We start from the raw sequence: 66,938 nt of genomic DNA on the forward strand, positions 1-66,938 counted from the left end.
AATACATTATCTATATGCAAATGTCTTATACATTACTTATGTACATTGCTCACATCTTGCTTACATAATTACTGATCCTGAATTACTTGTTTTGAGAACATACTACTCGCATTATCTTCGATTAGTCTCACATGATCCTATATCTTATCAATGTATGCAACTTCATATAGTGAAACCAGTTACTTATACCTTATTTTTGTAACTTTCAGTTTCCAATGATCCTGAAAACAATGGTGAATTTGTGTCAATGCGAGAATATTATGCTTATAAATTGCAGATCAGAGACAAATATTCTCCAAACATACTTAACACTGGTAGATTACTTCAGCAATATGTTGTGGATATGTACATCAAAATTGAAAGTCAGAGATTGGATTACTATAAAAGCAAACAAGAATTCATAAGGAGAGAGCAGCTGCAAGGCGTAATGGATAGTGTTATAACAGGTCAATGCCAAGCTTCAAAAGTAGGCCAACGAGTAGTCCTTCCAGCTTCATTCATAGGAGGCCCTCGAGACATGAGAAGGAGATATGTTGATGCTATGGCTTTGGTCCAGAAATTTGGCAAACCAGATTTATTCATTACAATGACTTGCAATCCTTCATGGCCAGAGATAAAGAATCTCATGCTTTCAACAGATGAAGCACATAACAGGCCGGACCTGCTCACTCGAATCTTTCACGCAAAGCTTGATGTTTTAAAACAGGAGTTATTCAAGAAAGAAATATTCGGATCTGTTGCTGCTTACACATATGTCATAGAGTTCCAGAAACGCGGTTTACCTCATGCTCATTTCCTTATAATTTTGAAGCCATGTTCAAAACTTTACTCGACAGATTCTTATGACAGAATAGTTAGTGCAGAGATTCCAGATGAAAGCAAAAATCCACATCTTTTCAACATGGTTCGCAGACACATGATTCATGGCCCTTGTGGAAAAAGAAATCCAACCAATGTTTGTATGCGAGGAGAACATCAGAAAAAATGCAGGAATAATTATCCAAAACCATTTGCCGATAAGACTTTTCATGGAGATAACACATACCCTACTTATCGAAGAAGAAACAATGGATACAAAATGATGGTCCGTGGACATGAGCTTGATAACAGATGGGTTGTTCCATACAATCCTTACCTTCTTGCAAAATTCAACTGCCATCTGAACGTGGAAATCTGCTCTACAGTCAAGGCAGTAAAGTACATGTATAAGTATATCTACAAAGGTCATGACAAGATTCATTTTGTACTCAATTCACAGGATTCTAATCAGCTGAATTCTGATGGTCATGTCTGTGCAATCGATGAGATCAAAGACTATCAATCGGCTAGATGGGTCTGTGCTGTGGAAGGTATATGGAGAATATACAGGTTCCTGCTGTTTCAAATACATCCTGCTGTTATTCACTTACAGCTTCACTTACAAAACTGTCAAGCATTGAATTTCAGAGAAGACCAAGACCTACGTGATATAGTAGCAAATAGATTTGCTAAGAGAACCATGTTGACAGAATTTTTCTACATGAATTCTACTGATTCTCTAGCTCAGAATCTCAAATGTACTTACAAACAGTTTCCTGAGCACTTTGTTTGGTATCCAGGAAGGAGGAAATGGGAACCAAGAAAGCAGAAAGACTCTATAGGTAGGATAGTAACAGCCAACCCAATGGAAGGAGAACGATACTTTCTCAGATTGCTACTCACAAATGTCAAAAGTCCAACTTCATTCGATGACTTAAGAACAATAAATGGAGCATATGTACGTACTTTTCGGGAGGCAGCAATTCTCAGGGGTTACTTTGAGTCTGATAAGTCACAACAACAATGCCTTCAGGAAGCAGCTATGTATCACATGCCATATACTTTGAGAAGATTATTTGCCACACTACTTGTTCATTTTCCTCCTTCAAATGCCAGGTATCTTTGGGAACAATTTGAAGAGCCATTATCTCAAGATATCAGCAGAACTCCACAAGTATCAGTTGATCAAATTCGTTTCCAGGTACTGTACCAGATAAATCAGTTCCTACAATCAATGGGAAAAGATATCAATGAGTATGCTTTAGTTCCAAATATCATGAATTTTGATAGCTTGAACAACAACACTCGTGATATAATAGCTGAAACAACAATCTCTGTACCAGAGCATGACTTATTAGCAATTGAACAATTAAATGCTGATCAGAAAAAAGTTTTTGATATTATTATAAATGCAGTTTTTGTTGAAAAAAAAGGAGCCTTTTTCATTGATGGACCAGGCGGAACAGGAAAAACATTCCTTTATCGAGCACTACTAGCAGAAATCAGGTCAAAAGGACACATAGCTCTGGCTACAGCATCCTGTGGAGTTGCGGCTTCGATTCTTCCAGGTGGAAGGACAGCTCATTCAAGATTCAAGATACCAATTAGTGGAACACGAGATAAGCAATGCAGAATTAGTAAACAAAGCTCATTAGCAAAACTGCTGCAATCTGCAATTCTGATCATCTGGGATGAAGCTCCAATGACACACAAGACTTCAATTGAGAGTGTTGACAAAATTCTCAGAGACATAATGGACTGCAACAATTTGTTTGGATCAAAGGTCATTGTTTTTGGAGGTGACTTTCGTCAAGTCTTGCCAGTAGTAACAAAAGGATCAAAATCTGAATTTATCGATGCAAGTATAGTGAACTCATACATATGGCCACAGCTACATAAGTTGCATCTGACTCAAAATATGAGAGCAAGATATGATGCAGAATTTACTGAATATCTACTCCGCATCGGAAATGGAACAGAGCCATTTATCTCCAAGAATTCTATCCAGATACCTGCATCAATGCTGATAAGATATACCAATGAGGAAGAATCAATGAACACATTGATCCGCACAGTGTTCCCAGATTTGAACGCTTTTTGCCAGGACAATTTCTCTGCAATTAATCGTGCTATTCTGACAACAAAAAATGACTTTGTGGATCAAATTAATCACAGGCTCATTGTACAGTTCAAAGGACAATTGCAAGAATATACTAGTCGAGACAAGTGTATAGATAGCTCTGAGCAGACAATCATGGAAGATTTGCTAAACAGTTTGACTCCAAATGGTTTCCCTCCTCATAAGCTGCTTCTCAAACCATACTGCCCTATCATGTTACTGAGAAACATCGATCCGCCTCAGGGATTATGTAATGGCACCAGGCTGATATGCAAATCCTTGAGCTCCAACATTATACATGCAGTCATAACATGTGGAGAATTTGCTGGAAAAGAAGTCTTCATTCACAGAATCTGTTTTAGAGCAGAGAATAATTCAGACTCACCAGTATCATTCGAACGAATTCAGTTTCCTGTTCGACCCTGTTTTGCTATGACAATAAACAAAGCTCAAGGACAAACACTTGATTTTGTCGGCATATATTTGCGTGAGCCGGTTTTCTCCCATGGACAGCTATATGTAGCAATGTCAAGAGCTAAGAATAGTAGTTCTATTAAAATTCTGATTAAACCATCAATATTTGACGACCAAGAAGACTCAATTACAGAAAATATAGTATATACAGAAGTACTAGATTTAGCTTATCAATCACTGTTCTAACCATTTGTATATCAGTTATTTGTATATATTCATGATTTTACACCTTTCTTTCGCTTCATCCACCACTTAGCTACTTATATTATGAGTTGCAGGAGGAAAAAAATATCATCTCATTTGCTGAAATAATTCCTGGACTACAAAACTGGACAACTATGGTTCAGGTTCTAGACAAGCAAAAGCCATTACTCTCAAAGGCAGGAAACCGATATCAGAAACTCATATTAATTGATGAGCAGGTAATACAAATTCTCAATTTTATGTCATGTTCTTTATTACTCAATTTTGACATTGACATCAAAACAACCATGACTATTCTCAGGGGTCAACAGTTGAAGCAATGATTTATAAATCAGACATTGAGTTCTTCCGAAATCATTTCCAACTTTACAAGCGATACATTCTCTGCAATGCTAGAGTTGAGTACACACCATCAGAGTATTCCACTCATCCAAATCAATGCACATGGTACATAGACAACTCTACTGTTGTTCAAGCAGTGAATGAAGTCGAGCCACCTCAGATTCCAGCTGTGTTCAGATTCTCACCCTATAGAAGATTTTACCAACATATGGATGACAACACAGATATAGGTAACCAACAAATCTTACTACTAACTTGCTACTGCACACATTATAGTTATAACTCAGCACAATTGAAAATCAGATGTCCTAGGCATTGTCGCTGAAGTTCATCCTCGGATACAAAGGGCCACTACAGCTACTAGAGAAGTGGTACTTATAGATAAAAGGTAACTAAAACTATCCATTTATTCTATATCAGTTCTAAACCAGCACACATTGATACAAATAATCTCTTCTAACAAATGTTCATCTATCAATCAAATACACTACAGCATGATGCCAGTTATCCTAACACTATGGGGTGAGCATGAAACAGATGAAGGCCAAGCACTTGCAAATATAATTGACACAATGCCACTGATTGTTGCACTTCGGATTAAAGTATCATCATATCACAGTGAGTATATAAGAAATTTCTTATGCTCCACATATTTTCTGACTTTGAACATACTGAACCTGGTAAATATTGCAGCACGTAAATTGAACATACTGAACCTCGTAAATTGAACATACTGAGCCACGTAAATATTGCAGCACTGAACCTGTCAACAAAATTTGGATCAAGCATTCTTCTCAATCCTCCAATACAACAAGCTGCTGATCTCAAGCACTGGTGACAATTCTTCTCAACAAACATCATTTGAAAATATTTTCTATTAACTGCATATTATAAACATTGTAAATAAAACTTCTCTATTCATCACAAGGGCTATTGAGAATGAAACAGAAATCAAAAAATTGATAGCAGAAAAAGCATACCACAACCGAGTTAAGCTTCTACCACAGCCAAGGGATGACGAGCTGACCACTATTCAAGACTTCCTGGCATTTCCTACGGTAAATTCTACAACCCATCATTTATACACAATAATATTTTCAGATTTCTAACTACTCACTATAATTCAATACAGAAAAAAGCTTACTGGTTGCGTGGTACTCCAAAATTGCTAGACAAAAGCCAGCGATTATGGTATAATGCTTGTCCACAATGCCATAAATCATTCAGAGAAAAGCCTATCTGGAAAATTGTTTGCACCTCATGCAACAAACATGTGAATATAGTGACAAGATCTCGATTAACTGTAGAACTTGCTGATTATTCTGGAGTTTTAACGCTTGATCTTTATGATAATGATGCCCTTCAGTTACTACCTTTCACACTTTCGCAGATGCAAGAGTTAGAAAACAAGGTAAGAAATACTGTTTCCATAAGCATATAGAATATTGTCATCAACAAATAAGTATACTGTATCTAATGTCAACCTGTTCATTTTAATTGTACAGCATGAACTGAACTATCAAGCTATTGAAGAGGCCATTAACAACACTATCATAACATGCTTTGTGAAGAAAATGCCAAACACCCATGCATCTGGCAGTACTGAAAAATACTCTGCCATTATTCTGCACAAATCCCTTCTAGCAGAGATTATATCACAGATTCCTTCAACCACTGGCTATTCAGAACCAAATCCAGAACTGCCTTCCACCAGTATTGATGAAAATGTGGTCAGTACTGCTCCAAAAGACACAAATGTGACTTCCAGTTGTCTCTCTACTCTTAAGATCAGTGAGAGCCCAACTAAAAAGCAACGCAGTGACAAGTATCAAAAGCAAGATTGAAAATGCCATATATTGGTTTTTGCTATTACATACTTTTGAAGCTCTGCTGGGTTAACTTTTGATAGCTGAAGCTTTCCTGTATTTTGTGATGGTCAAATATTTTACCAGCTTTTGTACACTTGCTTAGCTTTCTGTTCACTTTTGCTTAAAGATAGTTAGCTAAGCTTTTTGAAAGTGCAAACGTACCACAGTATCATGTATAACTTTTGATTTGTACAACTTGGCTACTCAACTTTCTATCCTTTAACGTTTCGTTCATCAAGTGTTAGTAATACCAAGCATTTGATGTGAGTTGACTGCTCCCACTGCTGCTTCAGCTTTTGCGGTGATTTGAACATCCGACTGCTGGCTGTGCAGCTGGCTTTCATAGCTTCTGTTGTACTTCAGAGCTGTGTGGATGGAGAAGGAAAAAAGGCTTTTTCTCTTCAAATTTTAGAATCTAAAATTTATTATAAATGAATGTTTACAAGCGATTTAACGTTGAAATAGGAAAACACAGAATCCCGCTTGCGGGTTTCAGCGTTATTATGCAGTCGGAATTTTTAAATTTTTTGTTCTACTCCACAATTGTGTGGTCTTTTGCTCTTAAAATTTTAGAATCTAAAATTTATTATAAATGAATGTTTACAAGCGATTTAACGTTGAAATAGGAAAACACAGAATCCCGCTTGCGGGTTTCAGCGTTATTATGCAGTCGGGATTTTTAAATTTTTTGTTCTACTCCACAATTGTGTGGATGTCGAAAAAATTTAACCAATCCCAAAAAATTTCAAATCGCTTTGATCATGTGTTATAACGTTTAAAGTAATTTCACTTAAATCATAATCAATGTTTAGAATTGAACTTAAACCATGAATTGAACTTTGTCCGACAAGTTTAATATTAAAACGTGTTTAATATTATCAAATGTCTTTATATTATCAAATTAAACACATTTTGTATTATCAAACATTTTGTTTATATTATCAATTGTTTAAGTAAAATGTATTCTGGTTTTTAATATAAAAACCATCACTTGTGTTTAAGGGGTTTCTAATATAAGGATAACCATCTATATATTTAGTGCAGCTGGCTTTCATAGCTTCTGTTGTACTTCAGAGCTGTGTGGATGGAGAAGGAAAAAAGGCTTTTTCTCTTCAAATTTTAGAATCTAAAATTTATTATAAATGAATGTTTACAAGCGATTTAACGTTGAAATAGGAAAACACAGAATCCCGCTTGCGGGTTTCAGCGTTATTATGCAGTCGGGATTTTTAAATTTTTTGTTCTACTCCACAATTGTGTGGTCTTTTGCTCTTCAAATTTTAGAATCTAAAATTTATTATAAATGAATGTTTACAAGCGATTTAACGTTGAAATAGGAAAACACAGAATCCCGCTTGCGGGTTTCAGCGTTATTATGCAGTCGGGATTTTTAAATTTTTTGTTCTACTCCACAATTGTGTGGATGTCGAAAAAATTTAACCAATCCCAAAAAATTTCAAATCCCTTTGATCATGTGTTATAACGTTTAAAGTAATTTCACTTAAATCATAATCAATGTTTAGAATTGAACTTAAACCATGAATTGAACTTTGTCCGACAAGTTTAATATTAAAACGTGTTTAATATTATCAAATGTCTTTATATTATCAAATTAAACACATTTTGTATTATCAAACATTTTGTTTATATTATCAATTGTTTAAGTAAAATGTATATTATCCTTTAACGTTTCAGCAGATTTTGTACAGTTCAGCAACTTCCCCTACATTCTTATTTAAACATTGTTACCTCCGCTTTTTCAAAATCCAAACGTACCAGAATTTCATTTATAGTTATTAACATTTGCATCACAGAAACTAATCTCCCTTCACTCCCTTTCTTTTGCTTTGTGCTATCAGTCAAAGCTGATTCGATATTTACAATCATTTATTCATTGCACCTTCATTTCCAAAACAGCCAAACACCATACTACAATGGAACTGATTACCACCTCACCAAATACAAAAACAAATACACCAGGTACAAATATTATCCAACTAAAGTTGCTAAACACAGTATCTAACCACCAACTTAGACATGGAATACACTAGAGTACAACAACAAACATTTCCATAATACAAATCATAAAAACTCATAAAAACATACATAGCTATCCGCTAGAAATTTCTCCCAGCTGCATCAGAAAATCCACCCATAGCACTTTCAATTGCTTTCCTCTGCTCTTCAACTTCTACTTCCATACGACCAGCAATTATCTGCAGAAACGGCAATTCTCCAATATTTCCTAATGTACTTTCCAGCACACGAGCTTTCTCTGGATGCCGATAAAAACATTTGAACAAATCATATATCTCATTCCTAAGTAGAATATTATTTGCTAAAACTCGATCTGCACCCCTCAACATCCCATTATCTTCAGTATGGCCAGGCAAATTTCCCCGCACATCACTTAGTGATAACCGATTGAACATAACCTCAATACCTGGATGCAAATCACGCAATACTCCAATACGATTATCAGTGTAACTCATCTTAAACCAAGAAAAAATCACAAACACAAATCACAATATACCAACCAAACTAACAAATTTATATAGAACAAGTACATCAGAAACCAAAAACAGACAAATACAAAAAACAAAAATATACTGTAGACATGTGAACCAAACAATAATAACAAACACATATATACCAGACAAAAAAGCACTATACACACGTGAATCCCCTACTCTTTCTACGAACCAAAACAAAAGCAATCAATAGTCAACCTGTCTCATTACATTGTCCAAACATCTATATATGTGTTGCATGGAACAGCTGAAAATTAACCAATCCAAACATCTTCAAACACAGACCTCTATCAATTTTATCATATCCAATCCAATATCCTACAATTATTCACCATTCATTAGTTCCAAATCTTATAGATAAACATCAGATAATATACTTCATTTTATTACGCATTTAATCCAGATGCAAATTTTCATACACATTCATCAGTTTACAGATACAAATCTGTAAACACGTTCAATTCACAAGCTTTGCTTATTACTTTGCCGCATTTGTATATTCTTGGCAAACACAAGACACTCATACAAATCAAAACATTAGTACTTTATACAACAGACAGAAATACATATGACGCTACTTTATGCAGCAAATACACGATTATCATATCCTTCAGAAACTGACAAACACATCTTAATGCTTAAAAACCATACGCCAAACACCAAACTAACAAACACATTTTCCCAAACTCCAACTCCTTAATCACTTTCGCCGCCCATGTCACTAGAAGATGGCGGACTGGGAAAGTAATACTTTTCTTCTAACACTTCCACCCTCATCCTGTTGGCAATCAACCCCAAGATAGGATAGCCTCTTCCAGTCCTAAGCGCAGCTTCCAAAACTGAAGCCCAATCATGATGCCTGTAAAGCTCTTTAAACAAATCACACAATTCATTTTTCAGCAAAACATTTGCCACCTGAGCTCGTGCAACCGGTTCTGCCGGACGATTCCGACAGCCATTTCCCATAGGATAAGCTGCTCCACGAACAACAGCTACCTGATTAACCTCTTCGTCCACCTCTGGATAATATAGTTGAACAGTGGGAAATCTTGCGCTCCCGCTCGCCATTTGCACACACTAACTATCTACAGACAAGTACCAAATATATACTACTTCTCCCTATATCAGCTTCAACTATGTAGGGAACAAACAATACTACACCCGTGAATTCCTGTACTTTTTACCCTCCTCCTACCCTGCAAATTACACGTCTGATACCACCTGCACACCAAAACATCTAGCTGCTATCCAAATGTCAAGACCAGATATATTCTAACACCGTCAACTAACTGCCTTTCTACGCTAATACAACACGTAATAAGCATATAATAACTCAAACATATTATAAACATATAAAATATAAATACTAATATATAATTTAATTTAATAAATATAAAATATAATACTAATCTATATATACTAATACTAATTCACATATAATTTAATAAATTTACATATGCACAGCACTAATAATAAACTCAATTTCTAAAATGTCCAAAAAAATCAAGAATTTAATTAAAATATTTAATTTAAAAAAACCGGATTGCTCGATTAGTACCATAACTTTTCCGACAAATTAAATAAAATTTTTGATGTGTTTAAATTAAATCAAACGTTTAAATCAAATGTTTAGATAAAATATTAAAACATGTTTAATATTATCAAATGTGTTCATATTATCAAATTAAACACATTTTATATTATCAAATGTTTAAGTAAAATGTATTCTGGTTTCTAATATAAAAAACCATCAATTGTGTTTAACTAATTTGCTATATATTTATTCAAACAATCACTAATTGCATTCTTAAATAACTTTTTAAAACCATTTTATTCAACATACAGATACAAAACTTTAGTACAATTACACCCTCTAATATATAATTTAATTTAATAAATATAAAATGTAATACTAATCTATATATAATTCAATAAACCTATATACAAATATAATATATACTAATTCTAATTCACATATAATTTAATAAATTTACATATGCACAGCACTAATAATAAACTCAACTTCTAAAATGTCCAAAAAAAATCAAGAATTTAATCAAAATATTTAATTTAAAAAAACCGGATTGCTCGATTATAATTGAAATTGTCAAGTCATCCATACCATAACTTTTCCGACAAATTAAATAAAATTTTTAATGTGTTTAAATTAAACCAAACGTTTAAATCAAATGTTTAGATAAAATATTAAAACATGTTTAATATTATCAAATGTGTTCATATTATCAAATTAAACACATTTTATATTATCAAATGTTTAAGTAAAATGTATTCTGGTTTCTAATATAAAAACCCATCAATTGTGTTTAAGTAATTTGCTATATATTTATTCAAACAATCACTAATTGCATTCTTAAATAACTTTTTAAAACCATTTTATTCAACATACAGATACAAAACTTTAGCACAATTACACTCTCTAATATATAATTTAATTTAATAAATATAAAATATAATACTAATCTATATATAATTCAATAAACCTATATACAAATATAATATATACTAATACTAATTCACATATAATTTAATAAATTTACATATGCACAGCACTAATAATAAGCTCAATTTCTAACATGTCCAAAAAAAATCAAGAATTTAATTTAAAAAATAGAATTGGAATTGTCAAGTCATCCATAGCATAACTTTTCTGACAAATTAAATAAAATTTTTAATGTGTTTAAATTAAATCAAACGTTTAAATCAAATGTTTAGATAAAATATTAAAACATGTTTAATATTATCAAACGTGTTCATATTATCAAATTAAACACATTTTATATTATCAAATGTTTAAGTAAAATATATTCTGGTTTCTAATATAAAAAACCATCAATTGAACAATCACTAATTGCATTCTTAAATAAGTTTTTAAAACCATTTTATTCAACATACAGATACAAAACTTTAGCACAATTACACTCTTTTACCTAGCGCCCGCGCATTGCGCGGGACACCTCCCTAGTATTATAATATGTTGCCAGCCGGTATTAATATTCAGAATAAAGAAAGTGAAAATCTCGCGTGATATTTTCTGCCCAAGTATCGCGAAGCTAGAAAGGGAGAGCATCAGAGCAAGACACTGATCCTGAGGCAGGTTCTCGATTGACAATGGCGGACGAAGACTTTGAGATGGACGGAGGGTTCGTCGATTTTGCCTCACTTTGGAGCTTTTATTGTCTTACACAGTCTTATTGTTTACTTTTTTTCTGGACATTTTCTTCTTCTTGTTTGAATTCCCGTTTGATTTGTCAAATTTTGGTAGATAACCACGATGGTGCTTTTAGCCTTTTTTTGGCTCGGCCTTGAACTCTTTTGTATCTTTTTTTCCTTGTATGCATCGATGACAGTTTTTTGTTCTTGGGTTTAAATCATGGTTTTCCTGAATAACATGTTATTGGGTTTAGGGTTTCTGAATTAGGTTTAAGTATAGAAGGAATTTGCCTCTCGTTAATGGATTTTTTTACTTGTATTTATTGGGGATACTAAGGCAAAACAAGGTAGATTAGGTAACGAATTACACACGTCCAGGAGAAATTGAGCCCTAGGGGTGGTTCACTGATTCCAATATTGATCCTCCTTGTCCCGCCATTTGGCTGAGGTATCCATCTCCCAGGTCCCAATTTCGGGGTTTATCTGTACACTCCCTCGAGCATATCCAATTACCAAGGTATTGAGGTTGGATAGAGATCATTCTTCTCAAAGACCTAAATTTTGTGTGGAAAGTATGGAAGTATGGTTTTAAAAGCCCTTATATGTTTTGGGAATCATGTTTTTGAGTATTATTGACACCAGAATTTTCGCTTGGGGTTCCTGGACAACACATGGTACAGGGGGATGTGCGCCAAAAGGTTTTGCGGTTGTACCCTTTTTGTTTGTTTGCCTGGAGGGATTCTGCTAAACCTTTACTCTGAAAAGGGGTGATTTTCTGTAATCTCATGAATTTATCATGGATGGGAGAGTAATTTTGGACTTTCTTAAATATATTCCAATTGTTGAATGGTAATAAAAGTATTTGCCTTAAGTTTTGCCTTTCAATTTATCAGATTCAATTAGTGATAAAGAGAGCTTCCTGAGTTGTTGTGTTTGGCCATATTTTTTCTCACTTACCATATATGCAATGTGGTTCAGTATTCTGTTGATACTCAACGATTCTGGTTTGCTGTGGTCATCATCGCCATATCCATTTTTAATATTTGCCTTTGCCCCCAATATTTCTCCTCTAGTAGCTTTTGTAGCTAATTAAGTGATTCTGAAAACAAACTTAATATTTCCTTTGCAACCTTATTGACAAAACCTTTACATGCTCAGGTATGAGGAGGAACCATTGGACCCTGAGCCAGAGGTAAGGTTTTGGCATATTTGATAGCTGTTATGGTAATCACTATGTCAACACCTAGAGTAGCTTATTGACTTTTTATTGGTTCATTTGGCAGGAAGGGGCTGAGTTGGAAGAAGAAAATAATAATGAAGAAGGCCCTGATCCAGTTCTTGGTGAAAATGAAGAAAAGCAAGATGTGCCAGTTGAACGCCCTCGGAAAACTTCCAAGTATATGACGAAATATGAACGTGCTAGGATTTTGGGAACTCGTGCTCTGCAAATCAGGTTACATTTGCTTTTGAATTTTTTTTACTTGAATATTATTCTTAATAGATTCTGGTAAAATGCCGAGTGTTATTAAATTTTATGTGGTTCTCTGGTTGAATAGCATGAATGCTCCTGTCATGGTTGAGCTGGAGGGTGAAACTGATCCACTTGAGGTAAACCTCATAACGAGCATGTCTGATTGGAGAATTATATTAATATATTTTTTTTACCCTTTTCTTATTGTTTTGTTTACTGTATACACCATTCTCTCTGCTTCATTGCTTGTCGTTATCCCCCTATAAGGCTGATAGTGCTTAAACTGTTCCTTAGCTAGCACTTTGCATCAAATTTAACTGTAAGGGGAAAACTATTTCTTATGAAAGGAAACAAGTTCTGTTTATCCCGGAGAAGAGAAGAAGCTGTCCCTTCCAAAACGTCTGACAGATTTGATTGACAAGAGGATAGTAAATATTTATTTTCTGATACTTGTCTGGCAGAGAACAATAGCAAAGTACTCTGTCCTGTGGATGTTGTATGTCATGTAGAGAAACTTTTTTAAGCTATTGATGTGTCTATGATAGGCCCAAAACTTGAGTTTTCTTTGGGTTTTTTCCTTGACAAATGAGGGGTATATCATTTTTTCGTTGTTTTTTCCTTTGTGTTGTTAAACTTTGAATAAAACCAGATGACAGTAGTTGGTGGTTGCCTACCTCTTTATCTTTATTCAGAAGGCTTCTGATATAATTTTATGGTGTTGAAGTTAGGAGTTTCTTGAACAAATGTAGAGACTGGTCATGGATGAGTCGTACACTTTGATGAGTTTATGTTTCAAATGTTATTATATTGACCTATGAATAAAATGACACCAGTGAAAACACACTTACTCTATCACCCTCCTTTCTTAGCCTTCTACCTTTGTCTATATGTCTCCTCCCTCTCGCCTTTCCTTCTCTCTCCTTCTGCAGCTCCCTCCTCCCATATTTCCTATGCACTTACACTTCCACCTCTGCTCCCGTTTCTCTTTGAAGAAATAGAAGATCCGACTTACAACCCAAACGTTCCTGGTGAGTCCAAGAAGTAGGCAGCTGCAAGGCTGAAGGGGTGATGTGGGGATGGTGGGAGTGGTTAATCAGGTCTTGGCAAGTCACTGAGTTTTGTGGCTGCCATGGATGTGGTGAATTGGAGACCAAGGGTTTTTTTAGCAGTGTGACTTGAGAGAAGTGATGGCAGTGGTGGTACCACAGCAGAAGTTAGGGATTGTTAGGTTGGTGTGTGAGAGGGTAGGATGGCTTTGGTAATGGGGTATGAGGTGGAGGAGGGTAAGTTGTCAGCAAAGGTATGTGCAATATCCTAGTCCTTCTGTTGCACTTTGATTCCTCCCCACCCCCTAAAAAACGTGTGTTTTCAGGACTGGCTACAAAAAGCAAAAGTGTTATCATTCTGGCATATTTTTATTTATTTATTTTTCAAATCAATCGAGTCAGGCAATGCTATATATGTCTTAAAAATGGAACTTGGCTTGGCTTGCCGGCAGGTGGACCTCCTGCTGTTTACTACTGTGTCATGTGATTGGTACTATGGGGAGTATAGATCTTATCCTCTCTCTCTTCCATGGGTGACTTTCCACCTTTAGTCTGGAACTTGTAGCATTAGTGGTTTTTCTTTCAATGGTCGTTGAAAGATTTTTGTAGCTTGATTGTGGATAATTTTGTTAGAATCGTGTTTTAGATAATTGCCCCTCCCCCTGGGGGGCCCTCGCATTGAGTAATTCAATCATTTTCATGACCTTGTTTTCTGTGTTGCCGCTTATTTTAGATTGCAATGAAGGAGCTTAGAGAGAGGAAGATACCCTTCACTATCCGCCGTTACCTTCCGGATGGAAGGTAGGATACTGCCTATGTTATATGTGTACCATTCTCTTATTCATAAGGTACTGGGTTGCTCCATTTGCTTCCCTCTTTTACTCTGTTTAAGAACTATTTTCATGTATTTGTTTCAGTTATGAGGATTGGGGAGTCAATGAATTGATCGTGGAGGACTCGTGGAAAAGACAAGTGGGAGGTGATTGAGAACTTGCAAAATCTAGTAAATGGTTATTTTGAGGGCGGTACCTGTCATCAAAAGCAGAATGCTTAGAGTATTTGAAACTGTTCTAGCTGATGATATGGTAGATTTGTCACAGACTTTTAGTTGTATGTATTGTGGTGATATTGAGTAACAAAATTAAGTTCTTCTTGAACAGTTGCCAGAATAAAAAACAGATTGCATCTCGTCAATCTCTTTAGTACTTGACTCTATTGTGTGTTTTTATTTTAGTATCTATACGTGGGTTGTATACGTAGCCACGCTGCAGTTGTATGTGTAGTATATTGATAGTGATGGTTGACCCATTTTCTTGCTGTTTTACCAAATTTGAAATGGCATGCTCGCCGACCAAAGTTTATAGATGGTGGTGGCGCAGATTTGGTGGTTTTTGATGGTTTGTATTCTTGCTCGAATTTTCACCTTTTAGTTGAAATCATCTGGGGTATCTTTGCTTGCATGGCCATCAATATGGACCACCATGGGGAGCTCAAGCACATGGCGTTTCCAATTCTTGCCGGTAAAAGTGTATCTACATGGCTGTTGTCCCGAGTGTTTCGTCTTTCCTTACGGGCGATGGCTGTTGCGCAGAGCGTTCGGTCTCTCTTTCTGAGCTGCTGTGGTGAGTGATGGGAAAACGGAAAACTTGGTGGGTACAAGTTCTTGCTAGTACGTCAAACAAAGGTAGTGGTATTTTCAGATCCAGAGGAGATGGTGGAATATTGGGTGTATGAGTTGGGGTATGGTTTTTCTTGGAGTCGTATTAAAGCAATTTTGCTGCGTTTATTGTGAGTGGTGAAATCTACTGTGAGGATCAAGTCCTTGCATCCCAGTGGACCTCTGAATTGTCGTTGCCAAGTTCATCTATGGACTCCAGAGCTGGGAGGACCTGTCTACAGCTTATTTAGGCCTTTGTCGTGTCCTTCGCAAATTGTTCCCGAGTTCCAAACTCATGTCGAGTCAATTTTCCCTCTAATCACTTGGCAGGTTGTGTCGGTCCGAACGCCTTCTGATCCGGGTTTTTACATTGGCGTAAATTTTAGTTAAAGGTTTGTTTTGTAATTAATTGCTAATACTGTATACTGTTGGTGTAGGATATATCAATTTTTAATCTTTTTGACTCGCATTTTTCAGGGTTGCAGGTATTTCTACAAACTGAATCCAATCGCTATAGCAATAGAATTGCAGACAAATTAGAGAAATCACTAAGGGACTAAGGCACAAAATCACTAATGTATGATTGTTGGATTTTTACTTGGCTGTCTTTGAGAGAAAAAGGCACTAAGGGAGCACTGCACAGCAGCGGGAGGGTTGTCCACTATGTTTTCAGAACCGGACCGGATATAGACTAGATCGAGCTCAGGGGTCAGGGGTCAATGGATTCAACCGGATTCGATAGGGGTTGAACCGGATGACGTCATAAATAAAATTTATTTAAAAATTAAAATATTATATGTAAAATACTTAATAACATGTTAATATTAATAAAGGTATATTCATATATATTTGATGTTTCAAATATATTTAATAAGAAAATACAAATAAATTAAAGCAATCAAGTAGCAATTTATATTATTGAATAAGCATTAACAAGTTTAGAATTAAAATTATGGACTTAATTGAAAAATAACACCAAACTTTAAGACAATATTTATAAAGTATGAAATATTTGAGGTATGTTAATAATTTTTAACAACTTAAGGATCAAAACATCATATTAAAAATATTTTGCCCTTTCAAAAAAAGTAAAAAAAAAAAAAGAAAAAAGAAAAAAAAGAGACCGGGTTCATTTTTCCTGTCAAACTCGGGTTTTGACCTGGTTTGACTGAGTTTTTGATTTCCCGGTTTTTAGGATTAACTCGGACCGGCCAACTGGCCGATTCCCGATTCGATCGGTCGAACCGACCGGTCCGATCCAAGTTTAAAAACAGAGGTTGTCCACGGGAATGATTTCGCTCTTGGTTGTTTTTAGCATAGTTATTAAATCTGGTTGGGGGAGGACTCGTTCAAAGAGGTAGGTCAACGGGTTATTGGTTAAATCAGTTGGTGAATGGTCTAATCGGTGGGTCTCTAAATATACTTAAATATTATGTCTCATAATTTTTGATATGGTTGAAACTATAATAAATGATACCATAGTAAATGCTCAGTTAGTCCAACTTATTATAGAATCATTAATTATTATAAGAATTAACAAAATCTAAATATAATTAGTAATCCACCAAACTTTAATTATAAAATTTTATTTAAGTGTAATTATATAGTTTATTTACAAATTTTAAGTGCAAAAGATTATTAAGAATGATATTTACCTTTAAAATGAATTGTGTAATATGTTATTTTTTTAATCCATTTCACAACTTATGGAATTTGGAGAATAATAAAATTTTATTAAAAGATTTCAAATAAATTTTGTTTTGGAGAAATAAATTTTTATTAAAAGATTTCAAGTAAATTTTGTTTTGAAAAAATAAAATAAAATAAAAATCTAATATATTATATAATAAGGACCAAACAATCAACAAATGAATTGTTAGTCTAGTGGTAATTGCACTTTACTATTATACATGAAGTCTCATGCTCGAGTTGATCGGTTGAACTGCCGACAAGTTAACAGGTTTATTGTTTAAACAATCCAATTAGTTATCCAACCCGATTTTATGATCGATTCATCGGGTTGATCGATTGAACCATCAGACCATACCAAGTTTAATAACTATGGTTTTTAGCTAGATAGGACAACGTTGATTGGGCCCTGTTCAAGTTTGTGTTTGGTCGATTATTTTTGTTTGCTGGGTTGTCTTTCCACTACAAGTCTTACGTGGGGCAGGCAAAATTTGAACTTTTGTATTGATATATTTTTTTTTTTGTGAAAACGGCGTAATATATAAAAGCAAACTTTTGTATTGATGCTAAAGGTCGAAAAGTCGGAAAAAAAAAAGAGCAAACAGTACAACTGAGGAAATTTTACCGTATTAAATTGAAATGTCACAAAATTATTCATTTCTTCATGTCCGAGTCGGTCTCCGACGCAATAACTTATTAGGCCCTTCAGCGTTTTTTTGTTTTTTGAATGCACCCTTCAGCGTTTCAGATTCTTGCTACAAAGTTTGATTAAGAAAAAAACACACAAAAAATAACACTAACATTTCTGCCCCTAACAATAACAGCACTGTGAGTGGTAAAGAAAAAACAGGATGTAGAAGAAGAAAAGAAAGTAAACCTCTATTTATTTATTTTATCAAGTAAAGATTTAAAGAATGGCTGCTATCATTGATAGCCCAATTTCAAGCACAAAATTATTAGGGATAATTGTAGAAACCTTCCCTGAGATTTCTGATAGTTGCACTCACCTCTCCTGGGGTTTGAAAAATAGCATCTTCCAAATTTAAGATTTTGACAGTAACTTCAGCCTATGTTAAAAAAAGTGCCATTAAAAAAGTTTTTTGGGAAGTGAAATAATAATTTTATTTCATTTGTACCTTTTTTGCCTCTTGTGAGGTAGTATTAGTAAAAAAAATGAAAAACATTAAGAGATAGAAAATAATTAGTGAAATTCAGAGAATCTATGTGCAAAGAGAACAAGGACAGTAGTAAAATTTGGAAGAAACAACAAACATATGTTCAAAAATATGAGGTTTTGAAAGCATATAAAGAGACTATTGATCAAGTAAGAAAATTCACCTTTGATCAGTACAAGAGATTTCTTATTGTTATGTTTTATAGTATATCGATCTCACACTATTTACCATATTTCATACACAGTTATGTTCTCTCATGATCGATGCAGCAATTTCATTATAGTGGAACTAACCCTACAACTTTGTGTATTAAGTTGAGATGATAAAGGATTACTTACCTATCATCTTTTAATTGTCACCGATTTTTAATAGAAAAATCCTCAGATTTTGCCTTAATTTTTGCTATCTTTCTCTTTTTGTTTCATGAATGCATAAAATGAAACAAGTTCAATCAAAACCACCAAAACTTATTCTTTCATGAAGTTTTACCCATAAGTTTTTTTCTCCTACATTTTCTTGCTTTTGTTTCTCTTCTATGTAAAAAATATATGATTTGCATTGTCCTCTCAAGTGTTGTCAATCACAAAATGGCACCATGTTGGAACATCAAAATGACACCATTTTGTAATTACACTTACAATGCCTAATAAAGCAAAAAATAATCGTTAATTTCATTTAATTAGTTATTTTAAACTTGTTTATCGCCCTAATTTTTTGCCCCAAATTTGTTTACTAACAATTTTAAACTCTTAGGATATAGAAGTAAATTCGTCATATCTTATGTCAACTATAGGCCCCAAATTCATGTTAGCAAAAGGTTAGTGTTATTTTTCAAATCTGAAGGGAAGTGAGTACAACTATTAAAAATTTCAGGAGAGGTTTCTGCAATTATTCCAAATTATTAGGAAGGGGATTAGATGTGTTTGGGTGGAACGCTGGATTGGGGCACATCTAATTGATAGCTCTTGGAATTTCTCGCACAAAAGTTGAGTGGACCCCGTCCCCCCCGTGCTTTTCCACCATTTCCTAACGAACCTCTGTTTCTGCAGTAGTTGGCCGCGGCATGTTTTCGTAGAGTAACAGGTTAAGGATTTAAATTTTATTTTTCATAAAAAAGTTGCCATTTAAAGTGATCTCTTTATATTCATATGAGTGTCACTTATACCTGTATAATTCGATTGTAGTTTAGCATCGTAGATTTTTCGTAACTCTACTGGATCAACCTTGGTATAGATTACAGTAGAAATATGTGTAGACGGTGATGAGACAAAAAAAAAATCATTTTATAGCTTTCTTTTTTTTTTTTAATAAAAAATTTTTATTCCATCCCCATCACTCTGTGATTCTGTGATCCATAATTTTTAAAAAATAAATAAAAAAGAAAAACAAATTTCTACATCTTCAGTCTTAGTCTACCACAAGAACAAGAAGCTACATCTCAGTTAAGGCTCACAGTGAAGAGTTCAAGTAATAGAGCGAATATGACAAGAACCGCCCTTATTTTGGCTGACAGCTCAAAGGTAGCTTCTTTCTCTATTGTTGTGTACTTATTGGCTACTTCTTTATTGCCAGACTGTCTATTTCAACAATTGATGTGTTAATTTTCTCACAATTTGCTGTTTTTAATGTTGACCATTTATGTGTTTCCCTTGAAAGATTTATAAAGATCCCTTGTGTTTGTTGGGTAAGCTGAAAATTTTCAATTTCTTTTCTCCCTCGTTCCCTGTATCAGACTCTCAGTTTGGCAGACAAATTGCCTAAATCATCTAAATCATTGTTTCTGTAGGCGTTGTTGTTAAAGTTCAAGTCTTTTTGCATTAAATCTTTCTATGTTGCTCTTTGCTTTGAATTTCTGTCATGGTGGATTATATTCCCCTTTTCTTATATTCAGCAGGGTGAGTCAACTTTTTCAACTATGAAACCCCCATTAATCTTTTTCAAACCAGTAGAATGCTTGGCATTTTTGCCTGTAATTGGATAGGATCTTTTGTTTCTTGCATGTAAATGTCTGCACAGTTGTTGAGATCTTTCATTGCCTACGTTGGACTCTCCAACCTAATGCAAATTAAAAGTGTCAATGTCAGTCTTGTTGGTTTCGACATATGCACACCATAATGCTTCAATCTAATTATTTAACAAAAACCTTTACTGGGCAAGAGATGTAGATTTGAGTAACTGATTAACATCCTATCATTAAAAAAAAAACATAGGTATAAAAATAATTCTGGATTACTCTTTAACATTTGATGCTCAAGATTGTTTTATTTTTTCATTTTTCATTTTTCAACTTTCACTCTCACTGTCTCTCTCTCTCTCTCCCTCTCTGCCCTCTTGGTATTAGAAGCAGAAGGTTGAGGATCATGTCCAGTTACTCATGGCTGTATATAATATTTCACCGTCTCCTTCCTGCATTAGACGATCGGAAGAGTTAAGGGTCCCCTTTGAATTGTGGACTATAAGTTATCGTTTCTTGTCTTAGTAAGTTAACTATAATCTGTTGATATAAATTATATATCGATCTTATAAACTGAAATTGAAGAAAACTCATGGTCAAACACCAGTACTAATTGAGCTCTTCTATACGCTTTCTGTTGGAGGCCTATCACCTACATGGTTGGCTAATGCTTTTAGTAGGCAAGAGCATGGAGAAGATGGAAATCTTGCCAACTATGCTTTTAACCTACAACTCTGATTCCTTGAAGCCTTTTGGCTTCCACTGACATATTACTCTCTCTTATATAGAATATTCAAGGATAGCTCTTGAAAAAATTAGGGGGCTTCCACAGGTCAAGCTAGAGCCAGTGATGATGTCTGAAACCTTCGTGATAGATAACAATGAGGTGAGCGTTCATTTGAATGATAGGATCCCTGCTGAAATTGCTGAGAATTTTAAAGAATTCTTTCCTGAGGATGGCGATCTTAGTCTTGAAGAAGTCCTACTACAACAGGTACTTCAGATTTTTCACCGCTTCTCTGTCATCTGGAGGATGTAGATATACGCTTCTCCTGTATAACAATATTATGAGCTTTATTAGTGAAATCCTCGTGTATCTATCCCTTTTATCTCGTAGGAAAGCGCTTTCCAGTATATTCAAGCAAATGGAAAAAACAAGGATAAGACCTCAAATAATGGTCAAACCAGTAATAGGAGTCAGCCAATTGTGCAAGAAGGTGAATGTTCCAGTGGTGCAACTGATCAATTGCAATCGGCTACGGATGAAGCTTTAGCTAGAGCCTTGCAGGAGTATTTCTACATAAATGAGCCTAATGGTACTGTGGCTGGTAAGAGACCCATTCTTGTACACACACACAAATGTTAATGGTTATCTGGTAGTGAACATAACACTAAGGGTCTCGCTTATCTATGTTACTAACACTCATAATCACCTATATATTATCCACAGAAAGCAGAGAGCCAACTCCTAGTGAAACACCAGTTAGGGTATGTGGATATCTTGTTTTTCGTTCCTGTACTTTTTCTGCATCATGTAGTTAGCTCAAGTTAATGTCCAAAGTTCATGCGAAATTGCAGGTTACAAATCATTCTTTAAGGCAAGATGATATAGATCCAGATAACATGACTTATGAGGTAATGATGGTCACTGCAGAATTTTACATACCCAGTTTATTTTTGGCAGATAACAAGCTATGGCACCTTTTTGACCATCTCCTAGTAGTTGTACATCGGTGGATAATTGCTTTATGATAGATATATGCCTTAATTGGCATTAAAACTAAATGACAGAAAGTGTTAGCTACCTCATCAACAAAATGAATATAGAACAAAGAAATTTCATCTTGTGGTTTGCAAGAGACTGGGATTTCGATTCCATGTGAGGGTTGATGGGAATATTTTCCAAGTGCTGTTGTCACTTCTGAAAGTATACAAGACTATACGAAATAAAAATTTGATAACATCTCATTGTACTTTTGATAACATTTTACATCTTTAGAACTCTCATCTTTGATTGATTTCTATGGTTTTTGAAGAGGATTAATATGCATGGTTAAATTAAATCCTCTGTAATTATCTGCATTTTTTGCATCATTAGTTAAATTTCAAGAATTGCTTGTCTTAGGAACTGCAATCTTTAGGGGAAGCCGTTGGTCACGAGAGCAAAGGGCTTTCAGAAGTTCTCATTGCTCGACTACCCACATTCAAATACAAAACGGGGCTGTTCTCCAAGAAACGGAAAAAAGAGTAGGGACGATCTTATCAACAATACTTTTATGTTTATTAGTGCTCCCTGTCAATAGTTTGTGTCTGTAAATGTGCTTGTTTTATGTATGCATTGTTGCTAGACATGAAGTAACCTGTCCCTTCAGAGTTGATCACTTTAGAACCCTACATACCAAAACTCAGGTGATTGTTCAACTTGTCTGCCATTTCCTGCTGCTGAGAAAAAGGATCCCTAGATTCTCAGAACCAGGTAGGAATTAAATACTTAATCCTTGTTGTCTAGTACTATAAACAAGTGGAAGCATAATCTTAGGGAAGAAATTAAAGTTGTAACAAATTTTAGTCTTCTAGTCTAGTAATAAACAAGTGGAAGAGACCTTTGAAGTCAATAATCAAGTGCAGGAGGCTCCTGCCAATTTACAGCCTAGGAAAAGCCTGATCTACAAAACCTGAATGGTGAAAATTCATATTGCTTCTTTCTGCTATCTATTTCACAGTAAGTACTGTCAAATTGGTTTTTCCTTTGTAGTTGAGTTGGTTTCTGGTTTTTATTGCTGTACTTATATGTTTCAAAATCAGTCCATCATGTGGAGAGTGTCTGACAGCAGTGGTTGCATTGCATGCTTGTCCTCTGCTTCTTTAGTCTGTCACAAGTATTCCCTTCTGAAACGAAAATAAGATAAAACTGCGCCCCCCCCCCCCCCCCTCCCCCAAAAAAAAAAAAAAAAAAAAGAGAAATAAGGTAAACCTAAAAATTGGCATAGGCCTAGAACCAGGTTATTGCTGTACCTGATCAGGTTACATAAATTATCATGGACTAGAAGATTGTGTTCTTTGCGAGTGGGAGTAAAAGATGTCTTTCTGATTATCATGACTTGTTACGTGTCTGCATTTTAGGTGTGTGATATGTTGCTCAGAGTATAAAAGTGGAGCTCGCTTGACCACTTTGCCTTGTGCACACCAGTATCATTCAGAGTGCATAACACGCTGGTTGAAACTGAATAAAGTAAGATATTGCTTGTTTGGTGTTATGTTATTCATAGTTATGCATCAGAGTTGTCTATAGTGATTGCAAAGAGTTGGCTGTTCCTTTCGAGTAAACTTGCATGTAGTTTTCCTGATAGAGTAGCTATCATGTGGTGCTAAAATGGTTTTTCATTTGCTTTTATCATGTTCATGGACTAGTATGTTTGTTATAAATCCAGTGGACAATATGCTGCTTCATTTGTATTTGATTCTGATACTGTCTGTCACCAACAAACCATGGAAGCAAATGCATTGGCTACACAATAAAAAGGAAGGAAAAAAGAGCAACTTTTGGCACTTCTGTTTGAGCTCTGAAATGACATTAATGCAAAAACCTGGTACTGTCCATGTCGTTATACTCTGATGCTATGAGCAGAAGGGGAACTCCAACCTTAAAATTGTAGTATTTGGTATTTCATCTAGCCTTAAACTCATCTGTGGCTTTTGCTCTGTTGCTTTGTGTTTTCTCCAATCCAGCTAGTGACAGTTGCACATGTGCATAGTTGGGTTAAAAGAAAATGTACAGTTGCACTGTCTCGACGCATGAAAAACTAGTCTAGTATTATACAATGATACTTCTTACCTCTTTCCTACAGAATTGCCCCGTCTGCCAAGAGGAGGTCCGAGAAGATTAATTGGCCCAAGACCACTAAAAGAAGAGAAGTGAGTGGTCTCTGTTGCTGGCGCGTGTACTCGTGTTCTTTGACGACTCTGGAATTTTGGTGTAAAACAGGAAATGACCTGCTGCTCCTGAGGCTAGAAGTTCTGTACTAGTAAATTGTGCTTGTAAAGGAATTTGACTTCCATCTCTTGCTTTTTTATCATGTGTGAATAGCTTCTGGTTTCACCTTCGCTGCGAAAACGTTGTAGTTGTCCTCCCCTACATGTTTTGCTTGCGAATCCTTGCAACTTGGTAAGGAGATTCTACTCCGTTTTAGATTTCTGTGCTTTCTGCTGTTTTTCTATTTATAATCATCTCGCACTGAGAAAAACAAAATTGCACGGACACAGAGACTCGAAATACCGCTCCGTATGTACCGCCATTGTACGTAACAGGGAACCATCTCAGAGCCTCCAGTTGTAACTCCTTAACATATAATTTACATCATCGTCTCTGATGGCGATTTTGTGTTAAGCTTGTAATCCTTCCTGAACGGGGGAATGATTTAGGAAAAGTCTGCGCATTTCCCTCCCTCCAGGTGGGGAAAGAGGGAGAATCCTCTACTCTCGAGGCAGAGCAAAAATATAATAGTTAGACAGGACGAATTATATCCTTCACATTTCCGAGTTCCGACCATAAACTTCACGTAGGAAGGGGCAGATATTTTTCAGAAGTTACCAGGGTGGTGCGGTGCCTAAAAAGTCAAAGAATTTCTCCTCTTATTCATGCTGTAGAAGTTGGGTGAGTGGGGAGTTTCTTGCTCGTTCTTATCTCTGTGTGTCTTCTGGGTCTACAGAAATGGTTGTCAAAGCTTGCACCCCACCACTGCAAGATGCTACTCGTCCTTGTAAGTCATATTTAATTCAATGCCACAGGAAGCCACATGATTCATGTGGTTATATCATTATTGTTCCAATAATTCCTCCTTCACAGGATTTAGTGTACGATCTTTTTCTAGCTTTTGGTCCCCTGATCCATGTCCATCTAGAATACGACGGCTAACGCAAACCTCCAACCATTCGACATAATGCTGCCTTTAATTCACACTACCACTGGTTGACTTGGACTTGAAATGAAATTTGATCTTGTCCTCCTCCTCCTCCTCCTCCGCATTTTTTCTTCCGGCGAAAAATCAAATTCCGTTGTACATTCCATACACGTGCAGTTCAGCTTCAGCGTGAACAAACCCACCGAAAAAATGGGCCCTCACCCCCCATCGCCCATGTCTCCACCTAGTTATCCAAATCAATTTGATGAACCGGTGCCGGTGCTATGCGAAATTGACGCCTTCCAAGGTCCCAACTGCGGTTCCCCCCGCAGTCCGCAAGCGTTTTGCAATCTTGAATTGTATGCAAATGACACGATCAACAAAGTGGGATACATAACATTGATGTGTACTCGTCTTCTGTCAACCATATCTGAGTATTATTTGAAATATTGTTTGAAATAATTATTGTTGCTTGTAATGCGATGTACGCGAGATAAAAACATAGTTGAAAATACAAAAAGATGGGTTGAAAAATATATTTATGGCGCAGACGAAATATTATTTGAAAAAATTTAGCTATCATAACACACCTGATAAAAAATTGGTTCAAGTCCAAAAACAAGTTAAGATTTAATAATAATAAATGGAGAAATTGCATATCTAAGAAACTATCTCAAATTTTACAAAAAATTGACCAAAATTAAAAAAACTCTAAAATTTTCGCTAGTATATTTTAAGAGAGAGAAAACTTAGGAGATCTTAAAAGAGAAGAATTTCGCACAAAGAAATCTATTTTATAGGAGAATTAGAAGGAGATTTTGACTAAAGACAGCATCTGTGTCTCTCTCCTAAGAGAGCATCTATTTTGATGCTTTTTTTTTTCTGATTTTCTACAATTAACTTTCACACAATCAGAGAAGTTAAAAACAAGGGCGTAATATATCCAATTTTTTTTCTTAAAATATGAATTCCATTTCCTGGTGTTAATAAGCATGTGTTTCAAACGGAAAGATTGGTTCTGGCTTTGCTGGCAGATCTGTCAAAATCTTGCTTTCCGCTTCCTCCGCTATCTTGTCTGATTCGGATTTGACAAAAGCCAATGGACGACGGTAGCTCTTTACTAGTTCCATGTCACACGCCGTTCAGGGCGGACTTTAAAGTTTAATAAATCGTTCTTTCCAAAAAAAAAAAAGTTTAATAAATCGTCTCAGAAAAATGATTTTCATGCTCCAATCCCCGTATCCCGAATGTCTAATTCATATTTACTGTATCATTATTGAATTTATGGATAATGTTCAAACCTTGTAGGGTCAAAATCATCATAATCAATATTTTCTAAATCCGCATTGTACATAACTACTTTTCTACTATATTAATGTAGTTATTTGATTGAGGAGGCCTTGATCTAATGACTAGACTTGAGGATTGAGACTTGAAAAATTAGAGATGTTGGAATTTAATCCTTCTAGCCCCTCCATATTTCTTAAACTTCATTCTTTTTCTGTTAGAATTTTTTTTTTTAAAAAAAAAAAGACTAAGGTTGAGACTTTAAAATTAGAGGTTTTGAATTCAAATCCTCCTATTCTCTTCCCCTCCCCCCTCCTTTGGTGCACTTTTCTAAGTCCCACTACTACTATACTAAAAAATTTCTTTAGTTCCTTTTTTTTTGTTTGAAGGATATCCTACTTTTCCACGATTTTAGTTCCATTATGTGTATTAAAGATTATTGGAAAGATATTTTGAAGTTTTTCAAAAAATGCTACAGGTGATCCAAACGGAGCCATTAGAAGAATAACAACACAAGCAACGGCATCGGGCTTGCTGTGCCTGTGCCTACATAGTTACACATGTTGTTACCATAGTCACCTGTAAAGCCGGTATAGTGTTCCTTCTTTGGATAAGAGATTATTTGAAATATTATTTGGAATAATTACTGTAATACTTTTTGTGATATGATGTAGGTGAGATAAAAAGATAATTGAAAAGATAAAAAAGTGTGTTGGAAATTGTATTTGTGATGTAAGCAAATAAATTTTGATCATTATTTGGCTATCCAAACACACTCATCATTATTAGGGGATATTTGCAGAAACCTCCCCTGAGGTTTGTGACATTTGCACTGACCTTCCATGTGGTTTGAAAAATTACACTGACCTCTCCTGAGATTACTAATCCTTTGCAAATTTAGTCCAAACGATTAAAATATTATTTTAGAGAGTGAAATTAGAATTTTGTACCAGATTTGCCCTTTGTGCTACATGTCCAATGAATGACAAAGTATTATAAAATAATTAACAATTAATAAACTTTAAGGAGTATAATTTATGAGCAAACACGCATTACTCATTTAAAGTACCGGCTCTTTACGGGTATTTTAATTTCAATATATCAATATTTGTAAGTAAAATTCAAAAAGTGTTATAGTAATATTCTTGCAAAAAAAAAATCGGTAGGTTATTTATTTAATATAAATTAAATATTTTTTTAAAAAAAAGAAATGGCCCATAAAGTATTAATTTTTTATGCCTTTCATCCATTACATGAGTAAAGTATTCGCTTTTTATGTGCATTTTATTCTGAATCATTTAATTTATGTTAAATACATAAATGTTTGTAACTAAAATTGAAAAAATGTTATATTAATATTTTTACGGAAGAGAGATTAGTAGGTTTTGTATTTAACAAAGATTAAATATTTGAAAGTAAATACAAATCTGTATTTGAGCGTAAATATTTGTAATTAAATTAAATGTTTTAAAGTAAAATACCAGTAAAGAACCGGTACTTTAAATAGTTACCGGCTCTTTATGGCCAAACATGCATTACTCATTTAAAATACCGGTTCTTTACTGGTATTTTACTTTCAAACATTTAATTTATGATAAATATATCAATATTTATAAGTAAAATTCAAAAAGTGTTACAGCAATATTCTTGCAAAAAGGAAATCGGTAGGTTATTTATTTAATATAAATTAAATATTTTTTTTTAAAAAAGAAATGGCCCATAAAGTATTAATTCTTTATGACTTTCATCTATTACATGAGTAAAGTATTGACTCTTTATGGGCATTTTATTCTGAATCATTTAATTTATGTTAAATAAATAAATGTTTGTAACTAAAATTGAAAAGTGTTATATTAATATTTTTACGGAAGAGAGATTGGTAGTTTTTGTATTTAACAAAAATGAAATATTTGAAAGTAAATACAAATCTGTATTTGAGCGTAAGTATTTGTATTAAATTAAATGTTTGAAAGTAAAATACCCATAAAGAGCCGGTACTTTAAATAGGTAATGCGTATTTGCCTATAAACTATATTTCTTAAAGTTTGTTAATTGTTAATTGATTTGTAGTACTTTGTTATTCATTGGACATGTAGTACAAGGGACAATTTTGGTACAAAATTCTAATTTCACTCCTTAAAATAATATTTTAATCGTTTGGACTGAATTTGTAAAGGATTAGTAACCTCAGGGGAGGTCAATGCAAATGTCAGAAACCTCAAGGGAGGTTTCTGCAATTATCCCTATTATTAGGTATTACATTAATTTGATTTGGAATTGGATGGGACAGGCTCCATCCGCAGTTGTACAACAACTTATAAGATTACCATAAATTTGATTGTAAGATTTAATTAATTCGATCAACTTTCCCTCGCTTAAATTTAAGATTTTTCTCTCTAGTGTTCGCAACTTAAAACAAAGGGATAATTGCAGAAACCTCCCCTGAGGTTTCTGACATTTGCACTGACCTCCCCTGTGATTTAAAAAATTACACTGACCTCCCCTAAGATTACTAATCCTTTGTAAATTTAGTCCAAACGATTAAAATATTATTTTAGGGAGTGAAATTAGAATTATGTACCAGATTTGCTCTTTGTGCTACATATCCAATGAATGACAAAGTACTATAAATCAATTAACAATTAATAAACTTTAAGGAGTATAATTTATGGGCAAACATGCATTACTCATTTAAAGTATCGGTTTTTTACGGGTATTTTACTTTCAAACATTTAATTTATGATAAATATATCAATATTTATAAGTAAAATTCAAAAAGTGTTACAGTAATATTCTTGCAAAAAAGAAATCGGTAGGTTATTTATTTAATATAAATTAAATATTTTTTTAAAAAAAGAAATGGCCCATAAAGTATTAATTTTTTATGGCTTTCATCTATTACATGAGTAAAGTATTCGCTCTTTATGTGCATTTTATTTTGAATCATTTAATTTATGTTAAATACATAAATATTTGTAACTAAAATTGAAAAAGTATTATATTAATATTTTTACGGAAGCGAGGTTGGTAGGTTTTGTATTTAACAAAAATTAAATATTTGAAAGTAAATACAAATCTGTATTTGAGCGTAAATATTTGTATTAAATTAAATGTTTGAAAGTGAAATACCCGTAAAGAACCGGTATTTTAAATAGTTACCGGCTCTTTATAAGCAAACACGCATTACTCATTTAAAGTACCAGTTTTTTACGGATATTTTACTTTCAAACATTTAATTCATGATAAATATATCAATTTTTGTAAATAAAATTCAAAAAGTGTTACAGTAATATTCTTGCAAAAAGGAAATCAATAGATTATTTATTTAATATAAATTAAATATTTTTTTAAAAAAAGAAATGGCCCATAAAGTATTAATTCTTTATGGCTTTCATCCATTAAATGAGTAAAGTATTGACTCTTTATGGGCATTTTATTTTGAATCATTTAATTTATGTTAAATACATAAATGTTTGTAATTAAAATTGAAAAAATGTTATATTAATATTTTTACGAAAGAGAGATTGGTAGTTTTTATGTTCAACATAAATTAAATATTTGAAAGTAAATGCAAATCTGTATTTGAGCGTAAATATTTGTATTAAATTAAATGTTTAAAAGTAAAATACCCATAAAAAATTGATACTTTAAACAGGTAATGCGTATTTGTCTATAAACTATACTCCTTAAAGTTTATTAATTGTTAATTGATTTGTAGTATTTTGTCATTCATTTGACATGTAGTACAAAGGACAAATTTGGTTAAAAATTCTAATTTCACTCCCTAAAATAATATTTTAATCGTTTGGACTGAACTTGCAAAGGATTAGTAACCTCAGGGGAGGTCAGTGTAATTTTTCAAACCACAGGAAAGGTCAGTGCAAATGTCAGAAACCTCAGGGGAGGTTTCTGCAATTATCCCTAAAACAAACATAGCCTTTATTAGCCCCGGCGTCAGTGCTGACAGCTGAGTGGAGGCTGATGGAGTGGATGGTGGGGGCCTGATTACTTCGTCCCCTCTTTATACCATATCCAACACACAACTTTTTTCTTTTTTTTTTTTTCTTTTTCCTAAGCAGTCGGTGTTATCGTGGGCGCGGTCTATTCTCAAGTCTAACGAAACAAATTTTTTACGATAAAAATGTGGGGAGATCTGGTTTTATATCATGTGGTACAAATTTTACAATATCTTCAATTGTCTTGGATTGATGAGATAGTGCGACAAAATTTGGATTACATAATTTACACATATCGGATCTGTTGAAATGTTTGCTAATTTTTATTATTAGTCATATTCAATCAAATATCATCTAATTTTATTTTTTTATTTTTATTCATATGACTTTCTTGACAGGAAAATACTTGGGTAGATCCTATGATCCAAATTTTACCAAACTATCTTACCAATTTCATGTAATATAAATTTTATTACACTGTCTCACTAATTTAAGAATGGATGGTGTGACAAAATTCGGTCACAAATTCTACCTAAAACTTTGCCTTCTCGGTACATACTATTAGAGGGCAGTGGTGTTTCACCACCTCCATTCTTCCCCACCTCTCTCTCCGTTGCCATCTCAAAACCAATCATTAAACCTATTATTCTTAGTTTCCCGTCTGATACGATTCCAAGATTTAATATGTGGTGCTGATCCAATCCCCTTTCCGTACCTTGTCCTTAAGTAATAACTACTGCTGTAATAATCCACCATTTCCCTAATATAGTTTGTGACGCACGGCTGGCTGGCTTTCTTTACTACTTTTGTGTTTACATTAGATATCCTGGTACTGAATATGGGGGCTGGTTTTTCTCGCCAGTACTCCAGTAAAGTCGACAAAATCGGCCCCGCAGCATCAAAACCTCCGCCTGGTCTTGCAGACTTGCCAGAAAGTTGTGTGGCCTTGATTCTTTCATTTCTTGACCCTTGTGATGTTTGTGGATTGGCGGTTTTGAGTCAAAGATTTCGTCAAGCTTCTTTGGCTGATACAGTTTGGGAATCCAAGCTGCCCCCAAATTACAAGATTCTTGTGAAGAAGCTCTTTGTTGCTGATGATCAACATCAAACTTCAGGTGATCAGAGTACTGAGACATCTAACTTCACCAAGAAGGAGATATATGCCAGGTTGTGTCTGGCTCATCGCTTTGCTGGTGACACCATGGTAGGCTTCCCACCTTCTCCTCTTCAGTTTCCATGAGCACAGACGTCTGCCGGAGTGCTACCAACTAGGAAACCGGCGCCATGCATTTATCCATCTAGTACTAATTATATAACAGAATGAATAGAGTTATGAACGGTAGAATGGGCTGGTTATGCTGTTCATCCTTGGGCAGCTCAATGTTTGATCAAATACTGGAATCTTTCACACCTGAACTGAAGATTTCTCAATAACTGCTAGTAATCAATGTGTTTTTTGTTTTTCTCTTTATGCTTCTTGTTCTAGTAGCATTTATTTGCTCCAGTGCACTATTTCCTGTTTTTCTTGGCTTGGTGGCGTTTGACCGACGGATTTGAATATGCTTGACAATATACGTGCTTGATTTTTGGCCGCAGGAAGTTTGGATGAAAAAGAATGGCGGCGGAATTTGCGTTGCAATTTCTTGGAAGGGGTTGAAAATAACAGGTATCAGTGATCGCAGATACTGGAATTATATCTCAACCGACGAATCCAGGTGACTAGTCAGTGCATAGTTAATTTGCCCAGCCCAGTAATTTTCCTCTTCCTGAAAACTGCTCAGATTTTTTAGCACTGCCCAAAAAGAAACAGATACGAAGAAAAAGCGATCAAGAGCTGGTTCTTAGATTAAGTTGCTGGATGAATTGGTCCCGTGTGGATTAATGATCATTTACGTTTTCCTAAATAACTCACCAGGTGCTCGAGGGCTTCCTCTCCTAGTCTTGTCTTCGGTTCAACTACTACTTTTTTTCCCCCTGCAAAATTTTCTGGACACTTTCAAAACAGAAACTCGCCTAGAAGTCAGCATGGGATGAACGCAGGGGATGGCTGGTTGGGGACCTTTTCCAATCAAAAAGCTGTCCCCGCTTTCAGATCATCCAACTGCTTTCCGTACGTGATGACTTTTCTGTATATGCCTTAGTCCTCCATCCTTTAATCGATTCCATCCACAACAGTTTCTATAATGTATATGTAGCCGTCAAGTAGGCCACGTTCTAAGTAATTCAGTACTCTCAAATCGGGAGGGGGGAGAATGAAACAATAAAAAAATGATGGACATGCCTAATGAGGTAGTGACATATAAGTGTATAGCTTTCTTTGGAAGCTAGGAGTAGCATTTTCACCCAATGAATATCCATAATGAGGAAACGTAAAAAAAAAATTCATCTTTCTTGTGACTTGCAAGAAACAACGAAAGACAGATTGGAGTTAATTGCCTTGTCCAAACTTACGCTTCGGATGCATAATTTTAATTTGTGTTGGGAGGCACAGCAAGCATATTTGGTGCACTTACAGCGTTCCCGACGTTGATTCGAGCTGTTGATATGTGTTGGTAGATTTTATAAATTGTTTATTTAGACTACATCGATGATCATCAACTTGCAATTAGACTCAAATTTTATTCTTCCTTAATTTCTTCACTTGTTTTTCTTGTATTTTATTCAGTAGTTTTTTTTTTTTCTTTTGAAGGGCTCACAAAATCATCGTATGAAATAAAGGGCATTTTACACAATCGAAACTTACTAGACTAATAGTTTTGTTTGAAAGATAATCAACGGTGATGAATTGTATTGGATGTGATAGATTTGTTTCTCAGTAAATTTAAGTTTGTAATTGTGTTATAATTGCGCGTATAAGATAAAAATATATTTATATATATCAAGACTTTGTTCCTTAACAATTGAAACAAAAAATTTGCTTGCTAGAAGAATCAAATATATATCAAGTGAAGGCTTCCCACTTGGGGGCCGGCTAACTACTCTTACGTACAGTTATGCAATCTGGCAATCTGCATTAAGCATTTGCTCGTTGTTATATTGATTTGTTTGGCGAACAGATTCAAGACGGTTGCATATCTGCAACAGATATGGTGGGTAGAAGTGGAAGGGAAGTTAGAGTTGGAGTTTCCAGCAGGAACTTACGGCCTATTCTTCAGGATGCAGCTGGGAAGAACCTCAAAGAGACTAGGCAGGCGAGCGTGTAATCTTGATGGAGTTCATGGATGGAATGTAAAGCCTGTCCGGTTCCAATTATCAACCTCAAACGGCCAGCAAGCAACAGCACATCACTATCTGAAAGAACCAGCTGCCCCTGGGGAATGGACACACTATCATGTGGGAGATTTTGTCGTTGACCACACTGACGCCTGCACTCCAACGAAGTTAAACTTCTCCATGACTCAGATTGATTGCACACATACTAAAGGCGGTCTTTGCTTGGATTCTGTGTTCGTATATCCCAGAAAGCTTGGAGAAAGGATTTGAAGCGTCAAGCTCAGAACTAATCATATTAACCCGGAAATAAGAGATTTGTAATATACGAGGATAGGAACTGACCATCTTTGTGCATGATCGATCTTTTCTTTTCTTCCCTGGTTGACCACTGCAGGTTTTTCGAAAGCAAGCAAAGTTTGCATTTGGTGGTATTTACAGTAATATGAATGCGGGGCGGACCGTGATTAATGCAAGCAAGCAAGCGAAGTTTGCTTCTGGAGAAAGACGCATTCTGGACGAAACAAGCTTCCACAAGCTAGGAGTATTTCACGTTTGTAGTTTGTACAGCACAAGGCTACAAGTTAAGCGAAATTCTCAAAGTGCACAAGGTTTTTATTGTTTTTTTTTTCTTCTTTTGGCGCATATATACGTCGAATACCAACATCACTCGCATGAGATACTAAAAAGAAAAACATAAAGATGGTACGGTACTACTCTATCAAACTCTATAAAGATTGTTTTTTCGTAAAATATCATTATGTTAATATTAGAAAGAAGCATGACTAATCATTATATCTTTATATTAATTATAATAATAATATTAATTAAAAGAAGCATGACTAATCATTTTTGTCTTTCATTTTACTACCCCCTAGCAGCAAAATTTGTTGCTTAAATATAGGGGATAATTTCAGAAGCCCCCTGAAGTTTTTAATAATTTCACTTAACTCCTCTAAGGTTTTAAAAGTATAGTTATCTCTCTCATTCATTTAAAATGAAACCCTCTTGTTTTTTATGCTTATATAAAGGATGGGTTTTTTTTAAAATTTTTTTTCTTTTTCCATTCGTATTCATTTTGCTTATATTTGGTCATAAAAATCGAAAAACTTTCAATGTTGTCTCTAACCTCTATTTTTATCAAACGTCAAACCAGTAACTTTTTTTTGTATAACTTTTAATACCATCAAACTTCTTTTGTAACTCCTTTTTTAAAAATAAATGGGTCAAAATCACTACTAAAAAAATGGTAGTTCCACTACTTAACTAGTCCACATACTTTAAAAAGAGTAAATTGTGCGAAATATCACTAAACTATTACAATGTGCCACTTTTGGTTACTAAATTTTTTTATTAGCCAAAAATGTCACTGAACTAGTAAATTTGCACCGTTTACGTTGCTCCATGTATTTTTGCCATCATAAGAGATGAAAAGTAACTTTTTCATGAGCAATTTCGTCTGCACAACAGTTTTTATTTGAAGCTCTTCAACATAAATTACCTTTAAATGTGCCAGACAACTCCCAAGTTCAAGAAACTATTCTAATTAATCGTTCAAATTCTAGGTAAAGCCAAATAATCATAAGAAAAAATTAAAAGAGCAAAAGAGGATACCTCAAGAATTTAATAATATAGCTGTAAGAGCCCGGTGCAACCCAATGAGTACAAACAATTTCACAATGATGCACAAAGATATATCAAATTTAAGCACAATAAAGAAAACTTAATTAAAGAGAAAAGATAAGAAATGCAAACCAAATATCAATCCAATAGCCTCTTCAATTGATGGCGATGCTAACCAAGATATACAAGTGAAGGCTCACTCCTTCCTCACCCCAAACACTCTTTGGTTGAGCCAAGGAGTTTTACAACTATTCTAGTTAACCCTCAACAACCTACACTTGAAAGATCACTCACCCAATTAAGAACTATTTTATACAAATGAGGCAACCTTCACCAAGGTTTTACCACTCCAAGTGATAGGTTCACCTTCACCAAGGTTTTACTCCTCCTAGAGAGTAACCTTCACTTCAGCAACCTCACAACCCAACTTTTCCAACCCCTTATACAACCAACAAAGAATCTTTCTATTCAAAAATCTCACTTGTAAGCTTGTATTTTGTGTTGGCAAAAGTCTTCTGTCTTCTTGTGCTTTGGGGTGTTTATAGAAGGTGAGAAATGGCTCCAAAAGGCTCTCCAACGGTCAAATATTAAATGCTGTCAAAACTAGCCGTTGGCCTGTCGGACGTCCGAACCACCTGTCGAACGTCCGAACCCTGCGTCCAAACCACCTGTCGGACGTCCGAACCCTGCGTCCGAACGTCGTCAAAGAATCATCAAATCTTTGCGAAATTTCTCGGACGTCCGATGCGGTCGATGTGCGTCCGAGGCGTGCGTCCGATCCTTCCGGACGTCCGATGCTTCCTCACGAGCGTCCGACAGAGTTTCCTTCTTGATGTTCTTCATCCTTTAGGACGTCCGACAGATTCTTTCGGACGTCCCACATGAGTGCCCTGTTTTTGCTTCTTCTTTTGTGCCACAAGAATCTGTTCTAACAATTTGCTCACATAAAAACATTAGCCCAAATCTACATTTTGGTTTGTTAATCATCAAAACCAAGGATTGATCGACCAAGGTCAACAATAGCAAATCATTTTTTTAATAGTTGTCCTTTAGAAAATCATTATAGCTAATGTCATTGCCAAAGACTATGGACACTGACAAGCAAAAAGACAAATGAATTTTGAAGCCATGCATGAAATGATAGAAATAGTGAGACAAAATTGTGAATGAACTAATTGTGCCTAGCAAAGATTGAAAATTTCTAAGAAGTGAAAGGAAAAGATATGTGATTCCACAAAAAAAAAAAAAAGGTTTCCATTTGCATAAATTTGATAAAAATATGCATGTGTAGGAGAAAACATCAACGTCAAAGTTCACAAATGTCAAAAAGAGTAAAAAAAAAAATTATGAAGTAGTGCATGGGAAATGATGATCATTAGTCATAATTCTCCACTTGGAATGATCATTAGTCATAATAAATTGCCCCTAAATGAGTACAAATAGTTTAGTACAAATTTATGAGTTCGATGACATTTTTGACTAATAAAAAAGTTTAGTAACCAAAAGGAGCACATTGCAATAGTTTAGTGACATTTCGCGCAATTTGCTCTTAAAAAATCAAGATAACATTTTCTTCTTTATTTTAAGAAAAATCTATATCTCCAATTAAACACTATGGAAAGTAGACTGTTATAGTGATAGATTTATTGTTATAATTGATTATCAAACTACAAAAATATTGGCATGAAAAATTTGATACTCATTCCTTTATAACTAACTGCTCCAAATTACTTTACAATTATTATTTAGAGGAATAAATTAAACTTTACTCCCTCCGTCCCATTAAAACTGTCATACTTTCCTTTTTGGTCTGTCCCAAAATTATGTCATCTTACCAAATTTGGCTAATAATTTTGTAACACATTCCAATTTTTACCCTTCATGCACTTGCACAAGAAATCTTAAAATAATGTTGTGGGTCCCACTTTCTCTTTGATTTAGGCACAAAAGATAATATATTGGCCCCACATGTACCTTCAAATATTCAAATGGTTTTAAAGTTACATATTTTCCCACCAATAAATGAAGGATAGAAACGGAAAGCAAACACAATTCCTTCACTCTTTGACCACTGTTGATAAAAAACACAATTCCCCAAAAGTGACAAACTTATTGGGACGGAGGGAGTATAAGATAAGAGCATTTTAGATTATTCATTAATTCTTTGCCCTACATTTATTGTTTGGTTACTAAAAGTGTTAAATTAGGGGAAGTAAGTATAATTTTAAAACCTTTGATGGAGCTAAGTGAAATAGTTAAAAATCTCAGGGAGGTTTCTGAAATTATCCCTATATATAATTGCTGGGCCTCACGTCCTCTTTCTGCTTCTTCTTGGGTTTCCACCAACCAGTTCATGAACCACTCTCGCTGCCGATACAGATTTTGTTTTGATGATCCCTTTGGTAGGTTCTGTATTTCTGTATTTCTTTTACTTGCTCTTAAAAATAATTTCCAACGTCTTTCTGTTGGCTAAAAGTGTTCATCTTACTCGGCGACAGCTGGGGCTGTTGGTTTGAAGAAGTACTGAACTTTTAACTTTTGCATCGCAAGTCTGCTTAGTCAGTAGGAAAAGATGGGTTTTGTACCCAAAAAGAGAGGAAAATGGAAAGAAAGAAGCTTTTTTCTACTTGCTTTTATTGGATTGTTGTTGTATCGTATCATTTGATATCTAGTATGTTCTGCTCTCTTCTGTCTTGATTCTTGCATTGTTTTTTATGATTAATATTTTTTTAAAGGGATAGGAGGCTGCAATTGTTGCTAACTGTAAAATCTGGAAACTGGGTTTTAGTTGTAGCAGCCAAGGAAGATGGAAGTAAGTAATGACTTTATAGAGTGGCTTGGTGCTGATTTGTCCGTAAAAATCCTCATGTTTTTGGAGGACCCTTCTGATCTTGTTCGTGTTAGTGCTGTCTCCAGTTCTTGGCGCCAATTCAGTGAGCTTTCCCACTCAGCTTAGGCATTGCTTCTGTGTCCATGTTTTATCAATCTACTGGTTTTAATTCCTCGTTTCTCTGTGATTTGGGTTGTTCTCGGGGTGGTTATTTGTCATCTGCTTAATTGTGGAAGAACTAATTGATGGTTGCTATGTTATTTTATTGACTGCGCATATCCCAGTTTGGGCTCTGCTGGATTATGCACGAATGAAACAGAACAGCACTCTTAATTGAAGTTTTCTAGACGAGGAGTCCTTATAATATACGTTTAAGCTACTGTTCGTCATTGTATTTCCAGTCAGTGGTGCCTTCTTTACAAGTGTCTCTCGGAATATTGGTACTGAATGTCTAGTCAATGCGGTACTTGCTGAAATGCTAGTTATAGGATTTTAACTAGACGTTGACATTGCTTATTTTCTGAATATTGCTGAAGGTAAACACTAGTTTACATCTATCATTGTCTTTGAGAAGCAGCAGACAATGATAACCATGTATGTAAATGGTGAGAAACAAAGAACTGTGCCAAAAAGATAATTGGATATTAGCATTTTGCAAGTACAATTAAATATGGTTCCCGTGTTGCTCAATACTTTTGATATGCTTCACTTTTGTACAAGTTACTGAGTAATGTGTGCCTTAATCAGGGAAAAGAAAGAGTTTGAGCACTTGTCTGTCAACTCTTCTCTCTGTGTGATCAAAGTAAAGAAGTTTATGTGCAGGGCGGCAATCTGTGCCTTATGGTGGGGGAAAAAAATAAAAGAATTTGAGGACTTGTCTGTCAACCTTTTCTGTGTTCGATCAAACTAAAGAAATTGAGGTGCTTCACAGCTGTCCGTACTTTTATTTCTGTTTCTTTTAAGGGCTTTTAACCTTATGCAGTGATTGTGAATGGAATATGCAAGAAACTCTGTTTAAAGATGTTCCCTGAGATGTCCACTCTTAGTCGTGCTATTGAAATTAGCAACATGATCGAACCTGTGGAATCCAGGACCAATGAGCCTATTGAATGGGCATGTCTGAAACGGGACCATAAAGTATATGCATTTTTGGCTCAAGGTCTTGCCTCCTTCCCAAGAAAAGATTGCTTGTCTGAGGCACTTGGTGCTTCAAGCACTGATAATTACGCAGATGAAAGCATTCAGAATACCCTGGAACCAAGTGACAGGATTGGTCAGAGAGCTTCTTACTGGTCGAGCAAGGGTGAAATTGATTCTGCAGTCTCTGAAACATTAACGTATAAATTGAGGGCCAAACTCTGTGTGATTACTGAAATCCATATTCAACCATTTCAAGGTTATTTTATAAGACATTTCATTTTTGTTTGGGGGGGAGGGGGGTGACGGTGACTTCTTGTTTAAAACCTGTCTCTTTACCGGTAGAAAAACTTGATTTGCATTATCAGCGTACTTTCAGTTTGGTTCCCCCATATATTCAGCGAAGGCTGTAAGATTTTTGATGGGGCATTCTATTGCTGGTATGGAAGCACAAAAGGAGGGAGACGTGTCTTCAGCTGCTCAAGAATCTTCTCATGAAAAATTTGTGTGGACGTACGTTTCACCAGAATTTCCGATGGCTCATGTGAGTTTCACGTGCTTCTTTTCATTCTTTCGTACTGCTCAAGGAACAACTTTTGTTATCCTTTTGTCCAAAAGGGGCTGTACAAGGGAATGAGATATCATATCACCTAACCAATTTGGGTTGTCTGCCAAAGGCTTGTTCAACTATAAGCTGCAATCATTAATTAGAATTTCAATCTTTTATCATGGTCCAGATTCAGTATTACTAATTAACTGCGTTATAGGAGAATTGTTTGCAAAAGTTCATGCTGCCAGAACCTGTTCTCTGCATCGGAGGGATTCTGCAAGTCCAGCTATTGGGTAGGGTGAAGAAACAAGAAATAGATAGTTTGTATTACATACGGTGAGTCCTACTTAATTATGATTTTTCTCGCTGGTGTTTTGTTTTACGTACCTACTTCAAACATTGGCATGAAGTACTTGATGTTGCATGTTATGAAAATTGTTATGTTGTTGCTAGCATTCATCTCATTACTCGTTTGCCTGCACGAAGTAATGAAAACATGTTTTGTGAAAGGCAAATGATGTTAGCACTCCAAAAATACCCTAGGCGCTCCATCCTTGCTGATTGTTGCTGAAAGTGACATAAACACCTATAATCTAGATTTTCTAGCAATCTAAATGCCAAAATTAGCCACAAGGCATAGTAAGTCAGCTATACTTTTGACTACATAGTCTTCATGCTTATTTTTAAAGAAAAAAAAAACTATAACATTAGTTAAACTTGTAAAGCTCACCTAAAGAATGATGAACAAATCCAAAAGCAATAGACCACAATGGCTAATACTTTACTCAAGAACTAGTAAATAATTCATACTTACACAGTATTTATAGAATCATCAGTATTAAGAATTTCCTCCATTATTAATAGTACAACAATTTAGGGCTAATGTAAGAATTGAGAAAATTTAACAAATTGAAGAGAGAAAATAGAAAGAATAATTCATACATCCATAGAGCGCCAATTTTGTCTCAAAGAATATTTAAATTTTTTTCATCATTTCATTAACCAAAAAGGAAGGATGGAGTGCCTTGAGCTTTTTTTGGAGTGTCAATATCATTGGCCTTTGTGAGTAAGGTAATCATATAATAAAAAGTAAATTTTATTATTTTAATAATTAATTTAGATGCAATCCAGTTTTCCTTTTGTAATAGCAGTAGTGCCTCAGTTGTAATTTCTGCGTGGTTTTCATTTATTTTCTGGATGAAAGAATGAGGGGGCAAATCCTTAAAAGTAGGAGGATAACATAGAAAATGAAAAGGGAAAATTTGGTCTCCCTACCCCTGCAAAGCAGGATGGTGGCTTTCCTTTTAATATAGTATCTCATTTGTTTGGTCGTGTCAGTGTTTCTCATGTTGAAGTTGTTGGGCGACCAGCCACACCGGCATTTGATGTTGAGATATTGGATCAATCTGGAAAATGCATGTTGAGGCACAATCCTGAACAGCATCTTTGTTCAAACAACAGATCTCCTCAGAGTGAGTCGAGCTGTCCTCCTCGCATTCACAGGTTTAGTGCAAGTATAAGAGGTTGGGAGCACATGATCCTCAACACATTACTTGGTGCTAGAGGGATTATGGTAAATGACTACGACTACGACTACGACGGCGAGGACGACGATTCAGATGACCAGTATAACTAAGTGCTTCTGCTTCTTGCTACGCTTTCTGGTTTTCTTTTGCTCTGTTCCTGCTGCCCTTCTGTAAGCTCTGAAGCACAAGATAGAATGTGTAACAGTCCTCTCCCGTAAGCTCTGAGGCACAAGGGAGAGTCCAGAGACAATTTACTTTGAAGATTTGAGCTTCATTCTGCCATGAAGAAGACGAGAAGCTTGTTATCGGATCCACATTATGAACTATCCATCTGGTTAAAAACAAATAAGAAAGCTGCAAAATTTGCCTCCTCTTTTGTCTTTTTTTCACTTGATTTTTGCCTTTCCTAGTTCTTTGGGAGGTTGCAAAAAGGCCAACTAGAATGTCGACTGTCGAGACGAGTTAACAACAGAAACCAGAACCTTAGAGACAGTATCAACCAATAAATAGCTCATGTCAGCACATTAGATATAGACCGAGCCATAAAGCTCTTGAACTCCGCAATCAGGGCACGGTTATCTCCAAACTCCTTGTAAAAAGCAAATATCAATTTCCGAGAATGATCCCAAAGTAACCCTTCTCCTGAGACTTTGATACTTGCGTTAGTGTTTTAACTCAAATCTGCCTTGCATACAAGACATCCAACGAACCACTTGAACTGTTCTTTTTGGTAGACGCTGAATTCGAAAAAATGAAGAGACACAGATATTCTCAAAGCCTAGCAACTGTGATAATTTACTGCAAATAAAGCTGTACGTGAGTGGGCTCAATATAACGAAGTGAGAGTTGGAGAGGACAAAACAGAGGTAAATGGGGAAAAACAAGCGGCAGAATCGAGTAGATGGTATCCACCCCCACAGGGAGTTATCAAGTTAAACTCTGATGCAGCTTTGGAGCAAAAGGAGAGGAGAATAGGCTCGGAGGTGGTGGCCAGAAGGGAGGATGGGGAGATGGTTGGAGCTTGGGCAGGAGGTGAAAGGAGAGACGGAAACCCAACAGTGGAGGAAGCCTTAGCTATCAGAAAAGCTGTCATCAAGGCAAAGCAGAGGGGCTGGAACAAAGTGGAAATCCAATCTGATTGTAAACAGATGGTTGATAAGCTCAAGGATAGGAATAATGAAGACCCAATTACGGGGACTATATTAGCTGATATACTGATGTTAAGCCAAGAGTTTGATGAATGTTACTTCTCATTTGTTAAAAGAGATGCTGTCTCACAAGCTGGCAAAATTTGCCATAAGCCTGTATGATGAAATTTGTTGGAAGGAATCTTTTCCAATATGGCTTACTAGTTTAGCCAAAAAAGATGTAAGAGCAGTTGCTCCTCCAACAGTGTAATTAGTTTTCTGGAAATGGAATATGTTATCGTTTTGGGGAAAAAAAAAAAAAAAAGTCCATGGAAGAACAGCAAAGCACAACGAGAGACCATATTAAATCCTCTGCCATGAAGAACGTCATCAGTGGGAACAAATCCATGTAACAGCCACCAGTTTAGATTCTTTAGAAAAGGTATTCTGGAGGGAAGATTATGATCCCAAACCAGCCTACATACCTTGGATACATTCCTCCCTCGCCTCTCTAATTTCTAGGCTGAAGGAATAGAAAATTTTATTGTTATCGACAGTCTCCACAACATCAGACCTTGTCTTATCAGAATCACAAGGCAATTGGGCAATCAAAGTGACCAAATATTGAGGAATAAATTGAGACAGCCGTGGGCTATCCCAACCTGCCACAAGTATAAATTCAGCCAAAAATAAAGGGGAAGGATTGCCAACATCACCAACTTCTACCAATGGAGAATCAATAACCCATCTATCTATTGAACCAAAAGTCAATTATAAACCAGCCTCCAAGCACCATCTAATTCCGGATTACGCAACATCTCCAATTTCCATACGCCGTCTCCAAATAAAGGGACCACAATTCAATTAACTTCCATCGGCTGTAAACGGCCAATGTACTTCTGAAGCACAAAACTCAGACAAAAAGAGCTATTCAACCTCAATTGCCACCAAAGTTTCAACACTAAAAGCATTAACCACATCGTGCAACGAACGGACTGCAATTCATCCTCTTCAACAGGATACAACTTATCCCATGACAGACCAATCATGACAAAGAACTAATAAAATGCATTCCAAGACATTTCCGCTTGTTTTTACTCATTTTTCTTCAGTGAAAACACGAATAGAAAGAAGAAACAAAGCGGGAAAAATCAGCATCATATACGGCACCTGGAAAAGGGATATAACATGTAAATAATATATTATATAAATTCAACAGTGAAAAGTCGTCTGGTCTCTATCCATAGATTACATTTGCAAGACGACATTTGAGCATAAAAACCAGAAACTGGGGCATGTAAAAAGACCACAGAACTACTCGAATACTTGTTTAAGATCACAAAGTCCCTAACTGGATTCAGAATGTAAATGTCCAAATAACAGACTACAAACCACCTGTACAACCATATTTTCATGAAACAAAAGCACATTTTATCAGACAAATTATGTTAGTCAGGCCTTCCAACCAAAATTCATGTTATCATCAAGATCACTGCTGAGAAATCCATTTTCCGCAAACTCATGTGGAATGTCAGGTACCATTTCCTCTGACAAATGAAGACTACGTGGAAGCTCAGAAGATTTCTGGTTGAACCCACTACTTGCACCAGCTGCAGAGGATTCACTATTTGAAGCAACTTTGAAACTGTTGCTTCTGCTTGGAGCAGGTCCCATAACATTACTCGTTCCATTTCCAGTCGTCACGCTTCCTGTAGAACTTTTATTCCCAAATGCAAGTCCATCTCTTGACACACTCCCACCAAGACTCTGACACGCAACAGGCTGCTGAATTCCACTATTATCCTGCATCAGTTGCTGCATCATGTGCTGTTGTAACGGCTGACTACCTTGCACGGCATTATTTTGCTGCAGCAAGGCTAAACGCTGCTGCAGTGGTGGCTGTTGCAGATGGGAACCTGAAAACCCACCAATTGGTGGATTCTGCAAGGTTCCTGGAACTGCACCTGAAGGCCCTTGAAATGTTGAGGACGGATTCTGATTAGAATTACTCAAAGAAGAAGATGCTTCCTGATGCAATGAACTACGACTTGAGTTCATTGAGTTCTGTCTCATGAGCAAGTTTTGGTAATTTGTCAGGGCAAGGGCGGCTTGTGCTGACCCACTTAAACCACCTCTACCCACCATGTGCTGAGTATTGCCCATTTGGTTGTTTAATCCAGGATGCAGAGCCATTAGCTTATTCATTGTACTTCGATCAGTTGGCAGACTCTGAATACCTCCCAGCTGATCCATTTCCTGAACCTTTTGTGCCTGAAGCTTGGCTGCATTGCCTTGTCGGGGAAAGTTTTTCAGGCCCTCTGCAAATAAAGATAGCACATCACTGCCAAATAGATAAAACGTATCCAGCATCACAGAAAAGCTAAGGTACTTGAATAAATTGGGTTAATAGCTAACAGACGTGGCAAAAAAAATTAAAATCATCAATCCATAATATTCTTTCCCTCCTTAGCCACAGAATCTCTTTGAAGCTTTACACATTAAAAACTTCCAATGCCAGCAAGGGAATAAGAGGGTAAAAGAAGATGATTACCAATAGGCCCAACTTTGTTTTCTCTGCAAAAATCCATCAAGTCTTTCATGCTATTGACAACCTCTGATATCTGTCACGTGTTAAACACAGATAAGCATAAGAAATCTGAAAGCAAGAATAAAGGTTTCCAATCTTGTCAATAAAACCTTGACACATGCCTGTAAGCATCGCACATATCTCTTGGAGAATCCTAAATCATTAAGCGATTGCAACTCAAAACTTCTGGCAAGCTGACGGCCAGCTGTCACAACCCTACAATACATGACAGTCCAACACAATTTGAGTACTAAAGGAACATTAAGAGTGCTCATAAGTTCACAAACAAGTTCAAAGTTGACAAGCATCAAAAAATTGACCATAAGCATGGGACCACAATTCTCTAAGCAGCCAATTCACAAGGTACAAAATGAGAGTTGTATTTTTAAGCATAATTCACCCACATGTTACTGTTAGTCTGTAGATCTTGCTGACAGACACCCTCTCCTCCGCTTTCAGAGATTGTGCTTTGGCACTTTTGTGCAACCTGTAGTAACTGATTAACCTGCAAAAGAAAAATGCTTCATGTATTGAATGCAGAGATGAATATAAATCAGGCTACATGCTCTGAAGTTGACTCAGATTATAGTCTCAAAAGTCAACAAAACTTGACAAGGAAAGACGAAAGTTCAATAGCTGCACAATCTACATTTAACTCCAGTGTCAGAGAGAGTAAAGTGCAACCACACTAGAAATTAAAAGAGGGGCCCTAAATCAATATTGAAAGTGTGAACTTATTTTTTCAAAAGACCAGACATGTTTCACAGAGCAAAATCCATCATGACTTGCCAAGAAATGGTGTTACTTATGACTGCAAAATCTGTATAAGAGCAGCTTCACAAAATAAACAAAGAGAACATTGATAACCAAACATGAAACAGCAAAAGAAATCTCAACATCATCAGATGGCACTACGTAATGCGATGACATTGAGCAACAAAAGTCACCTCTTTAATCCTGCAGTCACTGATCAACAAGTTGTTCATACTTTAACTACATACCTGTGGTGCAACCAATCTACGCGGAAGCAACTCCTCATGACGTCGTGCACAAAATTCCCATGACAATATCTGATAACAAAAAGGAAGAAAATCTTAACAGGACAGAAAAACAAGATAGATAACATCAAAAGACAAAAGACACACTTACTTCTTAATTACCTTTAAATCAGGGGCGAAAATAATACGAAGCTGACCTTCACGAACCACCCGTAGTTGCTCATATACACTTTCTTGAACTGCCTTCACATACTCCAGCATCATTATTCCTGAAGAAAATCTACATTCGCGCGGCAAATCCAAAAATAACAGCTCATCGATGACCCCACTTCCAAATTTGATCTCGTTAAGTCTGGGAAGCACTTCAAAAGTTGCCTCTGTTGAAACCCACCACACATAACATAGAGACCGGTTAAAACATACAAGTAAAACTTGTATTTGTTTAGAAGCCAAAGAACTGCCTTCATGTCACAATATTTTGTACACAGAAACTGGTGACTCCACGTCATCCATGCACAATTAAGTGACATCAATGTCATTTGAAATGTGTAACATAACGATCGAACTATAATATGTAGAGTTACTGGTTTAAAGCCAGTTCCTATCTATTTATCTTGCAAAGCAGGAGGAGTTGGGGAAAGGAAAACCAAGGGTGTGGCTCAGTTGGAAGGGAAATGTTTCCAGATGTAGTATTCAACACCCAATACCACTAGAATGTTTCTATTCAATACAAATTATCCTCTACTAGCTCACATACGGCAAGTATATGACATGCCAGAAGACATTAGAGAGAATTGATTCACCAAAGAAAAAGGTACAAGGCTCACATTCTTGAGGTACTGGTATCAATTAACATATTAATACCCCAGAACTGTAGTCTAGACAATTCCTTTTTATCCCCTAACTGGCCAGATGAGAGGAGGCGGGCAGTTTTTAACCAAAATAAGAAAATATAAAGGCATATCAAGGATGGAATGTCAATGATATATCTAAGGGATTCCCTGCCAAACTTACCAAAACCTCTTCCAGATTTTGAACCACAAATATCACATTGCCATGCATCCTGACAAATAGAAGAAACGGAAACAATTAGCATAATAATCAGGGATGCCACAGGTAACTTTCTGGCTTTTCCTTTTTGGTTTTAACTTTTTCCTCGAAGAGGAGAGCAGTCGGCAGGACCTTAATAACAAATACCAATTATGAGGAACAAAATTCACATCCCTAAAGAATCATGATTTACATACTCCAGTTGGGAAAGGGTACTATCCACTTAAACTTTACATAATTATATGTTCCATGAGATCCACAAGGATATCGCAATCCAGATATAAAAGCGCACCATAACATTACTGATCAACCCGCATATTTTGACAAGGAATTTGAACAAACAAATTTGCAATAATCTTTTTCACACACAACTCAAGTCACAGAATGGTTAAAGAAAAGCAAGTTACACAGGTAAATTAAGTACCATGGCTGCCTGGGGAAATACTCCTAGCGAATGGTGTCCAACATTGTCATATAGCGATAAGCACCACCTCTTTTTAGCACGGGGAGAGTAATATTCTGAAACGAACTTCCTCCAATAAGCAATGCTGTTATCCTGCAAAATAAATACGTTATAGAATAACAATCCAAGCCAAAAATCTAATCAGACCAGACTCTTATGAAACTCATACATTATTTATTCCTTAAAGCATACATTGCAGTTATATTATCTATGAATCAAGAAGGACAACAAAGCCATGTAGTAAGGAGCATCATGAAATATTTTGCAAGAAAACCACTGATATACTCACTGCAGGTCTTTGACGCTGGTGGTATAGATATTGCATCAGCCTACGAGAGCAGACACCACCATCATAGGGTCGCTTTGTCCCAGATGAAGGTGTTGCACCCTGTTGTTGAAGCTGTTGTCTTAACTGCAGTTGCTGTTGCTGCTGCTGCTGTTGCTGCAGCAACTGGGCTCGCTGAATTGGTGGCATGGACTGTAGCAGTTGTTGCTGCTGCTGCCTTAATCTCTGTTGCTGGATCAAAGCTTGCAACTGAGGGTTAGGGTTCTGCAAATGCATAGAATCCTGTCTATGCAGCAATTGCTGAAGTACCTGCTGTTGGAGAATATCTTCCTGCTTAATGTCCAATCGAGGTTTCTTTTGCAACTGAGACATGTAACCAGGATCTTGGATTAATGAGCCTGGGACCCGTGAACCATTAGGAAGTTGAACCTGCCCAACCCGTGGTGTTGGTAAGGATGTGGCACTTGAAGCACCTTGATGGTGGTGATTTTGCTGTAGTTGTTGAGCATTCGGATCTTGATTTGAGCTTGGCTGCATCACAGATGATCCATCCATAATTGAAGAGCCAGATATACTAATATTATTGGATGAGAAAGACATGGGTGATGCAGGCAACCTCATGTAAGACTCTGTATTAATGCTTGCACTTCTCTGGAGATGGGGACCTCCTGAAAGTCCCGAATTTGCATCAGTGACTAATGAGCTAGCCCCAACACTGGGACCTGAGCTTGGTACGCTATTCAAGACCGTATTACTAACATCACCAGATACAGGACCCAAATTGGCCCGTGCACTTCCCGGGATTGTACTCGATGAGTTCCCAAAAGACGAACTCAAGTTAGAATTACCCACAACTTGGGACTGACCATCTCCAGGAAAAAAGATGCCAGAACTGGAAGAGGAATGTGCCAGTCCACCAGCCACCCTGTTAGGTGCCATGGGAGGCACCGAAGCACGGTGGCTGGGATCCAGATAGCTGTCTAGTGCCAGCCCTTCTGCAGTACTAGCGCTCTAAAAAGAAAAACAATGCACTCGCACCCAGCTTGAGGGATCTCTGAACTTATCTCGCAAAAAGCCCTAAACAAGAATCCCCTAAAAGTACAACTACAATCAATCCTCACCAACAGCTTGCAGCATCTACAACTTGTCAATTACAGCCGCAGAACTAACAAACGTCCAAAAAATTGGTAGATCTACACTAATATCATGCAACCCTACTCGCCTGTGGAAAGATTTAGACTGGGTTCTACAGAGAAGCACAGAAAAAGAAACCAATAAAACATCAGCATCAAAGCAAGTAAAAGATAAGCTAAAATTCAAAAACTAGCCTAAATCACTTGACACCACCGCACGGTAAAATTCACAAGTACTCGTATTTGAGAAACCATAGCCTTACTTGAGCTCATATCTTGGGATTTACTTGAACTTAAAGAATCCCCAATTGTACCCACAAAACCCTAATCATGAATAAGACAACCGAGAAGAACAGCATCTTAAAAACCCCAAGGCCAGTACTCTTCCAATCAAGATTGTACGATAAGCAATTGCTCAACCAACTAACTCACTCACTTAAGTTAAACACATCAATAAAGAAAATTTAAGATTAAGAGCTCCAACAAATCAAAAACCCCTCAAACTTAAGATTACTCCCAAAAAACTACTAAGCTAAGTCATAAACCACAGAAGATAGTCAAAATTTAATGTAATCTCAACATGAATCACAACCCATATTGCAACTTTAATCAAAGATCGAAAACATTCAGAAAAGGGGAAAAAATACAACGTTGCAACAAGAAAAGTAAGTAATAGAAACCCAAACTTTACAGTTCAAATTAGCTCAGTAGATTTAACCAAAAAAAAGAATACCGGAAAAGAAAAAGATCTTAAAAATAAATATATAGGTCTGGAAAAAGATGAAGAACTGCGAACCTGGATAGAAAGAAAGAGGAGAGAGAGAGAGAGAGATTTTTGTTGTTGGAAATGGATGATTCAATAATCGGAAAGAGGAACCAAAAAAAGGCAAGCAAACGGGGGTTTTGGATCAGGTTTATATACCTAGCGGGAATTGCAAAGGGAGGTGACCGGCTGCAGCGGTGGACAACTCTACTGAACCGGCTATAGGCGGTGGAGTCCAAGACACGCGTCGGTTAAATGAATGGGATACTGCAGTCGGTGGTCGATAGCGCGGTGGCGACGCGAGGGCGTCGGGTTTGGAGCGTGACGTGGCAAGATCAAATTTGGTGAATCCTTTTTTTAGTTGGTTATCAGAGGAGCCTAACAGTTACAGGGTAGGTCTGAATCATAGTTATTAAACCCGATCCGGCCCGGCGGTTCAACCAGTCAATCCGGACCGGACTAAATTTGTAATTGGACCGTTTGTACAAGAAATTCGTTGACTTTTCAACGCGGTTGAACCGGACGGTTTTGTAAAGAAACCCTGTTTTTGGATGAAAGTGATTAGAAAATATTCCAATGCTGATTCGAACCTTAGACCTTTAGACCTCAAATATAAAGGTTGAGCGCACTCACTGCTAGCCCAATCGCTCACTTGGTGATTATTTACTCCTTCTATATTATATATTAGATTTTTATTCTTTTTTTATTTCTTCAAAACAAAATTTGTTTGGAATCTTTTAATAAAATTTTATTATTCCCTAAATTCTATAAATTATGAAATGGATTTAAAAAATAACATATTACACAATTCATTTTTTTAAAAAATATTATTCTTAATAACCTTTTGCACTAAAATTCGTAAATAAACTAGATAATTACACTTAGATAAAATTTTATATTTGAAGTTTGGTACATTACTAATTAAATTTAAGTTTTGTTAATTCTTATAAGAATTAATGATTCTATAATAAATTGGACTAATTGAGTATTTACTATAACATAGTTTATTATAGTTTTAACTATATCAAAAATTATAAAATATAATATTTAAATATACATAGTGGCCCACTGATTTGACCACTCACCCACTGGTTGAACCAGTAACCCATTGATCCACCTCTTTCACCGGGTTCCTCTTCGGACCGGGTTTAATAACTATGGTCTGAATGTTAAGAATCATCCGGTATGATAACGCTTCAGCTGAAATCAAGCGGCTGTCGTCAACTGATTTTAACAAATTAAGCCGTCCTACTATTACAACACCATACAGCGGATAATTTAATCCTGAGCAGCTGAGGTCAAATATTTACCCTTTATCTTTTTTTCTCCTTTTTCATATTAATTTTCTTGTTTTTAATTCTTTACTGCACTAAGGGTTGTGCATTGAATTCGAAATTGATAATTCGAAAGTTTGAATTCAAAAAATTCGGTAAATTAAATCTGGTAAATTTTGAACCATTTCGTTTTCAAATTCAAAAGTTTTGAATTCAATTCCGAAATTCAGTAGAATATCGAATTCATATTTAAAAAATTGGTATGAACTTTATTGAAAAGAAAAACCTAAATTAGTCTGTTAGAGGTATTGTACTAACTTACATATGTTATAATGACCTAAATTTGTCAATTTGAGGTATTAAACTATTATCATTATATAATATAATGGCTTAAATATATTAGTATATATACGAAATTTAAATTGAATTAGGTAGCAGAATTTCGATCTCAATTTGTGAATTCGAAATCGAAATTTCTGCTTTTAAGGAGCATGGCCCCAAATTCGAACCAATTTTGCCACTTTCAAATACAAAAAAACTCTGAATTCCTTTCCATGTTTCAAATTTTCGATTTCCAATTTATGAATTCAAATCGAATTCGATCGGAAAATCGAAACTTTTCAACACCTCTATTGGCACTTCCCTAAATAACAATAATAATAATAACTGGAACCATTTCTTTCATATTAATGTTTTCATTTGTTATTGCATCTAGATTATATATTTTTTAATAACAAAAAATTTTGAAATTTAAAATCTACCAAAAAATAGTTTTAGGTGATTTTAATTTTTCTCGGCAAATCACTTATTGTAATTAGTTTTCTGTCAGATGTTTTGCAAGCGAAAACAAGTGCCAAAGGTGCAACCAACTTTATCAAATGGAATTTGAAGGAATCAACATGTATGTGTGAATGATAGACTATAAAAGAAAGGGAAATACATGGTACATTCGTAAAAGTGTAAAACCATAGACACAGTCACGTATGCAGTTACATTTTGCACCGGTAGATAATTAGAGCAACTTGACAATTTTCAGCTTCCCAAGGAAAGAAAAAGTAAAAATTCCAGGATATTCGTTCGTTATGATTCCGCCTTCAATTTTTCCCCCCAGGTTACATTGATGCAAGGGATAATTTCAGAAACCGCTCATAGGGTTTCTAACAATTTCACTCGCCTCTTCTAAAATTTATAAAATTACACGAACCTCCCTTAAAATTAAGATTTTGATAACAAAGTTAGTCCAATTAAAAAAAAGTAATATTGAAAAAATACTTTAAGGAGAAAGATGAAACTTTTATCCCATAACTACCCTTATGTATGTATATAAGTAGTATTAGTAAAAGAATAAAAATAATTAAAAGTTAGAAACAATAAATACACATATTTAACCACTCAAAAAGTTTATATTTAGTAAATTAAACAACATAGATAAGCAAGAAAACTACACTAATAGTTACAAGATTCAGTAAAACAGACTAGTCATATCTTTTAACATTATGTTTTATTATGATTCTTGTAATTTTAAATAGAATTTTTTTTTAAAATTTGCCTTTATTTTCCCTCCTCTCTCCCTTTTTTACATGAAATTATTTTACAATTGTATCCTTTATTTCAATGAAATTACTTTACAATTATTATAATTTTAAGAGTTTCAAATAAAATTGAAAAGAAAGACAAAATTTGAAATTTTTTTTGTTCAAAATCAGGAGAATCATAGCAAACATCATGTTAAAAGAGATGATTAGTTTGTTTTGTTGAATCTTATAATTATTAGTGTTGTTTTGTTGCTTATTTATGTTGTCAAAATTATTAAATGTGAATTTTTGAATGGTTAAATGTATGTATTAATTGTTTATAGTTTTTAATTATTTTTTATTCTTTTAACAATACGATTTATGTACATGCATAAGGGGTATTTATAGAATAAAAGTTTCATCTCTCTCCTTTTAATGTTACTTTTTTTAATCAGACTGACTTTGTTATCAAACCTTCACCTTAAGGGAGGTTTGTGTAATTTTATAAACTTTAGAAGAGACTAGCGAAATTGTCAGTGGAGGTATCTGAAATTATCCCTTGATGCAATTTGGGCACTGCCGAAGTTCGAGAGGTCTATTGCAGGTTGAGCACTATTCACCAATCTTTTCTCCGGTATTGGCGTCGTGGATCACTTGAAGGGTTTGCTTTGGGTCCAGTCCAGCAGGGAAGAAAGCACGAAATTCCTCTTTTCTGGACTGGGCCGCCTGCGGTATCAAGTTGAAAGACATTATTGATGCCACTTTGTAGATAAATTCATCAAGAAAGAAAAGAAGAAGTTGACAATGCTAAACATTTAAAGCATATTGCCCTTCAATTTAATGTGAAATCCAACCACTGATTGCCAAATCATTCAACTGCAGTAATGGTTTACATTTGAAATGATTGCAATTGTTGTAAGTAATCCAAGGGTCAAATTAAAGGAATGATACCGAAAAATAACTGAAGATCGGCCAAAAATTAGGCAATGATGAAGTGGAAATCTTTGTTCAGCAATTCAAAGACAAAAGTTTTGCAGCAATCTTTGCAGTTTATTCCAATGCCTATTTTGTGAGAAGCTATCTGGTTTAGGCCCATTTTCCGTATTCCTCTAGCTCGGTCTCAGTTAGATTACATTACCAGACAATAAAACTATAGTGGACTCCTTTAGGCGGTCTAATATGTTCAGTTTTGGGCCACCTACCTATGATCTGGTGGTTGTGGAATGCAGAGCTTTTATCAACAGTAGAACGGAACTAAAGCGGTGGTGGAATGGTTCACAGAGACTGAAAATTCACTCATCTTTTATTTGTCTTCTTGCTTGTGATCTCCCCGACATTTTTCTTCTGGAGTAAAAAAAAAAAAAATCTAATTTGGTTTTCAACTTGAAACCCCCCCAGAAATCTGTCTCACGCTTCAGTTTATGAGATGGATGGACGTTCGATAGAGGAAATGGGGTAACAAAACAAAAGATTTACTAGTTAATTAATCATCAGCCACTGCACAAAAGCATATGATTACCCCATCCATCAGATTAGACTACTAAAACTGGAGAGCGGTGATGGATAACTGGGGAGGGAGAGAGTCACATTCCAAATCCTTGTCAAAATGGCAACTTGCAAAAGGATGTGAAATCTGTCTCCAACAATTGCAAGCATCATATTCATATACGCGTTAGCGGTTCCAAAAGCAACGGCGAAATGTCTCCCCAGGGTGAAGGTGTAAACCACAAGCAACATGGGATAGAAGGAGAAGCAGGGGCATGGTCTAGGTCTACTACGGACGAGCATCAGCACATTTTTCAAGTTGAAGATGGATCATCAGATCACCACTACTGAACTGATGAGTCTAATTTCATGAAAAGAAAAAAGTATACAGCTTTTGCTTTTAATATCAGCAGCGGGTCGTTTTCATCTAGACGATTTCCATAAGCGGCTAAGTGCGCAAAGTTGACTAGTTGGAATACGAAGGATTAGTGTCTAAATGACGGGACATGTTTGAATTGATTCGCGGATCCTTTCACAGGCAGACAAACGCCACTTGATCTCTTCTTTTGCTTTCATTACCATTCATCACACTGATTTGACTAACCGGTGCTTTAACAGAGGGAGCTCAGTCACGTATTATTATTATTTTATTTTTTCCTGAAAAATGTATAACAATTAATTTGAAAAGCGCGCCTAAAAAATATGGCTGCCATAAAAAATTGTAGTTGTATGTGTTCGCGTGATAAATCTACAAATATCCATTAAAGAACCACAAAGAGACTGTCACCATCTGCCTCAAAAGGCATCAACCCTCCTCTATCTTGCAGATTACTACTACATGCCCTAGAAGGCGTAGACGATGGGGTCTAATTTGAGTCTAGACACTCTTCTAGGCGTGTTATAAAAAAAAAAAAAATTAGATGAACTTATCTGCGGAAATAAATAAACTACACCCTAGCTTTCTGCCCTCTCCCTCCCACGCACAGAATATGCCTAACAATGCCAAATATGTAGGACTCCACTCACAAATCTCCTGTATTATTTTAGTATAAATTACTATGTGATGAAGGGGCCAAATATAGAGCACGCCATCAACAAACTGCCTGTACTAATTATTTTGACGTGCAAAATTTAAATTACATCTCCTTTCCTGGTACCTGAAATCCCAAACATCAACAAGGGAAAAAAAGTATAGAGAACTGGGCCTGTAGTCGAGTGGTCACTGCCCAGCCTTCTAAAGCTTGTCACAATATGTGACGATTCTCGTTGATCATCTTCGATAGAGTTTCTACTCACATCTAATTCCCTTCTCCTCCCTCTAAATTAGACTAGTTTATGTGATAAAAATCCTAAGTACGCTAGAAGATGAAGTGCGTGTACAAAAATCTTCGCCGGCCTTGGAAGCTAGGATGTTCAATTATTGATTCTTCTTAGGTCACTAGCACAACTTCAAGATCGACGACCTTAATGTAGCCATATTCTATCAATCTGGCAATAAAGGAGTGAACGAAGGACCATGCTCCATATGGTATCTCCAAATTAATTTAGTATGCCTGAAGTGGTTCCTTTCTGTTTGGCTCTACTTGATAGTGACGACGACTGATGAGGACTAAATCAATCTCCGTAACTTTAGTGATGAGCTATCAAGATGTTGACAATCCCATCTCACTCGTCATTATCATCCCGTAAACAATTACGAGTATTCCTGGGTCCTGGATTGTAGTAGCTAGCTGAGCTTAATTAGCCGTGGATGGATAAGATGATTGTCATTTCTGTGCAGTTCCTCCGTTAAGGAATCCCAACTTGGGCACGCAATTTGAGGTATCATAAGATTTGGGGTTGGTCCCAGGCCAGCACATCACCATTCTTTCCGTAAAGCCGTCATGTCTTCAACAAAGGGAGCCACCATCTTCCTTGTCGCCACTATTCCCGTAATGACAAAATGGTCAGACTCCTGGTTTGGAGTTTCGACGACGTCACCATCCAACTTTGATCGCGGGCGGTGAGCCGTGTCCGATTCGAAATGTTGCGCTTACGACTTACGAGCATTGGAGCAGTGTTCTTTACGAGTTTCTGATTGCAAAGCACTGAAAAGCCCCCATTATGCGCTCAAGTCTGACCTCTCAACTCTCCATCACCGGTCACCTCCAAGGACTTTTCTAAAACCATCTTTAAGACAATTTTAACAATTAATAATAACGACCTTCTGATATTAGAAACAAAAAAAAAGCCTTTTTCATATTAAATTAATAGGCCAAAACTGTGACATAGGGAATTAATGCCAACACATCAAGTAGCTTTTAAACTTTACAACCCACAGAATTAATCTACTTTTTAACGGCTTAGATAAATGTTAGGCGAGCAATGAGACAATTAATTAAGGATGGCAACCAACCCCAATTCTTTCCCACTTGTGAAAAGAAATACAGACGTGGTAGTATTATAATAATGCAACGGTTAAACGGAATCGGAAATGTTCTTCTTTTCTGTCTTTCCTCTTCTAAACTACTGCCTAATACTTTAAACAGAAGCTGTTTCTTCTTGACCCTCCTTTCTCTTTGTCATGATGCCCTCTTTCTTTAGTTTTTCTTTCTGGAGCAAACAGTGAGCCTTTTCATTGATAAAACTGAAAATCATTCAGCTCAAGCGTCTGCGGTCATACAAAATTTCTTGCAGGCTTAATGGACTGGAAAAGGGCTGATACTGCAGCCTTTATGACTTGTACCAAGAGTAAGATGCATCATCCATGACAAAATCAAATTGCCCCGCCAAACACAATGCTAGGTTCGCGCAAGTGTCTTTATACTAAACAAAAGAAAAAAAAATTTGCACAAATATGTTATTTCATTATTTTTTTTTATCTTGTCAATCATTTTTTTTTTGTTTCACACACATTTCATCATAAAAAATGATATAGTGTTATTTAAAAAAAAAAAAAAATTCCCAATAGCCCTCTATGGAAAAATATTCTTTTTTTTCCCCCTTCTTTAGTTTGAATAGGTTAGTAAAAAAGGTGGGGAAGAAAACAGAACATGCCATCAACTTTTTTCAGTATGCTTGCCTTAATGATGATAAATAGGTAGTTAGCGTGCCAAATATGAACTTCTTCACCGACGATTTGGAATTGAAGCTGTAGGCATGGAATGTATAAGGGTGGTTTGGTTTTAACTCTTAAATCCACCCGAAAATGAGTTTTCGAACTCTAATTGATAAAACATTTTTGTGAAGCTAGCTCAATCTAATGATATTTCAAACTTATATTACTGTCTAAATACTGGTTAAGAAGGCAAAAAAAAAAAAAAAAAGTTATAAAGTCAACAATTTGTCATGTCATATATTTTAAGGTTCGACTTCCCACACAGACGAAACTTGTTTGCTCTTCTTCGATGATGTCTAGTTTTACAAACAAGAAGTTTAATCATATAAAAGGTTCAGAATTTCAAATGAAGCACATAACATGTGGAAAACAGTCCAAACCCTATAAATCCAGTGCCGAGGCGAAGCATGAGACCTGAGCACGAGGTCCAATGTCCAAAATATGGGACAGATTTGCGGCTTGAAAATGGAAGGTCCCCTGTTCAGGTCATAACTCATAAGATAAGATATGGGGTTGTTGCCGTGCATCGGAATCAATTAGCTGCGATCTCATTTTTTCCATGTTTTACTTTTAGCCCCTCGAATGGATAAACACTTAATGCCTTCATTCTTCTTCCTTTCACGGAATGATCAAAGAACAATTATTGCCACAGCTGTATAGTATTTGGTTCCACGTGCATGCCCGCTGTGCATGGTGTGCGTGTACTAAAAATTTCGCGCCTTCATGGTGACGCAGCCGCTCTCTCGGACTCGCTCGTAAATTACAATAGCCAGCCCGAAATCTTCTAAAAGAATGCCAGAAATTTTTTTTTTTTTTTCAAGGACAGACTCCAAGCATTATAAGGGCCGGGAAGGTTTAAAAATGGAACAATTCAAATGTCTTTTCTTTGAAAAGGTCATTTTTAGTCAGAAAATGTGTTCCACTTATAACCTTTTTACATGTTTGATTACCTTTTCTGATTTTACGTATATTTATCAGATTCCAAAAGTACCAAATTAATATTTTTTTTTTTTCAAAAACAAACCTAAATGAAGCACGCGTAGCAAATTTGTTATCATCAAAATACAAAAGGGGAGGAAATTGTGAAACTGATAATTTGCCGTACGTCCTCAATATCCATGGTGGGGTTGAAAGATGAGAATCAAACTCAGAAATTCAACTTATATAATTTGTAGTCAACTTCTTTGAGCTTGAGCTTTTCTAGAACAACATAATGGTGGTATCATTATGGAAGTTGATCCATAAAACTTTAAGCGTGGAAACCAACCAGCGACCTTTGTTTTACTCATATTCAGGCACACTTCATCTGCTATTGGCCGTGAAAATGGTGGAATATTGTGGCTGAATTAATGAACAACGCATGCATGCATGGAGATGGAGGTCATGGGTGGCTTGGAGGTAGAAATCTAGAATTTGACTTCAAATGCAAGATTAACTCGCTCGTATTCATGTTCATGCACTTTCTCTAAATACGATAATCCAATGCACGCTTGATCATGTGCTAGACTTTGAATATTTTAGTCTCTTTCAGCATGCCTTTCCGACGCTATAATCCATCAGAACTTTCAAGTTGAAAAATACAAATTGGAATTAGTAATGAGACATCCAGACGTGGATTTCTTTATATATAAGATGATGACACGTAGTTTTGACCATCAAGATTTACTCGAACGATTTTTTTTTTTTTTTTTAAATGCACCCGCAAAACCTCAATTACATACTATATTACATATTCCAAAAGCATCAACAATCACTAGGGAACTCAGGGGCGTATTAGAAATCCAAGAGGATCTATCAACAGGAAGGAGAGAGAGGAGAGAGAGAGTGTGTGTGTGTGTGTGGAGAGAATGTCTTATCGTGCTTTCTCAAAGCCCAAATTGTTGAAATTTTCATGCAACAATGGGTAGGTGAGAACGCCCCTCATTCTTTACCCAAACCTTGGCTGGTTCGTCTTCCGAGCCTTGGAACTTTAATGATGCTGTGTAACTGTAACCGCAAGCACTAAGCAGCAGAGTTGTCTCTTGGGAGGAAGCCTTCTGTTCGATTATTTTTTGTTCCCTCTAAAGGCAACGAATTCTTACTAAAATTGTCAAACTTAACTTTATTAAAGTAGATTTGATATCTTTATACCGTTGAAAGATAAAGGCACGAGTTTATTTACCCAAAATTCGGTCCAATCCTATGCCAACTGTCAACATATCCTGACGTACGTCACGCATCTCATCCTGATCTTAGAGGAAATGCCCATTAATTTCCATGCTTTTTTTCCAGCGGGTAATAAATCCTCATCATTCATCACTAAAGCTAGTTACATTTATATTGAAATTTTCACCGACATTAGAAGAAGCTACTTGCAAGTCGAAGAGAAAATTTTGGTTGGAGGGGGGGGGGGGGCGGTAAAGACAGCCAAAAAAAAAAAAAAATTTTGTGATATAGGGAGCTTGATGATCTTACACCTGCTTTATTGTGCAGGGTTTTCTTCTTTGTTTAATCGGAATTCTACATGTATACTTCTTTCTACTGTCCTAAATAATTCTACATACAAACAATTCAGGAAAAATTAGTCTAAAAATTAGCATAGGCCATGTAGATTGAATCCAGAACATTAATTTGTTCCCAGGAGCATTTGAAGCCTCTTTTCTAATTGTTAGAAATTTCTTAGAGAAAGATTGCGTTCCTAAATTCTAGCCTTAACCTCATTTGAAACGTCAAATACCCATACTTACTTGGAAAGTTATAATATTGCAGTAGGTATTTCTACTTCTTAAACCTCTCATCTATAGAAAGAATGATATCAAAATGAAAAGGTTTTGCTAAACCTGTCGGGTCGGGAGTTGAGCATGTCCTTGCTGCATGTTTTGCAGACTCTGCACCCACTTCTTTAATCCACATTACAAAAGAGGCAGAATCCACTGGCTTAAGATAGTGATGGCCACTAAATTACTTTTGCAGAGGATATGGCATAAATTCATGTAGTTGGCAACAGCTTTAAGTTTCGTCTAATGTGTCTTTTGAACCCCTACAAAGAGAAGGGGAAAATTTAAAGAAGCAACCTTCTCAAGCAAGCAGTAATTCTTCTCGTAGTTCTCTTTTTCTTTTTTCATTTTTTTAAATGTACTCGAATAGGAGAAGACCTTCACACCCTCTCCCCTTAATTACAAGTCGATTCCTAGGGCAAACTCCCCTTTACGTTGGTGAACAATTTGACTCTGAGGCATCTGAATTGTGTTCTTGTGCCTGTATTTGTAAATATCATTATTTGGATATTAATTAGGCAAATGAAATCACTAATTACGTGAACGCATGAATAAAATGGAATTAAATGGACAGTGTATATGACCAAATGGAGGAGTTAAACTTCCTTATTCAACATTTCCTTTTAAGAAATAAACGAAAAAAAAATAGTATTATTATCACTTTACCCCCTTAACGTTCAGTGTCACTATCAATTTTCGCCTTAATATTACATTTTAGTCACTTTACCCCTAACACTAACGGTCAAATTTAACTGAATATGTTAATTAAAGTTATAAGGCATTTTTAGCTCTTAAAATTTTTATTACTTTACCCCCATAAACTAAAGTTTCATTATCAATTTACCTCTTAAAATTATTTTTAGGTAATTTATCCCAATGTTAAACTAATTTAGCAAGTTAAAAACTTTAAAAGAAAGTACTCTCCTCTTTGTATTGTAAAAATAATAGAAAAGTGGCTCTTCTCCTTTTTAGTATCAAGGAAAAAAATCAAAGTATTAATCTTTTTCTTCTCGATAATTTTATTACTATTGAAAAAAATAGAAAGACGGAGAGGGGGAGGGAGAGAGAGAGAGAGCTCAATTCTTTTTTTAAAAAATACAAACAAGAAAGAATTAAATAATTTTATTATTTTAAAGATTATTTTTATTTTTCTGTTTATCACTCAATTCCAATTCTAATCCCGACAATTTTAAAGTAATACAATAATGTTAGACTCTTCTTTATTTTTTCTCTTTGCAAAATCTAATTTTCTGTCTCCTTCTTTTCTATCTCTTTTTTGCTAGTATTCATAAGTGTGAAAAAAGAAATTTAAAAAAACCCTTTAATTTTTATATTTTTGGATCTCTTAAAGTGAAAAAAGGAAGAATAACCATTCCAACTTTTTTATTTTGAATTATATATAAAATGGTAAATATATTTAAAATTTTTTTATCATACTAGTTAGATTAACGATGAGGTAAAATGCCTATAAAATAATATTAGGAGTTAAAGCGATTGTATCACTATAATTTAAAGGGATAAACTAATAATAACAATGCAGTAATGCTATAGAATAAAAAGGTATTTTTGTCCAAAATTTCTTAACATGTTGAGTTGAATTACTTATAGAGGTGAAGTGGCTAATAGATAACGTTAGGGGGTGAACTGATAGTAGTAATATAGTTTAAGAGGGTAAAGTGATAATAACCCAAAAAAATTAACTAAATAAGGCCATAACTTGACTTTCTTTCGAGAAGTGAGACGCACCTTTTTACATGCCTTGCTTAATTGTTTAAAGGCCACACGTCCGGCGGGGGTTTTTTTTTTTTTTGGGGTTTTTAGTTACCCTTTTAACTTGTGTAGACTGTAGACTAATTCTGTCCATCAGGCCTGAGTAGAGTCCACTGGAATTAATTATATGGAAATACATCGTTAATCATCCATAGGGCAAAAGTTTGGAGTCACTTATTGCCTTACAATTGACCGGTTTCATATATTTTGATCTGATTATACAAACCTGTAGAATGGATTCTTACGAAGGGAAATTGTATACCTGCTCCTCCTCTGCCTGTCGGTCCTTTCAATTTTAGCGTCGCCGCACTTGCGAAGTTTGCGTTGAGCCTGTGACTTTTCTATCAAAGTAAGATGACTATGATTTACTAATAATCTACTTTACTAGATTTAGGTTGAATCACGGCATATCTGCAAATCTCTCTTACTGTGTTTTTTGGTTTTTCCTTTTTTTTTTTTTATGGTTTTAGCACATAACTTTGAACACCTTTCATATAATTATGAGTTCAAAAAAGATCCCGTGCTCCACATCTAATAGAATTACAACCATGACGCCCTGTGAAGAAAACAGTACGAAATGCAACATTTCTCAATCCTATGTACAATCTCGATGAGCTGAGTAATTCAAATTAATGATAACCTGGGGCCAAAGTGAGAAGCCAGAGATTTGGTGTTCATTTTGGGTCGCTAAATGTATAAATTCATTGTGCTAGTTATTTAATAGATAACAACTAATTCCAATTGCTATTGTACTATTTTTGTGCTAGTATCAGACTCCATTACTCATAATCTTATTTTTCCAAATCGAAATAAAAATTTCATTTTTTTCTTCAAAATTAGGAAAAGGTGTACATTTTAATTTCATTCTCGTAATTATTTGAAAGAGACAAACACTTAGAGCAAAGTGTGTACCGAGCACTATTAGAAGATGTTGTGCAAGCAACGATGGAGCCAGAATTTTTTTTTTCTAGGAGGGCCAAAATTTTTCCTAACAAAATTATTTTAATATGTTATGTTTAAAATAATTTTCATATATATATATGTATATAAACTCTCATAATATAAACTAAAATTGTAACAAATTAAGAGGAACCAACTTTATTTTACATATATATATTTATACATTATGAATTAAAATTTTAAAAACTTAGAGGGGGCCATGACTCCCATCAGCCCCTCCTTGGTTTAATCATTGTGTGCGAGTGTTGGATATAGAGCAAAGTGTGTACCGAACACGTACGTTGTTTTGGTAAGAAGAGATCTGTGCATATATATCCAAGGCTTCATGAAGATCCAAGCTTACTTTTTTTTTTTCTTAGTAAGATCCAAGCTTACGTGTGTGTGTGTGTGTGTGAGCAAGTTCCTGACTGAAATCCGAACCTATGCATTCCATGGTTGTATACATGCCGAGGTTAGTGATCAATGTCATGGATCATGCGCTGACAAAAAGAACCTATGCATTCCATGGTTGTATGCATGCCGAGGTTAGTGATCAATGTCATGGATCATGCGCTGACAAAGATGCAACGTTATAAAAGTAGTTAAAATCTCTCACTAATTTAGATGCGTGAGGAATCACTCGGAGGATGGCTTCAGCCAAGTGCGTTGTGAGATTCTGCTGATGAGTTTTGGGCGGCAGGAATCGGACTAGCTACCAATTAGTACATCCTCGGTGGGGATTTGTCAACATCTGTTAACTTTTTTTTTTCTCTTGAAAACCTTAATTTAAAACAAAACTTCCATTAAACAATGAGTTTAGGCTACTCATTGTTAGCAAAGGCTGCAAAAACTGAAAGGCCAAGGGACCCTGATTAAAGAGGGAACACGACGATCGTGTTGGTAATGTCCTATACAATACGCAATCGATAAAGATGGGTGAAAGCATTGATCCCAACAAAATAAATTCCAAGTATGAGATCATTATAAACAACATTTGGTAACTAAGTAAAATATTGTAATATTTACTTTCTATCACGAACATCTTTATCCTCTAGAAGCCTTGCTGTTTATTGTTTCCGTCCTTTATCTAATTAAACAGTACTATATGACCCTATCTTGGCCATTTTCAAGAATATAGGGTTTTTGTTTACATTCATATAGCCCGGATTAATATCAGAGTTGACAATGGATGAAGATGTTGCTGCTGCCCTCCCTCCAATTAATAGGATAAAGATATGGAAAATACTTTCTCCGAAATGTTGTGGCTTTGGGGTAAAGATATCATCACGTATAATATTCGAGTGTGAGTTATCAAGTCTTCCTTCCCCTTTCTTTCCTTCTCTATTGGGGCTCCTAACTCTTGATGTAAGTAAAGTTAAACGTATATAAAATTGTCGGAATCTTCATTTTTATCGCATCAGAAAAAAATGTGTAAAGAGTAAAGAAATACCCCACGCCGTAAAAGAAACCGGATCGAGAGTCCGACCAAAATTCTGCATTTCCTGGAATTTCTATTCTGCAACGTGGGTTCTAGAAAAACTGCACATTGATACCAAGACAGGAACACGATACCTGCTAAAAGCAGAAAATGCTCATAAACAAATGGAATCACGCTGTCATATTATATATAGAGCAAAATTTATGCATCAGGCAAGGTTCGTGTGGTTACTCGTCCATGCCACACTAAAGAAGCTGCAGTGTACTCTTTCTTTTTTTTTTTTTTTTTTTTGCTTTCAGATAAATACAGGGAAAGATTATACTACTGTCAACTTGCTAGGTCTGCAAATGAAGGTCAACTTGAAAGATATTTGTTTCCCCCATTGGGCCAAAGTTTTGATATGCCCTGGTGATTCCCTTTTCTCTAACTTTTAATCCAGAATATTTGATTTGGTCAACGTATTCACGGGGAGGGATGAATGATGCGTTAATAGCTCACGTTGGCCGGTTGGAAAAATTAAAGACGGTGGCTCTGCAGTCTACAAGGGAGCAATTGGTCAAATTCACAAGATTATCTCGTGACCAAATAGGTCATTGCCAATCCTCATGGACTTCGCTGATTGGAACGGAACTGTAATATTTAAGTATCATAAAATATTGTAATAATTAAAAAGTATATATTTCTCTATTGTGTGATTACTATATATTATTAATAATTTATGCATCGTGACATTTAGCTAACAATAAATACATAAGAAGAAATTGTTAGTAGAAATGTGAAATACTTAAAATTTTTTAACCATAAAAAGAAGAATTTCTTTAGCATTTTATTTTAGAAATTTGTATGTAATAATAGTAGAGGAGGAGGGAGGGAAAAAAACTAAGGGGGCGTTTGGTTCGCACGTCGGAATCGGATTCGGATTCGGAATCGGATATCTTGGGTTTGGAATGAGGTCATTCATTCCAATATATTTGTTTGGTTCAAGTACCTGGAATGTGTATCATTACTATAGTTGATGTTTGGTTCGTCGACTCTTTCGGAATGGAATATAATAAATATATTATAAACCACATCGTAAATGATAATTATTGGCTCTTTGTAAATAAGATATAAGAAATTTTCACTAATTAAATATATTAGTATAAATGTATTAGTAAATATATTAGTATAAATGTATTGGTAAATTTAGATAATAATATTATCATTATAAATTTGTAACTAATTCAATTAAATATCATATATATAATTAAATATAAATATATAATTATATAATTATATAATATATACAAATATTAATTATACTAATATTTTATATAAATATAATATATATTACATATTAAATATAGTTATTATTATATATTATTATATTTAAAATAATAATTATTATAATTATATAACTTATTAATATTACATACATGTATATATTATAATTATATGCACATATAATATACATTTATAAATATACATATATATTATAAATATAATATTATATAACATTAATAAATTTATAATATATATTATATAAGTATAATTATATTTAACTAAATAATTATAATATATAATTATATAATACAATAACATCATTATTATAAGTTTGTAACTAATTAAATTAAATGTTATATATATAATTAATTATAATTATACAAACGCTATAAAATAAATACATAATTATAATTATATAATATATAAATATTAATTGTACTCATATTTTATATAAGTATAATGCATATTAATATTAGATATAGTAATTATTATATATTATTGTATTTAAGATAATAAATATAAATATAAATATAATTATATAATTTATTAATGTTATATACATGTGCGTATTATAATCATATGCACATATAATATGCATTTATAAATATACATATATATTATAAATATATTATTACATAATATTAATAAATTTATATATATTATATAAATATAATTATATTTAACTGAATAATTATAATATATATTTATATAATGTACTAATATTATAATTATAATATATTATATATATGTACATAATTATAATTATATAATATATAAATATTAATTGTACTCATATTTTATATAAGTATAATGCATATTAATATTAGATATAGTAATTATTATATATTATTGTATTTAAAATAATAAATATAATTATATAATTTATTAATATTATATACATGTGTATATTATAATCATATGCACATATAATATGCATTTATTAAATATACATATATATATTATAAATATATTATTACATAATATTAATAAATTTATATATATATTATATATATATTTATATAATGTACTAATATTATAATTATAATATATTATATATATATGTATATATTATAATATATAATAAATATAATATATATAAATATTAATTATATCATTGTATAATTATAATATGTAATTGGATTTGTTTCTTGGAATCAAACTTGGGAATCGGACAAAACCCACCAAAATACTAGGGAATGGAGAAACACCAAATTTTTAGAAATCATTCCAAGATTTCAATTCCCATTCCAGTGAACCAAACACCATTTATGGGGTTCATTCCATTCCCCGAATCCGATACCCTCTTACCAAACGCCCCCTAAACATGATAAAGAGAAGGAAAAGATGATACTTTTCCTACAAAAAGGGCATTTGTCTTATCTTTACCCATAAATTTGACTATTAATCATCAAGAGGTAATTTGTAGATTTCATGAATACAAGAAATAATACGCTAGTATCCGATGATTAAGAGGGG

At 35.1% G+C, this 66,938-nt stretch overlaps 6 protein-coding genes across 15 annotated transcripts; 5 read left to right on the top strand and 1 right to left on the bottom strand.

Annotated features, from left to right (window-relative positions):
- Positions 1-11,342: 11,342 nt before the first annotated feature.
- Positions 11,343-15,389, top strand: LOC113762522 (DNA-directed RNA polymerases II, IV and V subunit 6A). Its single transcript, XM_027306008.1, has 6 exons — positions 11,343-11,497; positions 12,666-12,699; positions 12,791-12,960; positions 13,064-13,115; positions 14,758-14,825; positions 14,942-15,389. Exons 1-6 carry the CDS (start codon positions 11,466-11,468, stop codon positions 15,009-15,011), a joined length of 426 nt encoding a protein of 141 aa, XP_027161809.1. The 5' UTR covers positions 11,343-11,465; the 3' UTR covers positions 15,012-15,389.
- Positions 15,390-19,893: 4,504 nt separating this feature from the next.
- Positions 19,894-24,694, top strand: LOC113761985 (E3 ubiquitin ligase BIG BROTHER-related-like). Of its 3 annotated transcripts, XM_027305206.1 has the most exons (8): positions 19,903-20,065; positions 21,288-21,493; positions 21,617-21,827; positions 21,950-21,987; positions 22,078-22,134; positions 22,625-22,746; positions 23,623-23,731; positions 24,348-24,471. In XM_027305206.1, the coding sequence occupies exons 2-8, from the start codon at positions 21,350-21,352 to the stop codon at positions 24,384-24,386; spliced, it is 720 nt and encodes a 239-aa protein (XP_027161007.1). In that variant the 5' UTR covers positions 19,903-20,065; positions 21,288-21,349; the 3' UTR covers positions 24,387-24,471. The 3 variants fall into 3 exon arrangements, with proteins under 3 accessions (XP_027161008.1, XP_027161006.1, XP_027161007.1); XM_027305205.1 differs by lacking the exon at positions 23,623-23,731 and having other exon boundaries at positions 19,898-20,065; positions 24,348-24,694; XM_027305207.1 differs by lacking the exons at positions 22,625-22,746; positions 23,623-23,731 and having other exon boundaries at positions 19,894-20,065.
- A 6,735-nt stretch (positions 24,695-31,429) lies between these two features.
- Positions 31,430-34,478, top strand: LOC113761842 (F-box protein PP2-A13-like). Of its 2 annotated transcripts, XM_027304997.1 has the most exons (4): positions 31,430-31,847; positions 32,240-32,358; positions 33,700-34,162; positions 34,251-34,478. In XM_027304997.1, the coding sequence occupies exons 1-3, from the start codon at positions 31,482-31,484 to the stop codon at positions 34,124-34,126; spliced, it is 912 nt and encodes a 303-aa protein (XP_027160798.1). In that variant the 5' UTR covers positions 31,430-31,481; the 3' UTR covers positions 34,127-34,162; positions 34,251-34,478. The 2 variants fall into 2 exon arrangements, with proteins under 2 accessions (XP_027160798.1, XP_027160796.1); XM_027304995.1 differs by having other exon boundaries at positions 33,700-34,478.
- Positions 34,479-37,811: 3,333 nt separating this feature from the next.
- On the top strand, positions 37,812-41,890 carry LOC113763090 (F-box protein At4g00755-like). 5 transcript variants are annotated; one of them, XM_027306794.1, is made up of 6 exons: positions 37,812-37,878; positions 38,265-38,409; positions 39,289-39,702; positions 39,812-39,987; positions 40,211-40,329; positions 41,332-41,890. In XM_027306794.1, the coding sequence occupies exons 2-6, from the start codon at positions 38,283-38,285 to the stop codon at positions 41,627-41,629; spliced, it is 1,134 nt and encodes a 377-aa protein (XP_027162595.1). In that variant the 5' UTR covers positions 37,812-37,878; positions 38,265-38,282; the 3' UTR covers positions 41,630-41,890. The 5 variants fall into 5 exon arrangements, with proteins under 5 accessions (XP_027162595.1, XP_027162597.1, XP_027162596.1 ...); XM_027306796.1 differs by having other exon boundaries at positions 41,455-41,890; XM_027306795.1 differs by having other exon boundaries at positions 37,817-37,878; positions 38,212-38,409.
- A 71-nt stretch (positions 41,891-41,961) lies between these two features.
- Positions 41,962-42,829, top strand: LOC113763065. The gene is made up of 2 exons (XM_027306756.1): positions 41,962-41,980; positions 42,330-42,829. The coding sequence occupies exons 1-2, from the start codon at positions 41,962-41,964 to the stop codon at positions 42,827-42,829; spliced, it is 519 nt and encodes a 172-aa protein (XP_027162557.1).
- Positions 42,830-43,823: 994 nt separating this feature from the next.
- LOC113760827 (probable transcriptional regulator SLK2) lies at positions 43,824-50,039 on the bottom strand. 3 transcript variants are annotated; one of them, XM_027303563.1, is made up of 11 exons: positions 49,960-50,039; positions 48,340-49,276; positions 48,034-48,261; positions 47,706-47,837; positions 47,246-47,294; positions 46,394-46,608; positions 46,235-46,303; positions 45,638-45,738; positions 45,356-45,449; positions 45,198-45,267; positions 43,824-44,964 (listed from the first exon to the last, which is right to left on the bottom strand). In XM_027303563.1, exons 2-11 carry the CDS (start codon positions 48,967-48,969, stop codon positions 44,099-44,101), a joined length of 2,454 nt encoding a protein of 817 aa, XP_027159364.1. In that variant the 5' UTR covers positions 48,970-49,276; positions 49,960-50,039; the 3' UTR covers positions 43,824-44,098. The 3 variants fall into 3 exon arrangements, with proteins under 3 accessions (XP_027159364.1, XP_027159362.1, XP_027159363.1); XM_027303561.1 differs by having other exon boundaries at positions 48,034-49,276; XM_027303562.1 differs by lacking the exon at positions 49,960-50,039 and having other exon boundaries at positions 48,034-49,867.
- Between the last annotated feature and the right edge of the window lie 16,899 nt (positions 50,040-66,938).

The sequence above is a fragment of the Coffea eugenioides genome, chromosome 2 (genome assembly GCF_003713205.1).
Source record: "Coffea eugenioides isolate CCC68of chromosome 2, Ceug_1.0, whole genome shotgun sequence".
Lineage (NCBI taxonomy): Eukaryota > Viridiplantae > Streptophyta > Magnoliopsida > Gentianales > Rubiaceae > Coffea > Coffea eugenioides.

Excerpts from the sequence above, each read along its gene's own strand:
- LOC113760827 (XM_027303561.1), bottom strand. The coding sequence starts at position 48,969 with ATGGCACCTAACAGGGTGGCTGGTGGACTGGCACATTCCTCTTCCAGT. Across the intron at positions 45,739-46,234 it reads GTAGATTGGTTGCACCACAG|GTTAATCAGTTACTACAGGT; the intron begins GTATGTAGTTAA and ends TTTCTTTTGCAG. Across the intron at positions 44,965-45,197 it reads AAACAAAGTTGGGCCTATTG|AGGGCCTGAAAAACTTTCCC; the intron begins GTAATCATCTTC and ends CTTTATTTGCAG.
- LOC113763090 (XM_027306794.1), top strand. The coding sequence starts at position 38,283 with ATGGAAGTAAGTAATGACTTTATAGAGTGGCTTGGTGCTGATTTGTCC. Across the intron at positions 39,988-40,210 it reads CAGAATTTCCGATGGCTCAT|GAGAATTGTTTGCAAAAGTT; the intron begins GTGAGTTTCACG and ends ACTGCGTTATAG. Across the intron at positions 40,330-41,331 it reads GATAGTTTGTATTACATACG|TGTTTCTCATGTTGAAGTTG; the intron begins GTGAGTCCTACT and ends TGGTCGTGTCAG.
- LOC113762522 (XM_027306008.1), top strand. The coding sequence starts at position 11,466 with ATGGCGGACGAAGACTTTGAGATGGACGGAGG. Across the intron at positions 12,700-12,790 it reads CATTGGACCCTGAGCCAGAG|GAAGGGGCTGAGTTGGAAGA; the intron begins GTAAGGTTTTGG and ends TTCATTTGGCAG. Across the intron at positions 13,116-14,757 it reads GTGAAACTGATCCACTTGAG|ATTGCAATGAAGGAGCTTAG; the intron begins GTAAACCTCATA and ends CGCTTATTTTAG.
- LOC113761842 (XM_027304995.1), top strand. The coding sequence starts at position 31,482 with ATGGGGGCTGGTTTTTCTCGCCAGTACTCCAGTAAAGTCGACAAAATC. Across the intron at positions 31,848-32,239 it reads GCTTTGCTGGTGACACCATG|GAAGTTTGGATGAAAAAGAA; the intron begins GTAGGCTTCCCA and ends TTTTGGCCGCAG. Across the intron at positions 32,359-33,699 it reads ATCTCAACCGACGAATCCAG|ATTCAAGACGGTTGCATATC; the intron begins GTGACTAGTCAG and ends TTTGGCGAACAG.
- LOC113761985 (XM_027305205.1), top strand. The coding sequence starts at position 21,350 with ATGATGTCTGAAACCTTCGTGATAGATAACAATGAGGTGAGCGTTCAT. Across the intron at positions 21,828-21,949 it reads GCCTAATGGTACTGTGGCTG|AAAGCAGAGAGCCAACTCCT; the intron begins GTAAGAGACCCA and ends TATTATCCACAG. Across the intron at positions 22,747-24,347 it reads TCCAAGAAACGGAAAAAAGA|AATTGCCCCGTCTGCCAAGA; the intron begins GTAGGGACGATC and ends TCTTTCCTACAG.